Here is a 71,427-nt window from a genome sequence, read left to right as displayed (position 1 = left end):
AACTCTCAAGCCACTTCACAGTTTTCAGCGTAGTTTAAATAGCTTAACAAAAAGTAGGATACAATTGCTGCTGGAACATGGATACAAATGCTGGAACATGGAAACCGTCTCTCCTGTGAGACCTTAATTAATGAAGATGAAAAAAAAAAAAGAAAAAAACCACTAATTTGACAGCTCTCTGGCAGGCTTTGCAGGGCTGACTGTGTAAGAACTGTTTGACCTTGTAAATTCAGCAGGTTCAAAATGCACCTGAGAGACTGTAAGTGCCCAGCCTCATTCCCAGACTTGCTTAAAACCAGTCTGTTCAGAGCAAATTTACATCTTCAAGTACCTATAAACCTTCATTAAAAAACTGTGTATCAGAGGTTTTATTTGAGTAGATTTTGACCAAATTAATTTTTTTACTGAATTGTATCCAAAGTACCTTTCTTTAACTACATCTACACAATGCTGCATGATTTCAGCTTCTTTAAGGCAAGAATTGTTCTCTATAACCATTTTGACTTAAGGCATGCAGTAGCATTCCTTAAATCAGGAAAGCCAGACTAACTTCTAAGTGCTTTACAGCTTTACATATTAGCAGCAAGATGCCAAAGCAGCTTCGATAACTGTTGTGTCAGTGAACAACAAGAACCGACCACAAAAGCTTTAGATAAATACAAGGAGAAGCAAGCTATTAAATGCATTTCAGTGCATATTTACATGCGTCAGAGTACTATAAGGCAAGGTGTACAAAACTGTAAAAACAAGCAGCTCCCAGAGATGAGTGGTATGTCACTGCTTATGTTTTGGAGAAAGGTGTAAAACACAACTGGGCTGAAATGTCCCAAAAGAATTAATCACGATTTATTCAACTAAAGTATAGGATCCAAAATGCTCCTCACCTAAACTCATTCCTGATAAATAAGCTGAGAAACAGGACAGACTCCACTAGCCAAGCAGCTATCACTTTTGCCCTTGTGGCAGAAGAAAGGGGCTATTAATTTTCTGCTAGTAACCTGCAAAGGAATAATATGTTTCTATGCCCCGAACTATCAAATCAATCACATATAAAAACAGGCCAGCAATTCTTTTTCTTTGAGATTTATTCTCTTCCATTATTTGCAGGTAGCAGACTGCTGTCTCGGGCCTTGGCGGGAGCTAGGAGTGAACCAGGGCAACCCATCACCTCCAAGGGACACAGCCGAGAGAAACGCCATCAAACTTTCTTTACAGTATGGCGGTAGATACCGCAACAGTTCACTCTCACAAGTGGGCCATCTATAAGCTGCTGATCAATATGAGTTAATGGCGAATTTGCAAGAGCCTTTTCTCTCAGACCCAGGGGAAAAAAAGGTCTGTACCTGCAGCTGAAAAATATTTGAGGTAACAGCAATACAAATATATGGATTTTGCATCCAGAATGAGTTATCCTGAGCACTGGGACTTAATTTTAATATATAAAAAGCATTTTTGCAAGCATTTTTTACTAGATCAGAAATTGATATCCTCCATGAAACTAAAGCAAGCGGAGTGAGCTTGTTCATGTTTGCACAAGATAGATTCTGAGATACCTGTTCCATGCTGTGTATATCCTAGAAAAGGTACCAAACAGCACAGTTGTTGTACAGTTCCCTTCAGGTTTCTGGGTGGATATCTCTTGTGGCCTTCAAAAGTACTCATTTTATAACGTTGCTAGGGGCCTTTGCTATAGCAGTGATGAATTTTAAATTAGTAGCATTTCTAAGCTAAAATGCCCCTTTTCCTGTTCAACGTGGCAGTTTAGATTTTTCTGGAAGACAAATTTAGTATAAAATCATGTAAAGTTTCTGGACTATGAAAGTTTATTCATTCTTAGAATTTTATCTTTTGGGAAATGTCGTGGTTTAACCCCAGCCAGCAACTAAGCACCACACAGCCGCTCACTCACTCCCCCCCCACCCAGTGGGATGGGGGACAGAATAGGGGAAAAAGTAAAACTCGTGGGTTGAAATGAGAACGGTTAAATAGAAGCAAAAGGAAGAAACTAATAATTATGATGATAATAATAATAATAAAATTACAACAACAATAATAACAATAATAAAAGGATTGGAATATACAAAACAAGTGATGCACAATGCAATTGCTCACCAACCCATGCCCACTTAGTTCCCGAGCAGCGATCCCACCCAGGCCAACTCCCCCCAGTTTATATACTGGGCACGACATCACATGGTATGGAATACCTCTTTGGCCGGTTTGGGTCAGCTGCCCTGGCTGTGTCCTGTGCCAACTTCTCGTGCCCCTCCAGCCTTCTTGTTGGCTGGGCATGAGAAGCTGAAAAATCCTTGACTTTAGACTAAACACTACTTAGCAATGACTGAAAACATCAGGGTGTTATCAACATTCTTCTCATACTGAACCCAAAACATAGCACTGTACCAGCTACTGGAAAGAAAATTAACTCTACCCTAGCTGAAACCAGGACAGGAAAAAAAAAAAATTTATATGTTCCTTTTGTGCAAACTTCTCGCCCAGAAGGTCATATAAGAACTTGTATTTTTCTCAACCTGTGTTATCTTGTGGTTGGCAATGATTTGGCTGCTATTAATCCAGTCGTGTTTGAATATAACCTTTCTGTCATACGTGACATCTAAAAGCTCAGACACCGGGTACTGTTGGTCTGTAGGCTTCAGTGTACATTTTTTAAGTAAACAAAAGAAGAAATGGAACAATCCAGGAAAGGAAAGGAGGAAATTCTGGTGGTGTAGCTCCTTAGCGGTCTAAAACTGTGGCTGGAACGACTAGGTTAGAGAGAGACTGACCACCCTCCCTCCCAGTACAGCACTGGGGCATCAGGTGAAGCTGCCTGGGGCCACGTGGGAAGGGCAGAACGAAGGCAGGTCTTGATGCCCCAGCTGGTGGAACAGCGCTGGAGGTGAGATCCTGGCCTAGGTGGTTCCTTAGTTTGAATCAGTAGAGCTTCTTCTCATGTTTTTCTCTTTCCTTTACTTTGAAGGGGAAAAAAATCCACTGTGGTAAGAAGCAGATGAAGTGGACAAAGCACTGAGCAACCCGGTCTGAGCTCAGAGCTGGTCCCGCTGCGAGCAGGAGGTTGGACTGAGGTGCCCTCAGCTCCCATCCAGCTGGAATTATCCTGTGATCCTGAGTGGCAATTTTTTTCACGTGAAAGTAGTGTTCAGCCATTTATTCAAAGTTATGCTATGTGATGCAATATTTCGTAAGAGTAACTTACAGTCACCTGTATTCAGTGGTTGTTTAAGAACTTTCCCACTGTTTATGAAAATTAATTTTTCTTTATATTTTAATTAAATAACTTCTGGTGACCTTCTAGTGTATCTCTGGTATAAGAATCCCCTAACGCTTATCTGCCCTTGTTTATTAGTTTCCTCAGGGAAAAGATGATCCTGTTTTGCATTTCTGGAAAGTCCCTAGCTGTTGTTGATAAACATGCTGCACATATTTTAGTTACAACATATTTTTGACTTAGCTTCCATTTAATTTATTTCCATTTACCATTTGTTTGGATATTGGCAGTGCTGGCTGTGGGTGTGGGATGTGTTGGCTTCAGATTACTTTCGTAAGAGTAGTCTGTCCATTTCATGACTTCTCAGGTCTAAAAACACAGTTTGCAATTCCATAATACAGTTGAAAGTGAAGCGGTGGGTGTGCACGCACTGGCTTTCTGCGACAAACACTCCGTTGTGCAAGTACAGCGAAAGGTCTTTGGGTTTTAAATTCTTGGCAACCTGTGAAGCTAAATACATGCCGAGAACGGCTGCTCAGAAGAGACGAAGTAATTGCCTTAATCAGACTCGAGAGCAGCCGTGGCTGGTGTCTGCAAAGCAGAGGGCAAGCGTTAGTGAGGGGGCAGGGGTGAGGGCATCACGGTTACCTTCCCTGGGGCACCCAGCAGTGTATGATAACCTAACGTGTGCAGGGGTAGGACCCATGTGTTTCCAGGTTTTTGTTGTGGGGCTACACGTCCTGGGGAGCGCGAAGATGTGCGAGGTGGTTTTCCGTACCTTGTTCTGACATAGTGTGGTTGCACTGACTTTCTGGTGGCCTGTGGGTACTTGACCTTTAATGATGAGTTCAGCAAATGGGGGTCTAAGCCTTAAGGTCAAAGGCAGTGTGAACAGCAGGGTCCAGCAAAGGTCTTTGATGAAACAGAGACAGATCGTAGCCGTGGGGGATTTGAATCGCGTGCAGGTCGTGTGGCCTGTGGATTCAGAAAACATTACTGGGTGTCCTCCCTGCTCCGTGCAAAAGTGAGAGATCCCACACAGGGTCTTCACGGGCTCTTGGGCAAAGCTGGAGGAAAGCTGTTGAGCATAGTTTCTGTGGGTCCTGATGACTTCTTAAACCGAAGTCCATTTTGATTTTATCTGAGGATTTGTCTACACAGTACACAGAGAGTATGGTGTCTGGCCTGGGCCACAGTATGATTCAATGTTGGCGTGGCATGATGCTAACACATCCATGCTGCTTCAGCTGTCTCAGCTGTTGCAGATATCTCCCCAGTACTGTGTTGTACAGTGAAGACATATTCTTAGTTTTACATACTGCCACAATACTCCTGGAGGTATATGGTTTCAGCATGTAGGTGCCTTGTGTTCTTTTTAACCCCTTTTGGGTGTACAGAAGAGGGTCTGGCTGGTTGAAAAATGGATGACTGCATTTCAGGAAACTTGCAGAAGACTGTACAAGTGCTAAAAGCTACTGTGATTTCATTTAATAGTCTTAACACTTTCTCCTAATTGACTAAGAATTGCATTAAGAAATATTACATAGGTTGTATATTCAGTATATGGTCATGTAAACTAGTGTGCACTTTCTCTTGAATTTTGCCATGATATGCTAAAAATTTTTGCATCTACGCTAGAAAAAAAGCGTGTTTTGAACTAATAGGCTACTTCTGCTTTAATGGTGGCACGACAGAGAAGGATTAAAAGTTATTATCTCTCAACAGTTACTGTGTTTTCACATGTAGATTCTTGATGGTTATTGCGTGATGCAACACATTTTAATTATCATGTTTGCCGTTATGCCAATGTAGCTACTTCAAATTCTTTCTTCCTGTGTTGTTCAGGATCAGTGCCTGCAGGCTGACCTGCCAGGATGCATTCAGGCAAGTCTGCAGTTAAATATTTGGGAAGAGCCATCCAGGAAGACGTAGTTCAGCTAAGGCAGTAGGAGTTTTGCCATTGACTTACTGACTCTAAGGTACTACCCATGGACTTGGAAAGACATTTCTTCAGTTGTCAGAAACCTTTAGGCGTATCCAACTCAACAGCTCATTCCTTTGCCTGTTGTGGCCTCTTCGTCTCAGTTACAACAGAAGTTTTGTGTTGAATCTGTTTCCTGTTCACGCACAAAAACTTTGAGTTATTTGCCCTTAGCCAGAATTAATATTATCCTCTTAGGGGCTATGTGAATTTGGTATGAGTCATAGTTTGTTGACATACAGCATGGAAAGAAAAATACTAAAGGTCTAGGCAAGTCTGCTGGTCATCGGGAAAAGTTTGTAAACTTGTTAGCCTTGTTTGGAAGCTGTTTTCCCATTTTATAGTATGTAACTGTAGCTATGTAAAAAGTGATGCGTGATGTAGATAAAAGCACTATGAAATCCTATGTCTGCTTTTTGTAAAGATCAGCTGAGCATGTTAGGTGATGAATAGAGAAAAATTATTGGTCTTGTTCAGAAAGAAAAAAAGGAACTGCATTTCTAGCTACCTTTCATCTATTTTTCATTCAGGATAAAATGCCTGTCATTGCAGCACTGCGATGTAGGGTGAAGCATTAGATAACCACAAAACAGTTTTGAAGGAAAGACATAATTCACAGGTCTGATTTTTATATGGTGATGAATCCCCACAAAAATGGAGCATCAGCAGATCTGAGACAGCAGACATCACTGTGTAGAGTCAGTTGTTGTGATCCCTCCTGCTGTCAATAAACTTCAAGCCACCTTTTACATGTCATAAATGCTAAAGAAAACACCAAGGGGAAGAGATTTTTCCATTTCTAGAGAAGAAATGAATTTAGAAATTTTCTGTATTTCTGTAAGAAGGAAGAAGCCCAGCTCTACTTCCTTAGGAATCATTGTAGAACTTTCATTGCTCTGTGCAGCCTCAAAGACACCCATGTTCCGTGGCCAACACGTGATTAAGCACTTTTAGTAGAACAAAAACAATGAAGATTAAACAATTAAATTATACCTTCAGTTATAAATAATCCTCATCTTGTCTACCAAGTGTTCTTGTACCAAAAAGAAAGACTTAAAGTATCTAATCTACTTTTCCTACTTTATTTTCTTGTCTACTCTTTTACTTGCAGTGCTAATTGTTTTTTGAAGAGATGTGCGTAAATCTTCTGTTTCTGGAGTCAAATGATTTATCCAAGATTCTCAGTTTACAGGTTTGTAGGATCTGTGACTGTGATGAAAATCTGACCATATTAAAATTTAATTCAAAAATCTAAGGAGATAAATAAGGAAAGTAAAAGGATAAGAAATGTTTTTCAAGAGGCTTGATTCATGATTGTGAATAGGTGGTGTTAGCATCATGGTTTGGTTGTAACGAATCACAACAATCACTTCATAAAAGCTATGGTTGGTAAGACTCCATTTACTCAAAAGCATAATATTTTTTCAGAGTCTTAAATTCTGGGCTTGCAAAATCTAGAAATGTCCTTTGAAACATAACATTTATTCCTTATGGAGAGTCTTCTTTTTTGGAGTTTTCAGTGAAACAGCTGAAGACAAGAAGAGTTCTTACGTGTATCATGAGGAACTCCAAGAGACACCAAGGCCTCAAATAAGACAGGAAGACCTACAAACACACATGGATTTTTGGAATAGATGAGGCTGGACCTAAGAATTCTGCTGACACTTTCAAAGTCCGAAGACAACAGATAATGAGAGATCCTGAAAGCATTTACTTTTTCAAAGAAGCTACTGAATTACTGGACTTCCAGAGTAGACAGATAATAGAAAAGTTTAGAAGTGTTATGCTTCACAGCTCTTCACTAAGCTCTGGAGTGCTAGAGATAATAACTGTGAAAATAATAATTTCATGATTAATAATTTTAATGACTATTAAGAATATTATTTACAGAAGTCTGAAAATAAGTTGTTACAGGCCACAAAAGTTCAGGTAGTAGCAGAGAGACAGTCATATCACTGAAATCATTGATGAACACACGTGAGTACATCAGGTGCTGAATATTGCCATTGACTGCCCAGGCAGGGAAACCTGGCTCCTTCCAGTTCTGCTTGGAAGTGGTACCAGGGCAAGTTGGAGCAGAAGACAGAGTGGGAAAACCGGTTTCTCAGGGGGTGTAGTAGGGTATTTTGAATTTAGAGTGAAAAATGTTCACTGTTTTCAGCATTGGTGGGTGAAGAAATCAGTAATATGTACAGCATACAACCGCTGCTGCTCATGAGGGATAAATGCTGAATACAGCTGGACCTGTTTCCAGGAAAGCAATTAACTGTATTTTTTGTTCATTGGTCAGTGGCAGACTGGCATCAGGAGGACCAAAAAGACATAGAACCTGTCAGAATGTGACGTGTGGGATAAAAAGTCTCATTCTTTACTCTTAAGTAACTTCTTTCTAATATCGGTACTTGTGCATCTCACTGCTACTGGCTCCTCTCTGATGGATGTAATTTTCTGACTCTTGCTTTATAGCTGTTCAGCACTTTTATTGCCCTACCACCTGTTCTAAACAGTTAAAGACACTTTTATTCTCAGGTTTTCTTCAGGGATGTAGAAGAGGCATCTGTCTCCAAACACTTAAAATCTCCTAATATACATTTGAAAATTATTTATGCAAAATAACTCAGATGATACATTTTCAGTAGGATTTACAGATGTCTGACAAAAATATAATTTGCTTAAACCTTTAAATAAAACATTGTTGAAATCTGGCATACATGCCAACGTGGAAAACTGCTCGTTTTGTGTAAGAAATTAATAAAGTTAGGCTAAAGTTAGTGGAGTTCTTAACCCAAATCCTTAGGTTTAAACATGCTCTGAAGTATTTTTCTGAATGATGACTCTGAAATAAATTTTCATTGCAATTTTCTGAATCTGTAGTCTGAACAGTGCTAAATCTACAGAACACATTTTACCAAGAATTTCCATCACAAAGGTCTGTGTAAACACTGATTAATCCAGTTACCATATATGGGAACTCTGAAGTGGAAAAAGAGACTTGTTAAAGGCATCAGAGTGGAATTAATGAGTCTGAGCTGGGCTTAAAACTAAGGAGTTTCAGTTGTTAGGCCATGGAAATAAATCCTCTCCTGACCCAGGCGTATCAAGGGAAGAGATGATGGATCCCAGTGGGTCCTCACTGCTGTCTGCTGGCAGCCTCCTCCCCAGCATCCCCACAGAGCGCAAGTTGTACAAGTTAAACTGTTTGTACAGGTGCCCTAAGACAATTCAGTCATTTTTTCAAATTTTTCAGTTGCTAGCACTGCAATGTTTGCAAACATTCGATAAGACCTGTTGCTAAATGTCTTGGGAAAAACATCCTCTTCCACTGCTATAGACCTCTGCTCCGGCCCCTGCTTATCACCTTTCCTATGGCAATAGGAAAAACCTAAGGGCTAAGTGAGACATGGTGGCTGCAGGAGCCACCCGTCCCCAGGGTGAGGTGGGATGTGCTAATTAAACCAGATCTGCCAGTCCCTGCCCCTGCCAGGGAGGTCTGCTGGGCCTGCCGCAATTACTGAGAAGTAAGTGGCCTGTGCTCTCAATGTACTGGAGGGTACAAAAGAACAAATCCGTGTTGGAATAATTTTCTAAATAAGTTTTTTTTAGTTGTTGATATTCTTCTCTATAGCAGAATCCCACAGCTCTGCTTGAATCAGAAGTCATCCCGTGGGTGCCCACGTGGAGGTCCCAGGCTCCCCGCGGCAGCTGCGCTGGGTCTGACGAATGGATTTTGCAGCCGCACAACTCCGATTCAGCAGCGAGCTGCTCAGCTGGCGTCACCCTCCTGAGTGTGAAGGATGCAGGAATTTGGCAGCACACCAAAAAGTTTCAGTCAAGAATGAGTAAGATGTTACCTTTTAAAAATAGGATGGAAAAGTTTTCTAAGACATCTATTCCCTGTTGCTTGCCATAAATCCCGTAGGAATGGATGAGATGCTGGGAAGAGGCTGTTTGTGAGGCTCCAGGGGATTTCCTGCTGCCCAGCAGGATTTTGGCATGGATACGACCCAGCAGCCATGGCAGGGTGGGGTATGGTCACCCTGGGGTGCCTGGGCTTGGGCACCCCAAGGCATTCGATGGTGCCACCCCATTCCGGTTACTGGGGGATGACTGCAGGCAGAGGGCACTGGCCTCAGTCTGTGGGAAGCAGGCAAGGGTAATTATGACTTTTTTGTGTATTGGCAAAGTTTGTCTGGATTTTTGTGTGAACAAAAGGCCACATATCTGCTGCAGAAGCTGTCCACAGGCAAATCTGAAATCCCTGCTTCGAGTCGGAGGTTGCTGGAGCTGCCGGAGGAGGGTCTTGGTATTTTACATCAGGCAGAGGAGAAAAGGAGACACAGTTTTTGTTCAGCCTCAGCCCCAGAAATGGGCAAACTATTTTGGCTGAAGCTTTTAGTGAAGGATTGTGGGGGAAAATCGACAGATAACAGATGCTCATTGTGTAAAATTTAATTCCAAGTTGTTAAGGAACTGTAAGCAGGACTTTTGTAGCTTTTATAGTTGGTGCTATCACTTTGTATTTATCAAACAATAATTGCTAATACTGCATGCCTTCTGTTCTCTCTGCCCTTCGTTCTGTTCAAATTTCTAGCAACAGAGCGATGCCATCAAATTTGAAGTGCAGCAGCTGGAGACAAAGAGAGTGTCCTTAATGGCACGATTTTCATGCAAATACCATGCTTAGGGAACTAATTGCAAAGTTCACTAGCCTGAAAGACAGGAAACTGCTTGGCAAACAAATGTCTTCACCAGGCCAGTGCATTTGAGGTAGAAGTATCTTACTGCCTACAGTGCTTTGACTTATCAGTCGTTCATGAGGGAAGACGGATTACACTGAAGAAAAACATTAAATCAAAGTGGCTGAGTCCATAACTCCTGCTTGTGGGCAGCCCACAGACTCTTCTCCAGGCCCTTCTTTCAGAAGGCCCAAAAGTCCCCGAGTGCTGCTTTTCCTTTGTGGTGGGTTGACCCTGGCTGGTCGCTGGGTGCCCTCCAAAACCATTCTATCACTCCCCTCCTCAGCTGGACAGGGGAGAGAAAATATAACGAAAGGCTTGTGGGTCAAGATAAGGACACGGAGAGGTCATTCACCAATTACCATCACGGGCAAAACAGACTCGACCTGGGGAAATCAGCTTAATTTATTACCAACAGAACCAGAGTAGGGTAAGGAGAAATAAAACCAAACCTTAAAACACCTTCCCCTCACCCCTGCTGCTTCCTGGGCACAGCTTCAATCCCGATTTTCTCTCCCTCCTCCCCCTCAGTGGCGCAGGGGGAAGGGGAATGGGGATTGGGGTCATTTCGCCATGCCTTGTCTCTGCTGCTTCTTCCTCCTCAGGGGGAGGACTCCTCACTCCTCCCCTGCTCCAGCGTGGGGTCCCTCCCATGGGAGACAGTCCTCTACCAACTTCTCCAAGGTGAGTCCTTCCCACGGGCTGCAGTTCTTCATGAACTTCTCCAATGTGGGTCCTTCCCATGGGCTGCAGTCCTTCAGGCACAGACTGCTCCAGCGTGGGTCCCCCACGGGGTCACAAGTCCTGCCAGAAAACCTGCTCCAGCGTGGGCTCCTCTCTTCACAAGGCCTCAGGTCCTGCCAGGAGCTTGCTCCAGCATGGGCTTCCCACAGGGTCACAGTCTCCTTGGGGCATCCCCCTGCTCCAGTGTGGGGCCCTCCATGGGCTGTGGGTAGATATCTGCTCCACCGTGGACCTCCCTGGGCTGCAGGGGGACAACCTGCCTCACCACGGTCTTTGCCACGGGCTGCAGGGGAATCTCTGCTCCGGCGCCTGGAGCATCTCCTCCCCCTCCTTCTGCACTGACCTGGGGGCCTGCAGGGCTGTTTCTCTCACATCTTCTCGCTCCTCTCACCGGCTGCTGTTGCCACAGCAGGTTTTTTTCCCTTCTTAAATCTGTTCTCCCAGAGGCACTACCACCATCACTGATGGGCTCGGCCTTGGCCAGCGGCAGGCCCATCTTGGAGCCGGCTGGAACTGGCTCTGTCGGACATGGGGGAAGCTTCCAGCAGCTTCTCACAGAAGCCACCCCTGCTACCAAAACCTTGCCACGCAAACCCAATACACCCCTTTGTGTGGACAGCCAGGCCATAGCCTCTGCCACTGCCAGCAATCCTGTGGGTGATGGAGGAGAAGATGGAGAATTACCACCAGCCCAGGACTGCCACCTATGCGGTGGGCTGCGCTTTCCAGGACTGTGATGTTTGATGGACCAGAGCTGTAAAGGGCTTGTGATCCAGTGTTAACACCTCTGAGATACCGCTGGCTCATCTGCAGTGCGAATTTTTTACAAAGACAAGTGAGAGCCTGCCAAAGTCAACTGAATGAACTGGGGATATAAACATTATAACTGGAAAATGGCATGATGCTTCAGCCCTCCCCATGGCTTTCCCACTGTCCCACACCGTGGCTGGTCTGGAGCTGACACTAAGGAACCTGAGAGGGGTTTTAAAGATAACGATTGGTGTCTGAGGAGGTCTGGAGAGCCAAGGGAAGTACAGACATCTAAAAATAGTTGCCATGCTAAGTAGGAGTTAATCTGTTTACACTGGGCATGTCTGTATGAAAACAAGTAATTTCTGCAAGTGTAAACGTCTTATACAGTTGAAAGAACTCTCTGATATGATACATTTTCTATGCAAACTCCAGGTGCAATTAAAGTCAAATTCAAATTTTAACAGAAGCGTCAAAAATATGTGCCATGTAAGCACACAGATCTGTTTACGCACTTGCCTCTGTTGAGTAGCAATGTCTATGGAAATATTTATACGCTCCATTAATTGGGACAAGAAAATAATATACATCTGTTTAGCATTGCACACTATAGTGACATTCTTTAAATAGTAATGCATTTGGTATTTGCCTTCTCAGGGCCACGCTGGAAATGCAGTCCAAACAAACTAAAGATGTGAATTAAAAAGGCAAGAATTAAACTGCATTACACAGTATTATGTGGACACTGTTAGCCAGAATTACAGTATCCTTAATTCAATCTGATTTAGTTCTCCTTTGAAATTAAGTAAATGAAATTAAGGCCACTTTAGGTTTTTTAATTCTGAGTGAGAACATCCACACAAAAGTGTAAAGAAATTAAACTAATCCACCTTAAAAGACTCATTCACACACATTTTTCTTGAGGCTGCCTCCAGAAACCATACCTGAGTTGCATGTGGAGTTCAGGGAAGACTTTAAAGGCTGACACCTACAGCTCCTCTCTTCTCATCTATTATCTTTTCTCTCGGTGTTGTTGCCCAGAGTCAGTAGATGTCCACGTGTGTCTATTTCTTAGCTCACTGCCATAACTAAAACCACTGTTGGTTGACACTGGGGTTCTGATTTTGGGAAATGAAGTATGTGATGGCAGGGTGGAGACCTAGCAGGGAAAGTGCAACCGTTGCTTAATATGCAATATCACTTTTTTTCTTTTTCTTCCTCCAAAGAGACAAAAATGAGGGGTTGCTTTATATTCTCAGTCAGATTACGTTTGAGTAATTGCATAGGCAAAGCAACTAAGACTCAAAATGCCTAAGAGGTTTTCCCCAGGTTAAAAGCGTTTTCTAGGTGGAGAATAATTTTACAACCAGAGAGGGAAGCAAAGGCTTAAGAGGGGATGCAGCTTCCACATCCAACATGGCAGTGAGCAGCTTAGCCACGGAGCTGACCCAAGAAACACAGGCAGGATGACCACAACATGTCCCCCAGAATTTTGTGACCACATCTTGGGGAGCACCTCCTGTGAGTTGCTGATACAGTACTGATGCGAAGCAGTAAGCCAAGCGAAAGCACACAGACCTCTTGGGTTTTTTTGAAGTATCAATATGTGAGACTTTTGTAAAACAGGTCATGCCATGGGGGGCATATGCAGCTTCTGGGTCACAAGATAAGGAGCTCAGCCTAGAAGGAGGTTTTGCAGAGGGTGACCGTAAGGTAATTTTGTGATTAAGCTTATTCTTGGTTAGCTGATCCTGGATGTGCCCCATGTAAGTGAGGGCATGTTGGGGAACATGCAGGAAGGGAAAAGTGAAGAATGCATTAAAAAAAAAAAAAATCTACATCCTTCGCTTGAATTTTCTTTGAGGTATGGACTTGTCTTTGACATTAATGCAGGTCAGTTACCCCTACGTCTGTCACCTTTACTGTTTTTCTTATCATCTCCTTGGATTATGGAGGAAAGTATTTATATTGTGGACTATGAGGCTGCCAACTACCATTGTCAGTTCTTTTTGCGTTTCAAGGAATCACTGAAACTCTTTCCTTAACAGTTGTTTATGATGAAGTGTAGAAAAAGAGGTTGAAATTTGTTGCCTAGAATGTTGAGTAAATGTACCATGTTCAGATCAGGCACTCACAAACTCTTTTTTAATACTAAAATATGCTATATGCAGTATAAACTACAGTTTACATGAGAAAATTCAGTTTTCATGACTTGGAAACATAAGTGATGGTCCCTGAAACGGTGACAGCACAGATCCACAGCTATCGATAGAGCCCCCATAATTAAAGTGCTACAGGGAGCACTAGTCTGTGCGATAGTTTCTGAAAACTGATGAGCTCTAAAAACTCCTGAGGATGGAGAGTTCTATCTCATTATTAAAAATGTCTAGTAATTAAAACAGATTGGGAAATAACCACCCTTCTTTGTACTTTCCTTTTTGCTTTCCTTTTGTACGAAGGCTGCAAGACAAAAGAGCTGGCAGTGCAAAGCTGCCATTCTTTGGTGTCTAGGAAGGTGGTGCTAAACTACAAATTATAGCAAAAGCTGAGGGAGTGTATATTGTTTGCAGATAGAGGACTTATTGATGGTACTGTTTCTTGAAATCCGGAAAGATTGTAGAAGGGACGTTGTAGGGAGTCAAAAAGGGAGGTGAATGGGCTTAGGGTAATGTTGTCTCCTAATAAAGTTCCCAGTTCAGTGTTAGGAAAGCTTAATCCGTTCTGCAGCATCTGTTACTTTTGTCATGTGAGAATAATCAAGATCTCCTCTCAACTTTGTGGCTTTTTTCCATGATTGGTGAGAATCTATTACGAAAACTCCTAGAAAGCTTCATTAATGTGCACGGATATGAAATAACGTAAAACTTTCAAGTGTTGACTAAAAAGATATTTGAAGTTGCAAGTGTTCCCACTTACTTCCACCATCTTTTAAGCAAATGGTCAGTGAGAGCTGGGTATGATGCAGCTCGACCTGCTATTTACAGTGAAGAGGTATTAATCAATTATTGCTGTCCTTTTTGCTTGTGAACTACAGACGGGCAGATGATTGCTTTATTGTTCCCATACATTTGTTCAGTCTTACAAATAATTTGCTTATTACCAACACAGTTGAGTTTGTGGATTGTTCCCCGACTGTTTGCTGCGATGTGCTGGTTAGTTCGGGTGCACAGGCAGCAGGTCCTCAACAGGGATCATCTGCGTAATCCTTCTGGGGCCGAAGAAGCTGTAGATCAAAGTCTATGAGATGCACATCTGAGACACAGACCTGCAAACTTCTCTTTGCATGTGCTTCACAATATCCGCTAAAAGTCAGCCAAGGGAGCAAAATCTCGACCACTCCACCTGTTAGACCACGTGCAGTGTAAGATAAGATACCCATGTTCAGCTGGATCTTATTTCCAGACCTGCTTTTCGTCCCTCCCTCTCACCTAGAGCAGTTGTGCTCAGCAGGGACTCACTCTGCACCCTGTCCCTGTCCCTGAAGATGAGGAGCTGTGCTTCAGCCTCGCCTGCTCCTTCCCAGCCAGAACCATTGGGTTAGTGAAAGAAACCTTCCTCAGGGGTTAAGCTATAAAGAGGCAACCCCCTTTGCCCCCACAGTACCATGCGATGGTTAGGCTTAAAATGATCTTCCAGATCACATTTTGTAAACGACACCGTTGTCATTTACAGTGGGTGGCAGTTCAATGACTTTTAATTGCTATTAGTCATTCAGCTCATTATATTGTGGAGCAACGTGTGTGCTCCCACTCACGGCACGTGGTGCTGTGGCTCCTGTTCGCATCGGAAGAAAGATGCATCCAGCTCAGAGAAACGTATTTTATTCTTTATATGCATAAAGAAGTTCATACTGTCCTCGAGTGATAGGTTTCATTCTGTTAGGCATAAACCCCTTTGGTTTGCTCTGGTTTTTAGTCTGAACTTAAAAGTGAGCTTCTGTTTCTTGTCATGTTATTTTTTCGAGCTTTTCACTAAAACCAGAGATTAATTGCTGCACAGGGATGTGGGACGACCAGGAATACCAGGCTTGGACTACTGGACACATTGGCCCTTCATTATCAGCACTAATGTTATCAGTTTCCTGTGAAGCTTCCTGTAAAATCATGGATTTCTTGAGGTATGGCCTGAGAGAAGGGTTGATACCATGATTTTTTTTAATGTCATGACATCATAATCCCTTTACTCAGCACTTTAATAGACAGGAAGTGATGAGATCTTCTTCCTGGAAAAATGCTTTTGAATACCTAACTTGAAATGTGTGTAAGAAATGTGCTCAAGAGTTTCTGAAAACCCATCCCTTTGGGTTTTTCAAACTCATTGTTTTGTTCTGCGGGCTCCTGCCTACCTGACCAGGCTTTGTGCAGCTTCAGTTCATTACCCAATTCTCCCAACACCCACGTGGGAGAGGTGATTATTGCAGCAGAGAGAAAGACAAAAATACTCACTCCAGGCCCACAGAAAGGATGGGTGACAGAATTTCCTTTAGAATCAGTATTCCCTGACTCCCAACCCTGTGCTCATTACTGGTTTATATTATGCAGAATATATCTGTATCATTACTGACAAGTCCTTATTTCTACTAAGTAAATTATTTCAGTATGAAAGTGTTCTTCTCACGTAACCCTGTACATTGCGGCAGTGACGTATAGGCAGTTCCAAAAATAACGTCGTTATTTCTTGTCTTTAAAATCCCGGTGAGATCTGCACGGAGTCGCTGCAGAAAGCATGGCCTGAGGAACACGCGTGGTATGCAGAGGTCTGCAGCTGCCCTCCAGCAAACCACCTCTTATTCCCAGGGAAGAGATGAATGATCCTTGAATTAGAGACAGGAACCTTCCCCGGGGCTCCAAGACTGAACAGAATATCGTTTTTAGAAAGCCGTCAAATGTCTGCCGTTTGAAAGGTGGGGACTCCCACGAGTACGACACCCGCGGGCACAGCAGCAAAACCCTTTGTAAGTCACCATAATGACCCCAGCATGGATACGTATGTGCTGGTTGCTCCTGAACTCTATTGCAAGGTACAGCAATGTGACCACATCAGGCTGGGCATGCAGCAAAAGTATTTAATGCTCTCACACAGCAGGCTTGGTCACTGATTATCGCGTGGCCTGACTATGTTCACAGAAGTATGTTAAAGCTAAAAGCAGACTTCACTCCGTGGAATACATACTCATTTCCTTGACATTATGATGGTTTTGTTTTGGCGGGTATTAGTTTTTCTTTGATCTTGTGTGTGTGTATCTGTTGGTATTTATGTGGTGGTGGATAATTATTTTGGAGACATCATGTAGGAACACTTTGCTAAGGAAGCACAGGGCCAGTCCTCCGTGACAAGGAAGTCACTGTGACACATCCCTCTCGTGGGTGGTACAGCACGATGGCTAGCCTGTGGGTAAACGGGGTGACTGTGGCATCGGCAGTTGGTTTCGAATTAATACTTTCAACATGAAAATGCACGTTTTTACCAAACCACAAACCCCAAATCCGTATACTTTCATTTCGGTATGCCATCCCAAAGGCTGACAACCACCAGCAAACGCAGCACTATTTTACTGGCCTTTACCATTACGATGCAGGATGGAGTGAGGGATTGTCAAGGAGAAACTGCCATCGTGATTCACTTAGTGCAGGAGGGAAGATTAGAGTTGACTGGCTGTAATCTTAGCACAAGTCACATCCTTGCGCTTATCTGATTTCTTCTTTTTAATTCATCTTGAAGTATTTGCCACTGAGAGATGTCTGGAGCTTTTGTAGATGTCAAGTCATTGAAGGTTTGGATGGGGTGCTGGACATCAGTTAAAGAATGAAGGGCTCGATTTGATCCACCATCCAGAATTCAGCACTTGTGAGTTCCACCTGGCTGATGCGGATCACTGTGATCTCAGGAACATCACTGGAGACCTGCTCTCCCATATGACTTGGTCAGTGATGGTAGCTGTCTGTTGCTGAACGGCCTCAGAAGCTGCTTTGCTTTGATGTTACACGAAAAGATTACCAAGGTGAGGTCAAGAACACACATACATACATACATATATATGTGGGTAGGTATTTCTATTACGTATACATAATACACATTATATAACATATATGATCTACATCATATATATGGTTTTATGCATATGCATATATACGTATTTATGTAGAGACATATGCCACATTAAAATGCAAATAGTTGCAGAATGTGGCAGAGGTCTGGTTTGGATGATGTTGTTCTTTGGGATTAATTGTTCAGTTTTTGATGGGGCAGGGATGAATTACTTGACTTTTATTTTGGATATAAACCATTGTGTATCATACGGTATATTGATATAATCATACCTCCAGATTTTCATAGGCAATACCTTGAATGTTATGCTGCCATTGTTTCATGTAGAAATCAGGCACTCAGTAAAATTAAAATTATTTCCCTGAAATCACTTCACTTTATTTACCTTAATATATGGTAAAATATTTGGTAGCTATAAGATTACTTGTCAGCCAGATGATGCTGAATTACAGGCTGTAGACATTGACTTCATACCACCTTTAAAGTGAGTCAGCATGATGGAAAAGTTGGAGAAAGCCACAGGAGAAAAGCCACCAGCTCTAGAAACCTTGGAAACTGAAGGTGTAATATTTCTTCCTCAGCTTTCGTTCTGCTAAATTTAATATAGGTAAAGAAGAGAAATGCAGACGTGGAAGTTAGGCATAATATTTTGAAGGAAAAGAGAAATATATGTAGAAGCTGGCAGGACTCCCAAAAAAGTGTTAAAAGAGGAATTCAGGGAAAGGAAGTGGGAAGGATACAAAAAATTAGTAAAGTAGGGCATCTTTCACGGGTGTTTTCAGGGAAAAGTAGTTGTGGCTTATTATGAGTCTTTTACGCTCAAGACAGTTGATAGAAAGCTGCTTTCTGTTTTAAATCTTGAGATGTCTCAGCTATTTTTCTCCACCACTTTTATCCTCCCCAGTGTCACACACCTGAACAGGGTGGCTTTGCAGCCACGTGGAGGAGGAGAGGGTGCCTGGACCTCACCAGGTGTCACGCCGAAAAGCAACCGGTGGCATTCTGCACACCTGCGCTCCACCATTGGGATCTGGCTTCGTGTTATTAAACACAGGGTAACGAATGGCCCCAGACAGCATACAAAATAGCAGTTCGCTTCCAGCTCCTCTATGAATGTTGTAGCGCTAATGAAGCAAATCAGATCTCAGGGAATGTAGCCACGTATTTAGTATGTGTGTAAACCAGCTGTAATAAGATATTGTTATGGCTGAGATTGTTATGTTTCTAGTGGAGAAAAAGAATTAGGATTGAAATTGCAAACCAACCCCATTCCTATAGAAAGTGAAAACGCGCTTGGATAAATGAAGGTTAATAGAGTTAATTGCGGGGAGTAATACAAGAAGGCAACTCATGCTAGAGAACATAACTGTGATTCAGATAAAGGGGAATTGTAATTAAATGGAGGTCGGATAAACATGATTATCCGGGAAAGGCTTCCCAGCACAGTACGGGGAGGTTTTAAGATGCGGAGGCAGACTAGTGTACGTGATCTGGAAGTAGAGACGCCACCGCCGTCAGCGCCCCTGGGTGCTCCCCCACGCGCGGCAACGCCAATAACGGGCAACAAATCGAGTTCATTTTAAAGGCTGTTTCGCCTGCAACTGTAATTGGCAAGTGATCTCCCCGTCTTCATCCCAAACCCCCAGATTTCTCGGCCCTGCCGTTCCCCATTTTCACCCCCATCCCGCCGCGGGGGGAGCAGCCGGGTGGGAGTCTGGGTGCTGGCCGAGGCCGACCTGCCGCGGTCCGGCTCTGGGCCACGGAGGTGAGGGCATCCCCCCCCAGACAGAGGGACAGGGGTGCGCCTGCTCTCCCCCCCGCACCGCCACCTCGGGCAAAAGCCTGTACCGAAGTACATACAGCAAACTTTTATATAGATGGGTAAATATTTGTACTTGCCATATGTGGGAACTAAACCTGGCATTTTCTGTTAGTTTAAAATCCTTGATGTTCTCTCTCAGGCGTATTGTGTCATCTCCTTTATGTAGGTAATTATAAGCTTGCTTACCGCGTTTTTTCCATAACTGGTATTATTTTTTAGGTGGATATTTAAAATGAAATGCAGTAGCTTGATACTGAACAGTGCGAGGCAAACAGAGGCTTTCCAAACTAAAACAGGTACTTGTGCTTATTTCTTTTATTTTTTCAAGTTACAAATGTTCCTTGATGACCTATATGAGATGAAGGGAATTGTATGTATTCCTCCTAGGACAACCACAAGACTTCCAGACAAGCTTTCCCCCCTCACCCCCCTTTTTTTTCCTTTTACTTGCAAAATATTTTTGCTACATTTTCAAGTACATATCATTACTGAGAAAATTTAAATATACAAAATTTGAATACAGGATTCAAATTCTTCTAGAATTCCTATAGATGATTTTACACAACACATACAGAACAAAAAACCCCTGAGAACTTACTAAGAAAAACTATCACATACTTCTGCTGTTCAATTATTTACAGTACAAACTGGAATCATTGTTTCATAATTCTTAGTATAGTGTATCAAAACGATATACATTCCCAGCTGCCTAAGGGCAATTTGCACAATTTGGAGTTCTATTATTCTGTTTGGAGCAAGTGAACATCTCTCTAGGGACTAAGCCTCCCGTTCCGCCCCCCTCCCCCCCCCCCCCCCCCAAAAAAAAAAGAGGGCAGGGAGATCATTTTGCTTTCAATTTTCTCTGTTTTTCCAGTGCCGACTATATTCTAGATCTTCAAGCAGGCTTCACAGCCCCATACACAGAGGCCACTTATGAGCTCTTACTGTCATCTTTAAGCTTGCTCCTTGAAACTTTTTATCTTTTTTTTTTTTTTTTTTTTTTTTTTTTTTAATCTTTGTGCCTTCCTTCCGTATATCCATCAGCTTACAGGCTGCAATGAATCCTAAAAGGGGACTTTGAGTCAAAATGTGCCCCCAAGTTTTTTTTTGATGTAATATTTAACAGGTTAGGTTGCTGATAATTTACACATTGGAATAATTCCATAAGTATTAGGATGGATGGCATCCCTTGTGATAGTGAGATGCAGCTGAGAACAAAGTGACTTGAAATTAATTCCGAAAACCCCCAGCACATCTTCTTTGTCTTTTTATTTATGCAGCTGGCATGTGATACAATAATTATCTTATTCACGTTCCTGTCTTCTCTGCTTGTTAAGTGAGTTTGTTGAATTTTCTGGTACCATCAGACATGCATTTATTTGCAACCATTCCCAAGATCATGACTCCATTGCCTAAATTGGATGTTGAAACTTGATTTCCATGCTGGAATTATTTATGTATCAAGGTCATTTTAAAACTCAGTCAGTCATGCACAACATTTTTTCCTTCCCAGTCTAAAATTCCATTTTTCTTTGCAAGACCTTCTGTTTACTAGAGCTTAGTCAAAGAGTAGTCATTTTTTGATATTTTAAAGTTTTCACAAAATTAATTTCCTGAAGGTATATTTCTTTTTGTCATGATACAGCAAGTATACACAGGTCTTAGACTCATAGAGGTCATGTAGATGACAAAGTAACATTATTATTCCCACAAACCAGCTCAAAGGATGTTGGCTGCCTATACTATATACACAAGTTTTGACATCCACAAAAATGAAAGCAGAGATCGGAAAGTTAAGACAAAATTGCACACCTACCTCAAATACATTCTGAGTAGTCTGCCACACAGTGTTTTTGGAAAAACAGCATTTCATGGTGAGTGACGTATTTTCATTTCCTAAAGAAGAGGGATTTGAGTTTATACGCATTTCTTAATTCTGCAACAATCAAAACCCAACTCTGGAAAATGTGTTTAATTTCCATGAAAATGTCAATGTTTTGGCTCCAATATTCTGGCAGTGATTTTTTTCCACAGTTTTAGTAACATGACAGTTTTACATCAGAAAGTAACTGGCATATGCTGTAATTTTGTGCTTTCCCAGAGAAAAAGAGGAAAGAGCTTTAAAAAGGAAACAACGGAATGTTTATTGCTTGTGTTTACTGAAAAGTGAAGCTGAACCTTCCAGTTACTTTCCTTTCTCCCCAGCCAAGCATCATCCCGTGAGAGGATGGAAGACTCTTGAGCTGCTTGCCACGCAGAAGGAGCTCAGCACGGCTTACTGGTAGCACAATGATCCAGTGAAGCAGGGACAGCTTCTTAAGGAACAATCTAGGCTAACAGTCTTCAAAATTACAATAGGAGTGTTCTAAAACATGATGTTTAAACTCAGTGAATGCAGCTGTTCTCCTCCAGTGCAAAACTACCACCAGGTAAAGTGGTACCGTGGAAGAGATCAATGTTCTCTGTAACAGATCTCTTGCTGCACTAATCTTCTTCACCTAATTGTGGTGAAGGTGTCCCCATATATTTGCTTGCTTTAAACAGGATGGGAGAAAATAATTTTTTAAACATGGGTCCCAGCTTGGTCCATAGGGACCGACAGAACTTCAGCCTCACAAGGAATATGGAAAGAAGTAACTAGTTCCCTCAAGACCTCTATGATAGCAAGAGCCATTTAACTTATTTTTCTGCAGCCAAACTACATACATATAAAATTTTAATATCCTTGCAAGCTCACGGGGCTTAAATAATCTTGCTGGTGATAGGTATCTAGCTAGGAGGAGGATGATAAATCAAGCTATGAAGTTCCTTTTTTTTTCTTCACTGAAGAGATTTTACTAGAAGAAGGATTCCCAAAAGCTTTTCCGCTGAGGTTTGAAAGCATTTCAGCCTTGTATTTGTCATTTGTCCACATTAAGAACACTAATATATTTAAGCCCAGGTAAAGGTGGATTTCTTCTGCTACCTTTTATTTTGCCTTCATTTTATCAAGTATATTGTCAGCTTTTTCACAAAGCAGGAAAAGTGATATCTTTTAGAGTTGTGTCCCCCTATTCAAGAAATAGAAAGAAAAATATCCTCGTGTATCTGTTTAGCTGGCGAGGCAATGCAGGCAGTAAAAAAAATCATGAGGCAAACTTTATGGACAGAGGACACATCCTCATAAACACTACTTCTAGACATAGACGAGATGGGAAGGAGAGAAGTTTAAATGGAATATTGTGCTTTTCAGAATGTTTTGAAGGTAACGATATTTAAGGCTAGATAGTTTTCTTTAAGAGACACCAGCAAAGATCTCGCTACCATTTGGCTTCGTGAACATTTTGTATGTGTATGTCCATCTCTCTCACTGTTGCATTTAGCTAGCATTTTGGTATCGGGGCTTGAAAACAAAGTATACTGATGGAGTAGACTACTTCCCGGGCACTTTAGTTATTCCACAGAAAAGGCAGCTTTAAAGGAAATACCAAATGTTCTCCTGAAATTACAGAAGAACGTTTCTAGAGTTAAAAATCCCCTCCATTTACGTGGCCTTTTGCCAACAGGAGACTAACTAGCACTGCATGGTAAAAAGACCGCCTATGTTACATAATCCATCCAGGGCCACAGCCCATGTCCCCGATGATGAATATGTGAATGTCAGAAGCTAATTAAAGATACTGAGGTCTTTCTCCCTTTTCTCTGGGGGTGGGTGGGTGACAATGTTGAGGGAGGTGGCCAAGAGGAAATGAGATTGTCAGATATAGGGCTGCAAGCATTACAGCTCTCCTAGCCCGTGAATAACTTTTAGATAGTGAATAACTTTTAGGTAGTAAATAACTTTTTGACATGATAGGGTATGTAATGCAACTTCAGCAAAGAGGATGACTGAAGGCACCCTGAAAGGGCTCTCTACCCCCTCCCACGAGGAGTGAGACTGACTGGACTGCTATGTTCCTTGGACTCCAACAAAATAAAAGTCGGTTAAGCTTTAGTTAGGAAAAGGCAATTAGCAGTTCCTGGAGATAATTAGACTTTTACATTTACAATGGCAATTTTACTTTTCCACTCTTTCAAAGCAAAATATTATCCTGCCTCTCTAGTATTCTGGCATTTACAAAGCAGTATGATATACAAAGATGATTTATATATGATGTACTCCTCCACTGCAGCTTCTTTCCAGCCTGCGAGATGTTTTCTTTGTTAAGAAGTATATGGAGGGTGCCACTGCTGCTGGGGATCCTGGTGCTTTGAGCAAGTGCGCTCACCCACCTCTTTCTTGCAACTCCACAGGAGAAAGATGAGTGGTGAAAACGACAACTCCATGTAAGTACCGGATGAGAAACATTTTATTTATAACCCTGTCACAGTGGGGCTAGCCTAACAAAAAATAAGCTTGAAAGTAATCCTGACTTGTTTCTCTGGATTCTCCAGTTTCTTGAAATGCAATTAATAAACCAGAGGTTTGTACTTTGCTTTTAGACAGTGATAGCATCATGGAGAAATCGCGAAGGTCAGTTGCACTGTGGACAACTCCACATCCGTGTCTTTTAAATGATACTCATGCGTCTTCCTTATTGCCAGTTTTGGCCTGTCTCCATTTTTCTCATACCAGTCTGGACTGGCTGCCAAAGGGCCAGACAGAATCATTATGTTGACTTTGCTAAGACTTCTTCTGACACCTGCAGTTGTAGCATTTTTTCCCAGCTAGGGAGCACGATAGTAAGGCCTGACACAAATGCCAAAGTATGACAAAGTGCAAGAACAAGGTATGGTACTGACAGCTTTACAGACAACTTTAAAAACTTCTGATGTCTCAAAGGGACCAACCAACCAGTGATCTGATTTCCAAATAGACAGTCTTTCACACAACCCTTGAAATACATTATATTTCTCTGTATGTCCTTGCTACTGAAAAAAACTGTAAATAAATCTGATTGCACAAATAATCGAATTCTTAGTTTGTCTTCTCAAGCTGAAGCCAAACATACACATAAACCCCAATGGCCAATTTTTCCCGTTTTACCACAACCCCGACACACAATTTCACGTACCTGCACTGTTGGAAAAACATCATTATGTGAGGTCATCATCTTTTCCTTCCCAGAAATTTTCTAGTCCTGACAGTTTGTTTCTTCAGTGCAAAAAAGGCTCTAAAACAAGACAAAAGTAAACCTAATGGCTGGCCTCTTTCCTGGTACCTATACCATTTACTGTAAAACAATGTTTCTTACATCTTGCTTTAGGAAATACTTTCTCAAGCAGCGAAGCCCACTGAAAACAAGCCACAGCTGGATTAATAAGAAAGCAAAGCTGGGATGCAGAGTTACAGGAAAAAAACTAGCCTGTCTGTTTGTTGTTGACATGAAGGTATACAATGGCTTTCAGGCAGCCTGATATGGTAAAAACTCATAAAGGGCGAAAATAGTATTAAGTTTTCTAGTTTAAACTGTGTATTTTTATGTAGTCTTCCTTTGTAAAAGGTGAAGAACAATTACATTTTTATCAAGGTACAGCATGGGCTTAAGGCTAGTAATCTTAGTATGATTATAAACTTACATAGCTTGCAGTATTTCTGATGTGCTCTGACAACAGGCTCCGTCTTGCATTCATGACAAAACTCTTGCAGAGATGGTTTTCAGTAACCACCACGGTATGCCACATGCCTAGAGCAAATGGACGTAGGTGGTGGCAGGTAAACGCGGCACGTAGTGCTATCAGTCAGTACTGCAGCAGATTGCAATGAAACAATGAGGGCCTGAGATACTTTTTTTTTTTTACTGGGTTATAAATCAATTATGTTGGTTTGAAAATTTCTCCTGAAACAGAAGTTTTGGCAGGTGTAATGCTAAGAATTGGGAAGAGTCATAAGTGTAAGTCAAAAGGTGTTATTGACTCTATTGCTTTCAGGAAAATAACATGAAGAACAATGGCAGTCAATTGCTTTCATTACTTAAAGACAACACCTTTCCAGATGGACATTAATGATGTCAGTAACTGTAGGCAAAAATAAAAGTTTATCAAAGTTACTTCATGGTGATGATATCAAGTACCACAACCATTTCTCATACTTACAGTAGGGAGCCACCAACACAGACTTCCATTGCTTTTGACTATGTGTAAAATTGTGGGCTTTAGTCTTGACAAACATACATCAAGGGATGAAAGCCAGCAGACAAATTTATAACTCTGCTGAAACTAACAGATATGAAATCACTTTGGTCAATCTCAACTGATGTTCAAAGTTTTGTAAAAATCCCTTTGGCCTGCACAGTAGAAGTCAGTTATGTTGTATACAGCGTAGAAACTCCAAAATGCTTTGTGGTTTAACGCAGATGGACACTGCTGGCTGCTCTGCTATAATGGATGGTTACTCTGCTCTGCTCACAGAACTGGGATGAACGCGTGACTCCACTGAATACTGTCACACAATATGACAATCTGACTGAAGTCAAGGTTGCAGTGATTAACATAAAGCAAAGTTATCCAGGTCTAACAAAGTATTATGTTTAGTTATGATTATGCAAATGAGATTACTGGGACACAGATAAACAGGATGGCTACAGTCAAGTATTATAACAGGTCTATATATGGTATTTTTGGCATTGTATGAGGGAATATCATATGAACTTTAGAACAGTCCAAATGTACCATTAAATGAACAAATAAGGGCTGATAATTGAACATCAGTGTATATTTAACGTAGGGATAATTCACTAGTGAACTAAAAAGCTCATAATGTATGATAGAAGCTACAGAAAAATGCATTAGTTGGTGTTTAAGAAAGGGGTTAAATGTAAGAAGCTAAAGCTTGAAATTTTTTGGTTGGTGCTGCTTGACAGATCAGCACGACTGAGTCTGATTACTAATACACAGGGTTATGCTTGCTATCTGCCATGTTGCACTAAGGAAGAAACCCAGGTGAGAAACACGGTCATGAGTTGAGCTTTTGAGTTTGGGTAAACCTATAAGATCTGATTCCCAGAAGATTTAGATTAGTTAATGGAAATATTGTGGGCAGTGCTGAGCAGCTACAACACTGCAGAGCAGCATGGAAAACATTGGAAGGAGCAGACAGTATCACTGTTCTGTACGCCGTTAACTTCTTTAGAAGACACCAATAACAGAATTCTTTATCTTCAGTCATTTGTCACCAGTGTGCATCTCCACAATTCCTATCCTTACATGCCTTTGTACCACATCTCCTTTGCATCACTAACATACCTTCTTATTTTACCTTCTTACCTACAAAGGCATCCAGAATGAAAACAGTGAGTTTGTCTACACTTAAAATACCACCGTCTTTATTGCAATGCTAGTGGGAAATCCAAGCAAAGGAAGACAAAGAACTCCCCATCCAAACCTAAAATCTTGGAAGACTCAGCTTTTGGGTGTGCAGAAGTATTATCCAGCATTAAACTGTTTATTATAAGCCATTATCCTCCTCTGTCAAAAATATTTGCCATAAGTGATGGCTCTACTATATTTCATTGGCTTCACTTCAAATCCTGTATCCGTTATTGTGAAAGACCTTAATGGAGGCCCTGAGAGGCAACAACCCCAAAGTTGCAAGATACAATCAAGAACACCAAACAATTTACGTGTAGACTGGCTACACCAGTATCATCCAGTACTCAATGAGATGGCGCAGCAACTTTCATCATTGGCTATCTGTTGTCTTCTATGACAATGGTTCTTCTAGGATAGGTGTCAACGTCCACAAATATGTAGCGGACCTCAAATCTTCCTCTCTCAGGATTCTGCAAGGAAAACAATTTCAGGCTGTTTGTTTCTCCTCGGTAGTTTAAATTCAAGATTAAGTTTGTCAATTATATCAAGCAATTGTACATACCTCTTTGACTTCCACGTGGACTGTTCCTCGCTTCCCTGGTTCAGAGCCCTCAATATAGAACTTCAAACGCATATGTTTCAGTCCATCCTTTACGTATTCAATATGACTAAAAACAACAAATCAAAACAAAAACCCAACCCACCCAGCAAAAATACATATTATATGCTAGTTAAACTTCAAATTTAAACTTTTTGTTTAGAGGAGCTGCTTAACTATTTTGTGAGAAAGTGTATTCCAATGCAGTCCTTACACCACCATGGGTTCCTTCTCTACTGCTTTTACCAAGCTTTACTGTGAGCATATAATGATTAGCGGAGCAGTTGAGGATTAACAGACGAAGTGCTTAAACATCCTCACTCCAGTCCTCCCCTCAAAACTCAACAGCAATCCAATGGCTGAAGATTCTGGAATTTCCTTGTATTTATTCTAAAAAAAACCCAGATTCAAAGCCCCACTTCCAGAAAGGAACACCCACATCACTAAGTGGATTTTTTTAGGTGCTTTAAGTTAACAAGCCAAAATACACAAAGCATGTTTTGTGAACTTAATTATCAGGTTGGTTAAATCACATAAAACAAAGAGTTTACTATATGCTTTACTTATTTTGGCAATAATTTTGTTCTACTGAAGTTGTGTAACTGGCTCCAATACCAGATCTCCAACCTAAATGCTGATATTTAGACTGGAGTTATGTTATGCTCAAGTATTAGATAAATAGAAAGGTCACGTCACTTTCAGGGTAACCCCTTCCAGAAACTAATGGTCAAACTAGAGTTCTGGTGCTAGTTTATGTTTCCTACCAAAATTAATAACTGCTGCATACTACCAAGCTCTTATTTCCATCAGTCACGCCTAGATACACACTGTGAATTAAAGTTCCAATACACTTCAAGGTGACATGATGGGTTACAGAGAACAAAGATGAATGAAGCAGCTTACTGCAGTAAATTCACATTCGAGGTGTTCATACACAAAAAAATCTGTACATTTTTGAGACATTTAAGGTCATCCTTATACTGCAGACACAAATTCTACAATCTTGCCAAGTCCTTAGCTCAAAAATTTATTTAAAATACTACACTTCCAAAATGATGGAAAGTAAATACTAGGAAAGCTGACAGTACATTTACTTATTTATATAGTTTGTTTTATAGACAGATGCTTAAAACATTTGTGCGTATCCTTTTTCATTTAGCAGCTCCACTTTAAACACTTCTTCACAGAGTCTGGTGAAAAGATAAACTTCCACCAGTAAAAATCACCTTCCTCCAAAAAAAAATTCTCCATTTCATGGTTCAAGTTGTGTATCTGGGCTTATGTGTCCCATCCTGTATGAAACCTCCTTGAATAAATTCAAGTCAAAGAACCCAATAAAGACAAAGCTCCTACTGGATTATACTGCAGGAAGGATTTACATTTTGTAAGAATTAGTTCTACTGTTTCCCTCAGAAGGAGAAAAATAAATAGACACACTCATGAAACGTTTAGGTGAGAGATGTTCTGTTAAATACACAGTAGAGATGTGGCCTTAAGTACCAAAAAGCAATATAAGAAATAGGCAGTCAATAGTGCGTATCAGCTCAGGACAATACACTGCAATGACTACAACCTGTACAGTCAGACCCAGCCTAGCTTTAAACAGAACAAGCTGGATTCTTCAAAGTCTGAAAGTTAGTACCTCCTGCTCTTTATGGCCCGATAAAAACTACTGCTTCAAAAGCAGAAAAACTCTCGAAGACCAATTTTTCAAAGAACAGTTTCACTCTATTTGAGGGTTTCTGACTGTAAACTTCAGTCAGATCCCTGCTCCCCAGAGACATGCCTAGGCCTCCGTACTACTCTCGTCAGACTCGCCCTGTTTTTTGGAGACACAGCTCTACTGTGCTGACCATTGCTCATATTGAGGCACTCAGAATTGGTATTTTATATTGTAAGTGCACTGTATTTAGTGGTATGGGCCACACAAGAGGTACTGCAAAAAACTGCTTTCATTTTCACTCAAAAGTGACAGAGTACATCACATACAGTTCATTAATCTAGATCTAACTTGCTATTATGTGACCCAATATGTCTTTGCTGTGCAAAAACTAGTGTCTGTATGTGGCAAACACCAAAGGGCACCTGACAAGCTGTCGTCTTCCTCTTCTTGTTGCCTCCCCATAACCTTTAATAGATTCACCAAAAACACCAATTATCTACAAGAGAAAAGAGGTTCGAGTTGTCAGAAGGTATCACATTCAAACAGATATTCCAGTATCAGCTCACACCCCTGCTGTGAACACATTTTCTCTCAACAAAATGCCCCTTTTGAGTCTGATGTGTCAAGAACAGAGTTTATGAAAGAAAACAGCGTTAAGGAAAATTCCTCTGTATTTCGGTGCTTTTCTTTACAGTCACATATTAAATGTCTAAAATAAATCCTACTAATATCTTTCATTTCTACTGTCCTCTGAGATTATGACATTTTAATCTCTCTTCTGTGTATTTTATATTTTACTGACATTTTGTGTAGAAGGAAAAAAAGCCTATTTGCTTGTGTCTCCTCCAAGACTACGTTTCAAAATTTAAAATGCAAATGCGCTGCCCTTCGCATCATCTAAAAACCACTACTCTAAGAAACTGAATATTTTTTTTTCAGATCTATAAAGCCAGAACAAATTAACCTAGTTTTAAACTTACTTTAAAGGTGGTTAGAAAGGGAGAGTGATTTTTACTGTATAAGTACTGGAGAAAAGTTTTAATTCCGCAAAGTTGTTCCAAAGCAGTCTTCATTTTTATTCTAGTGACAACTTGTCACTTCGTGTCTAGGTTATCCTCAGTGGCATCTGTGGCAACCTTGTTTGAAAGCGTTTCCATGCACTTCTTGTTTTGTCTGAAGTAGTGGGTTTTAGAATCTAGTTTTAGATTTATTTTTGTTTACATCTAGCTATCTTAATGTGACTCTGTGATCACATAACTGTTCTATGTCTCTTTTCCTGTTAGCCACAGGAATGCTAACCGTGTTTCAAATGAAGTTTAAATTTCTGGATACTTAGGCAGTGTTTTGCAGAATGACAGAACCCTACTGAAGTGTCACACCAGAATAACTGTGCTGAGGAAAGGCAACAGGCTCGATCTACAAAACTTAAGTGGGACCAGTTGCCTCCCTGACCTGCGGAACTCCTTAAGTACTACATTTAGTAGGCACTCAGGTATGTCTATAAGACTTTCTGTATGGGGACACAAGTTGTGCTGTGGCACACTCACTTAACTTGGCTTTTAGCAGGCTAATTCACTCAGGCTCAGTGCTTGCATTAGCTTGTCCTAATACGGACTCCAATTTGGAGCCAACCCGCCTCTGGCCAGCTAAAAGCACAGGCAGATCTGCTGGTGTTTGCCTGCTAAGCACCATGTGGGTCTTCCTGTAACTTTGCTTGTGAGATTCCTTGGGCAAACTTTTGACTCAAAGAGAGACAGTAACCACTGAGAAACATAAACTTATGACTAAGGTTGAAAAACCAACCTCAGGGTGAGATCTGCATTTCTCCAAGGCATCTCCATAGATCTTACTTGGACTAGAAGAAGAGAATAGCTCTTTAAAAATCACATAGAACAAACCACCTGTAACAGAAACAACAGCAAATGGAATGAAAACTAATCAAACCAGATGGAATTCATGAAAAGTGACTTCTGATGAAGAATATAATTTTTAAAAATAACCTGTGACACCAATTCCAACAAGCACCACAATAAAATAGGTAAAGTCTCTTCCAGCTTCTTTCACTGAAATAGACAGAAAACGCAGGAGTTACAATCTTGGACAGTAAGACTTGCATAGCTTTCTTATATAAATGCTCTTCTATTAGTCCGCAGCTCAAAAAACATTTTGGCAGAAGAAAAAATTCCAGTAACAGCTTCCATAATGCCTCATCACTAAATGAAAGAGACCATGGAACATCTCTTAGGTTCTATAGGGCATGTTTATATCTCTGCATTAAGCCTTATTATTTTCTGGTTTTCCTACTAGATGTTTTCAAGAATAGCACTTATTGCTACTTTTTTGTGTACATGAGAGCTAGTTTTTTTAAGAACTAATGAGGTATTTAGCACTGCAGTATTCAAGCTGCCATGTAAACCCATAATCCTTGCAATCCTTATGCAGAGAAAGGGAGGAGTAAAGATAAAAAAAGTGTAAGCTTATAAACTGCACATACTGACTAAAAATAACTTTTTATGAATTCCCAATCAAGTGAACAATAAAAAGGAGGGATATTAAACCAAAATATGTATTTTATTTATTGAGATCGTTAACTGCAGTTTATCTGATTAGTTCTTATCTGTTAGTTTTGATCTAATGTAGTAGTAGAAGCCTCAGTATACACTCCCCCAAAAGTCATATGGGATTTGCTGCTACAAAGTATTTTTTGAGAACTTGGCAAGAGACTACTGATCTGTTCAAGTGATAAGGTGTTCCTTTCAGTGAAGTACAAGTTACGGAGACAACTTTACTAACGATTTTTCCTGCAGTCTTCTAATCAGTTGAGGGTGTTTTTCATAAACATTTTCAGAGCACTTAGAATTTCTGAGGCTAACTATGTAGTAACCACTTCTCACTGAAGTGAATGAGATCAGCCAGAGTGACAGCCATCCCATAAAGAAGCTAGCATCGCACGTGGAGCCTTTGACAATTTTGCTGGAGGTAAACTTGTTTTAGCAGCAGAGACAGGTTGCGCGTGATAGGTTTTCCTTTGGAAAAGGAAAATGTGAGACTACTAGCTCTCGTCCCTGCTGGGACTTAAACACTGAATCAATAAGCTGCTGGGAAGAAGCCACAGTTTCTGTTCTGCTTGTGCAATACATACGCTGAAAGGTATCAACTGCTGCAAACAGTACGACGTGAAAAGAAACGGACTGCTTGTTTTCTGAGCTTTTTTTTTTTCTTCTTCTTCCCCAATTCCTGAGTTTGGGGGCTATAAAAACCTCAGCTGCAGCAGTAACCTTCCCCGCGCCAGCCTCTTCGAGCAGCGCAGAGCATTCCCGCTCCCCAGTGACTGCGGCCCGTCCTACCTTTCTGAGCAGCCGACAGCAGAGTTTCTTCTCTCCGGCCCCTTTGCAGGGACACATGTTTATCGCTACTATCGCCAGGTTTTTCAGCTCTCAGCCCCCCGGCTCGCGTCCCGATACTCCGCCGGGCGGCCCGCAGCAGCAGGGCGAGCTCCCTGTGCGGGGGCTGGTGCCGCCATTTCAGGCAGAGCCCCGGCCCCGGCCCCAGCAGCGCCCAGCCCGGGGGAGCGAGCAGCCACCTCCCCGGGGCGGCCCGCACCAGGCAGGCGGGCAGCATGCCGGGGCAGGGCTCCCAGGCGCCCTGAGGGAAGCCCGGCGGAGGCAGCCGAGCTAAACGGAACGTTCCTACCGCTCAGCCCCGGGGGAGTCCCTCAGGGCTAGAGTCAGGGCAGCCTCCCGCCCTGAGCGCGGCTCCGCGGCCGGTGCCTCAGGTCAGGAGACCCCATTACCCTTTAGCCGCCGACCCACCATGGCCCCGGCGGAAACCTTGGGGGCGGAGGGGAAGAAAGCGGCAGCGGGCCCTGGGAGCGGTAGTTCGGGCGGGCTCCCTCTTGCGCCCGCCGCTAGGAACGGCTCCCGGCCAGGTCACTACAGCGACCGCCATGCCGAGCGCCGCCGCCGCAGCCCGCCCTCACGGGGCGGGAGCCCGCCTGCCGTCCCGGTCACCCTTTTTAAGCTGTTTTGTTGTGTGGTGGTTTTTTTTTTTTTTCTTTAAGTATATATATATATATATATTGCTTTTTGATCTCGCACACAGAGGTGCGTAAAAGCGACGCAGTTGACGTTTCTACGAACGGAGACCAGAACACCCTGAGAAAACCGTGCTCCGGCTTCCCGGGGACGGCGCACCGGCGCGGAGCTCCCGGCGGGGCGGGATGGGGGGGTGAAGCTGACAGGACGGCTGTCGCGGCAAGGGGCGGCGGTCACCCCCCCGCGGCAGCCAGCCCAGCCCGGGTCCGCCCCGCTGGTGCGTCCGACGCCTGCTCCCAGCCCTGCCTCGGGGCAGGCGGTGCCCCTTCTCGCCGGGTTAACGACGCGCTTCTTAGGGGCGAGCAGGAATTCCCACCGGTCGCCTTGCCCTCGCCCGGGCTGGGCGGTGTCAGGTGTGAGGCGGCAGCTCCCCGGCCCGGCGCGAAGCCGCTGCCGGCCGTGGCGGAGCCGGCCATGGCGACGGGCCGCGGCAGGGCCCTGCGGCAGTACGGGCGCGGCACGGCGCCGGCTTTCCCCGGTGCCGCCGAGGTCAGGCCGCCGCGGCCTTTTGCTCCTGCTGTCGCCTCCGCCGGGCCCAGGTAACGGTCTCCCTGCCCGGCCTGAGGAGAGGCCGCCGGTGGGCGTCGAGCGGGGAGCAGGGCTCTGCTGCCCCAGAGCTGCCTCTCCTCGTCCTTTTCCACCTTGCCCGTGGTGGGTGGTTTGTTGTTTTTCCTTAACGCCCATCACTCCCTTGGCAAACGCCTTCCACCCGCCTCACGGCTCTGGTTTCCAGCTCTTAAACCTGCCGCAGCTCTGGCCTGCTCCCTCATGGCCGTGGTGCTCTCCTCTCCCTCCCCCCCGGCCCTGTGGAGCGGGTTGTCTCGGTAAAGGTGACGGGCCTTGCGGTAGGAAACACAGGCTTTCCCAGGTGTAGGGAAGACCTAGGTTTAAGGTGTTGTTTTCTGTCTAGGTAGTGGGGCTTAAACTTAGATATGGGCTTGAGTTTAGAGGAGGTAGTGTGGTAAGCGGTAGGCTGTCGACAAAGTAGTAGCTAGCTGTGTGGCTCATGCATATATGTTCAGGGTAGTTAGGCCTTTGTAATAAATGGGACGATTTCATTGTGGAAGGTGTGGTTAGCTTAATTCTTACAGCGCAGGTTCGGCTTCCAAGAGTTTAAAGCACCACTCTTAGAAGCAAAGTTGACAAAGCAGGTTTTTCTGCCAACCCATTTGTACAACCCTGGGTTTCATAGCTGTTTTGATTCCCCCTGGTTTTTTTAACCTGGAAATGGAGTGGATAACATCCACCTTTTTAAAAGACTTTGGAATTATTAGCTGAAGAAGAAAAAACAAATGTCAAAACATTACTGTCATTTCTGTTTATCCCCAGGTACGCTTTGACATTTGGAGGAGGAGGCAGGTTTTGTCACTACTTACAACTTTCTATATGTTCTTTGAAATAGATTAGTTCCCTGACCAGCAAAAAAACAATAGCCATGTTGCAAGTACTACAGGATATGAAAGTGGAAATACTGGTACAAAACTGAGTCACACAAGTTGAAAGCTAATGAGATGGCAATTGAGGTTGTTGTGCCTCTAAGCAAGAGCATCTCAGTTGTTACTAGAAGTCTCTAAAGAGGGGGAGTAACAGCTGTCATCAATTTTTAACTTGGGCAAGCAAGCTTTGTCAGTGCTGTGTAAAAGCATTTTGTTAATACTAATTTCAAATCTTAGCACATGCAATACTTGAAAAATAGTTTATGCAATGGATTTGCTGTTCTTTCGTCATACCTTGGGAATATTTTTTGTTTAGAAGATGCAAAAATTCAATACTTTTTTTGAATCGAAGCTTACAAAAGTGGTAGATGCTATGTTGAAGTTTTCAAGGCATGTGTAGGCACCATTTCTCTCACTTCAGGAATTCTTTCCTGGGGTGAAGAAAAGGGGGATGCATGGAGTGGTTAAAAAGAGAGTAAGAAGGACTGAATATAGGCAGTGCAGGTTATGCTTGTACCAGGTAAAGTGTCTTGTAAAATCCAGGGCCCAGCTCCTGATCTGAATTGCTCCTGTACCTGGAGTCTGTGTAGGTATGTCACTGTAGGGTATGCCCAAACTAGGTATCTTTGTGCTTTCAGCATAGATACAGGCAGAATAGCCTGGGGTGTGCTGCCCAGAAGGATACAGCAGTGGTAGTTCTGCTGCTGTTGAACACAACTTGTGTCTCTAAATGCCTTTAATAGCTTTTGAAAAAATGCAGTTTGTTACAATCTCATCATCTAAGTGTACTTCTTGATAATAATACATGAGTAAAACATTTGCTTGACCTTCAGGGTGTATTTGATATACAGTTACTTTTTTTTGTAGTTGCTAATCTAGGTAACCTAAATCTCCCTTACCTCAACTTGAGGCCATTTCTTCTTGTCCTATCTCCAGCCACCTGACGGAAGAGACCAACACCCACCTCACTACAACCCCCCTTCAGGTAGTTGTAGAGAGCGATAAGGTCTCCCCTCAGCCTCCTCTTTTCTAGACTAAACAGCCCTGGTTCCCTCAGCCGCTCCTCATAAGACTCATTCTGCAGACCCTTCACCAACTTGGCTGCCCTCCTCTGGACACGCTCCAGCACCTCAATGTCTGTCTTGGAGTGAGGGGCCCAAAACTGAACACAGGACTCGAGGTGCGGCCTCACCAGGGCTGAGTACAGGGGGACGATCACCTCCCTGCTCCTGCTGGCCACACTATTTCTGATACAGGCCAGGATGCCGTTGGCCTTCTTGGCCACCTGGGCACGCTGCTGGCTCATATTCAGCCGGCTGTCAACCAGCACGGCCAGGCCTTTCTCTGCCGGGCAGCTTTCCAGCCCCTCTTCCCCAAGCCTGTAGCGCTGCATGGGGTTGTTGTGACCCAAGTGCAGGACCCGGCACTTGGCCTTGTTTAACTTCATATGTTTGGCCTTGGCCCATCGATCCAGCCTGTCCAGATCTCTCTGTAGAGCCTCCCTACCCTCAAGCAGATCGACCCTGCCTCCCAAATTGGTGTTGTCTGCAAACTTGCTGAGGGTGCACTCAATCCCCTTATCCAAATCATCAATAAAGATATTAAACAGAACAGGGCCCAACACTGAGCCCTGGGGAACACCACTTGTGACCCACTGCCAACTGGATTTCACCCCATTCACCACAACCCTCTGGGCTCGGCCATCCAGCCAGTTTTTCACCCAGTGAAGAGTACAATGTGCATGTCTTTTTGTGTTATGACAATTTTCAATAAAACTTAAGGATAGCACAGTTGACAATGTAGGGCAGCGTTGTTCTTTTCTCCCATTTTGTATTTTTCTTTGCGCATAAACCAGTCTTAAGAAGAGTGTGCATTAAATGTACGTGGTACCCATGTACTTCAAAATTAGATATATTTTTTTTTCCCTGAACTGGGTTACTCAGAAACCCAGAGTTGGGTTGACCAGGTGTTGGAAAGTCAGCTGGCTATACAAACGATCACTAATAGAGTGTATGGGGACCTCTGCCTGCACGGTGGCATCAGTGGGTATGAAATATAAGGATTTGATTAAGACCGAAACTCCAAGTATTTCTATGTGCTTTAATGATAGTATTTGTAATTACAGCTTACAAAGTTCTTACTAGCAGAAATCTTTGAAAAAATGTGTGGCCAGTTGGATTGTAAGAATTTATTTGTGTTAGAAATATGCAAAGTTGCTTTCTTTAGTAAAAGAGAGTAATTTCTGTCCAAATTGTTGTGTGTTAATGAGCAATGAAAACATTGATGCCCATCTTGCCTGTTGATGCTAACGCTTATCTCGCACATTTGCAAGTATTTTAGGGGGCGAAAATCTGAAATGAGACTATAACTTTGTTTCAAATGTGATTCTGTTGTGTAGTCAAGGGAATTCTTTTTGAGCCTTGTCAGTTTTTGAGAAAGTTTCAAGGTACTGTTTTATTTGGTATCTCTTAGGAGCTTGGCAAAGTTGGATGGCTCAAAAATGTCCCTGGAGTAATGCTGCAAAACAGAAGATTAATCAGTGAGTTTTGCTTACTGCAGGGGCCTATCTGGAGCTTGATTGTGGTGGCCACAGTGGTGCAGCTGTCTAACCTTAATAGATCTCTACTGGATTCAAACTGATTTGCTGGTGTGACACTATTCCCTTCTGACTACTGTGGGAGATTAATCATAGGAGAGACACCTATGATTTTAAATCTGACATCTTCCTGATGTCAGGTATTTTAACTTGGTGATAATTGTTCAAATTTGTGAACTGGTAGTAATGAATTACCATGTGATTGTATTCCCTGAATCCTGTCTCAGTTGAGATGTGGTGTCTAGGTGTGCACGGTATGCATACTTCTTCATTTTGTGATAATGTGACTCCTCAGAGCTTTTCTTTTTTAGAAATAGGTCAAGGAGCTTTGCTGTGAGGCCTGGGGCATGTTCTGAAACTGTAAATGCTGGAATTAAAAGTCTGTGTTTGACACCTTCCATAAAACTGAAATCTAATCTGTGCATCGAGAGGTGAGTATGTCTTTAGGAGTAAGAGTGGAAGACCCCTTGCAGACTATCAGCCATCTTTTGACTGCTTACAGTAATGTTCATACCTTGGAGATTTCCATGTCACATGTTCTGGGTCAAAAAGAAAAGGTATGCTTTCCTGGCATACTTTGTGATCTTATGTTGACCTTCTAAAGTTTTCTGGCATGGGTCTCCCTCACCTCCCTTTCTAAGTTCATATGCAGGATGTAGGCTTTCCAAGTCATACAAAGCGTTCAGCAACTCCTTTGCAAGTCATGGGCTGTGTTGTTCCTTGAGAACAAAAATTGTTATTGTAGTACTTCAGTAAAAGCTAGCTGGGAATTAAACTTCGGATGTTTCTCTTGATGCTTGTTGCTTTGTGTAGAGAGGCTTAGGATGGTGGAGGAGGATGAGGCGGGAGGAATAAAGTGGCTGCTGAATGTTTGCCACAAGGTAAATGTTTCCCTTCCTGTTTGACAGTGAAAGGGCCCTTTCAATATAATCATGAGTTGTTTTCTTTTTGAAAATTAGTTACATTTCTACAAAAAAAAAAATCTAAAAATGTTACATGAAAGATTAATTAATTTTCTTTGGTTTATACTTTTTGTAGCTTCCTGTGTAGTTGTTTCTCTGTTTTTCATTGGATGGCCCGTTCAATCCCTTATGCTGTTAGTTTGGTGTAAAAGACAAGAGAAAAAAGAAAAAAAAAAATTCCCTTCTCTCAGCTTCCTTCAAAGAAAAAATAATACAGTTGTAAAAACTACTGTTGAGAATTCTGGATCAAGCATATTATTTTAGCTAACTTGCAGCTTTTTGAGGGATCATTTCTAAATTCTCTCTGGAATAAATGCACTAACTGCTTTGGGTTTACAGTGTTTGAGTTATTTCATATAATAACCATGCAAGTTTTGGCACAGTCGCCTCTATGTTAGTGCAATTGTAATTCTGAGTTTTAATACCAACCTTGGACTATTGGTGTTACTGTCATTCTAAGCATGAAAGCTGTGTGCTTCTGGTATACAGTATTATAAATCGGCAGGTGTTGTCAGTGACACAATGGTAAATGGACAAGAGACATGGCTGAGGTGTGGACTTTCACAGCAGCTTGTATTTTCAGTGGTGATTTTGATGTTACCATACTCTCATGTTCCAAAAAGTGGAGTATAAAATGCATCTTTTCTTAAACTCTGTGCAGTTATGAGGTACTACTCAAAGGGTATTAGGTTTCTGTCTGTTAATACAAAAATCATGGTGGCTCATCTCCAAATTATGATGTGCTGCTTGTATTAGGCTGGCACCTGCATTTCAGGTAGCCTTACAGATGCACAGAAACATTAATGTTCTCAAGATGCCACTCAGCTCTTATTTTGAAGTTCACATCTTTCTGTTGACATAAATGAAAACTGAATGAGACTCCTAAGCACAGATGGTTTGAAGATTTTGATGAGGTGGAGCATGATCTCACTGTTTGACTAGGACATTTCTGTCCTGGTGCATCCTGAGACCTGACTCCACAGTCAGGAGGAGAGTGAGTATACACAGTACTGGCAAATGCTGGTGGTTATGGACTAAGTGTTAAAATCATGGTACAAGCAGTGAGAAACTGAAGTTGAATGAGGTAGTTTCATGTCAGACTGGGTTAAAGTTACCAAAGTTTAATGAAAATGCAAACCTGTAACTTTTTATGTAATTGTGCTGTGCCACCTGAATAGGTTGTGGTGAATTGTTTTAAGCAAATGTCTTATATCAGAGAGACAAATCGGGACCCAAACTCTGCAAATTAACTCTTCAGGTGAGTTCTGATTTGTGTATTTACAAGCTGATAGTTTCCATCTCTTTTGTTCTGCTCTGGTTTGGAATTTAAATTCTTTGCCATTGTCACTTCTGAAGTTTGCAGGCAAGTCTAATGGTGTTTCTCTTTCTTCCAGCCTGCCATCAGAAATGCTGATAAAGATATTTTCCTATTTGGATCCTGTGTCCCTGTTGTCTGTTGGTTGTGTGAATAAGCACTTCTATCATCTGGCCAATGACAAGTAAGGAAGAGGGAAGCATAAGTGCTAGCCTTAATCATGTTTACCTGAGTTATGAGTCTTTCTAATTTAGTTTCACTGATGCCAGAGCACTGATGCATGTACCTACTGGCAATTACTCTGCTGAAAATGTACTGCATAGCTCACAGTACAATGTGTTGTGTGGAATTCTAGCTGTGCGAGCCCTGTTAAGTTTAATGGGAGTTATGAGCCGAAAACTAAATACAGTGTTTTGAAATGTTGCTATTAGCATTTATTTTGTTGTAAAATTTGCATATATTTGTTTGCATTCACATGCACCTGCACAGGCTTTTTGGTTCACGCAATTCTTAGTGGTGTGTAGCCAGTAGCATTGTAGAATTGTCATAGCTTTCACAGTTTTGAAGTCCTACTTATTTAGTTCTTTCATCAGGTTTTTGCAGAGGGCTTGATTGGGTTTTATCTTTTGCTCTTTCTGTCAAATTCTGGTGACTTCTAAATGAAAACAAAAGGGGCAAAGATAAATACTGACACTTTTTTTTGGTAAGTGATTGCTTATACAGAGTTCACAAATTGCTCCTACCAGTATCATGATAATTTTGCAAAAGGATCAAGAGGAGACACCCTGGTTGGTATGCGATAACTAGGACATCTGGGTATCCTTTTTTTTCCCCTAGGATTCTGCTGCGTTAGTGTTGTTTAAATGAGAAAATGTCTTCCTATATAGAAAGTTGCTGCATCTGGTATTCATCCATTTCTCACTTTTTTGCCAGAACTTGTACAGTGGATCAGTTAACAGTGGCATTGACACCTTTAGAACTGATGAATTTAAAGGGAAGGCCATAATCCGGATTTATTTTTTGAGGCTGTCAGCAGGTGCATGTAGATAAAAATTGTGTAGTTGACACAGATTATATATCTTAATATGCATTTTCTACTTCAGGATTGTAAGATAGGATAAAATCACTGTGGCTGTTCAAGGGAAGCTGATTCATCTGTTTCCATCTCAACAATGTCTGTTTCCATTTTCTAGTCTCGACGGAGATTACTATATGTGCACAAGTGGGATTCAAGGAAGAGATACTTTCCCTTATCTAGGAGACTGACTGGTTCAGTGGGACCAGGTCAGTTCTTCCTGCTGGATTTCCGTGGACCTTCCTGAGTCCCTGAATCTTCTGGTGAATTAACAGAAGTTTTAATTGAAGTCCTTGTGTATCTCTGTGACAAATTTGATCTTGTTTTTTAGGCAGAGTATCTTTTTGAGGATATTTCTGCTGTCCTGGATGTACAGGATGCTGTCCTTGATGCAGCAGGACCATTAGGCTTTCATCGTGATATATCTGTGCTGGCTAATGCAGTGCTTTGTCTTTGGGCTTTTCAAATAATGTCTGTGCTTTAATGAGTCCTTGGCGCTGATGTCTGCAATGTGACTGTTGAAGGCAAGGAAATGTTTCTGAACCCCTGTTCTGCACCGACATGCCGCATGTGGTATTATTCCAGCCTTCCTGTCATGCAATGTGGCAAGCTCACATAGATGGTCTGTCTGAAAGCCTGAGGGTTTTGATCTCCAGCAGAAAGTGCTTGTATAAGGGGAATTGAGAAGCCAAAGCACAGGGGAAGATCTTTTTGCTTTGCCCAGATCTTTGTGCCATTGTGGTCAAGTGATGACTGACAATGGTGCGTGTCTGTTTCTGGCATTTAAGTTAGCAGTAAGAGGTTGGATTGGCTTGTTGTAACAACGTCCAATAAGGGGCCTTGAGATGAATATTATACTTAACACTCTGAGGCAGAAGTGTCATGTATTCTGCTATGAAAGAGACAAATTTGTCCTTCCCTGTTGGATGCCTTTGTCATTTGTCTGTCCTGAATTCTTCAGAAGTTGAGGATGAAAGGGCAGTGATACCTCCCTAAACGCTTGTGATTCCAAGTCCCCCCCTTTTTTTCTCCTTTGCTTATGGGTCTGTGTTTTAAACAGCTTTGACTCAAAAAATGGCAGTGGGAGATTGTACGTATATCTGCAGAGCAGCAGGCTGCAGGGTTTTTGCAAAATTCCTGAGTATGTTTGCATCAGTAACAAAGAGCCTGGCTTTTGGCGTGTGAGGACTTATTCTCAGGAGCTGATGAAGTGAGAGTGGTTTTCATGGATAGGAGGCAGTGTGGAATGGATTTCAGTCCTTGAATGCTTTAATGCTTTAAGGAGGGGAAAAACGCGTTACGAAGCACATTAGTGTAAGTTTGCCTGGGGATAAGTGAGGACTGGTAAAGGTAATCTTGCTGATAAACAGTAGATAATTTCTTTTGAGAATTTATTTCTGTTGCTATTAATTTTCTTTAGTGCAGTTATGTAGACTGCGTGGCTAGCACTTTAAAATTAGAAAACTTACTGGAAATGTTTATTCACAGATTGTTGTTTGAATTCTTGTAACTTCTTGTACTCAGTATTCCCTGAACTGTCCTAGAGATACTGTGGGGGGGAAATGTGATCTCACATTTTTTCCTTACGGGAAAGAGGTGAACCCATCATTCCTGTTGCATGTTTCTTTGATCTCTTCAAAAAGACATCTCTTCCCTGAGCTTTTCAAAAAAGAGTGCAGAAGGGATTGATGTGACGGTGGTACCACCACCAAACGTAGGGGATTCTAATTGTCCTCCTTCACCCCGCTTTCAGCTGTATCTGTGTGAGAAACTTGAGGGGTCCAGATTGTCTTTGTTTGGGTAAGAGGTATTAAAACACTTTTTCCACTAGCTGATTTTGTGTGAGGAGGATGCATCATTGTTTTGGGGTGGAATCTTCAAAAGTAACTGATTAATCTTAATTGGTTTTCACTTAAGTCGCTGAGTATGCCTGTGCTGTTTCTGAGCTTCATCCTGGATCCTGTATTTTCAGGAAGACAGACAAGACTTACCTTTTCTTTGTTTCCTCATGATAGCTTTCTCTGATTTGTACTGTTTTGTTTTGTTTTTTTAAAAAAATCTGCTTTTGTGAGTGTCTGTGAAGGAAGTAGTAGCATAAGGGGAAAAAAGGCTTTTAAAAACCCAAGTACTCTAGTGTGCTATCGAGAGGCGTAAAACAGTGGGAAGTTCCCAATATCTGATGATCCTACTTTACAGAGCACTAGTCAAACATTTTCTGTATATGTAGTTGAGATGTTTGTCAACCTTACTGGCATACTGTAAGAATTAACTGAATAACTTTTTTTTTTTTTTCCTGTGGTAGAGCAGAAAGTCATAAGTGTATCTCATTTGGTATGTATAATCCAGAGCAAGAGATGTACTCAAAGATTCTATATTCTTTGAGATAATCTAGTAAGCCCATGAGAAATGCTGACATCTAGCACCTTTGATTCCGGGGCCTTCATGTTTGCACCAGGGAAACTGACCTCAGATGAGCTGTTGGAAGGTCAAAATGGGGAAAAGTGTACAACTGTGCCTTTGCATTTTCTTGACGAGTATCTAGGAGGCTACAGTTTCTGGTATTCTGTAAAGTTAGATTTAGATCAAACCCAGTTTGCTGATAACCTAGGACTTTTTATTTTTCTGCTAACATTATGCTCAGTGGTAGCTGAGACATGCATATAAGAATAATTAAGTAATTATTCTTGAAATTTATGTGGTTTTCCTCTTTATTCTATTTTTATTTTCAGTGGAATCTGGCTGAAAATCTATTCCATTTGTTTTCAACCAAAAAGGACAGTTTGGAAAATGAAGTCTGAACAAACAGAAACTGTTTCCTTGGGCTGCGCTGCTCTACATGATAGAAAGCCTGGGTACTGGAAGAAAGAATACATCTTCAAACAAATAGCTGCTGTCAAAACGAGAGTAATGCGACTTGTTAAACCTGTAGATCCTTATACAGGTCTTCCATGTAAAAACAAAGAAGCTATGAAGTAAGCAATGCCTTGTTACAGAAGATGTTTACTTGAAAACAATGTACAGAATATTAATGGCTTTGGAAATGCTGGGGGGATATGGAAATAGAGCTATAAAATATATATCATAATGGGAAGATACGATGCTAGCCTATAAATGACCTAGGCTGAGAAACATAAGTAGCAGTTAGTAGAAATTTAAAAATTCTGTTGGAAGCATAGTTTAAATTTTGTCACCTTGAAAATCTTTTTTTTAAACACCTCTCTCCCCTCTCAATTCCTAAATAACAGAGCCTCTGGCTTGAGTTGGATGATTGCTCTAGAGGACAAAAATGGAAAGGAACACATAAAAGAGAAGGCAAAACTATCATTTAAGGACACATCTGTTACTATACTTTGGTATACTACAAATTGGCCATGCTTAGATAGCCTGTCAACCCTAAAACTATTTGGAGTTATACCATTGCTTCCTGACCAAAGCCAAGCTCCCAGCAAGAATGGGTGAGTTTTAACATAGGATTTTTGAGGGGTTTTTGGTGTAACTGGTTGATAATGTGTCTGTAGGAGCAGTCTGACCTTCGTGTGGCTTAACAAGTTAATTCTTTCTTAGAAAGCCTCTATGTAGTATTTCTTCCAAAGCCTATGTCCTTCTCTTCATTGGTAGAGCTTTTTAGCAAGAAATAGATATAATCCAGTGAGCTATGACACTAAATCATAGGTTAATGTAGCTACTGGCATGTAAGATAGAGACTGATAGGTCCTGCCTTAGAAAGCTGAATCTAAGGTAGATACAAATGAGCATGAAACAAACATGTAAATCTAGGAGAATTTAATGTGAGACATTTGGATTGGAACAGTTCTTCAATGTTTATGTGGCTACAATCAGGTAATCTATGTTAATAGCATTTATTTTTTTTCTGTCTGGTAAGTGTGTATGTGAATTTAGGGACCTTGGTATTTGGCTGCTTGTACAAGTACATGCATATAAAAAAAAAAGTAGTCCACAGCACAATTTGGGATAGCAGTTGTTTTGTAACTTAAGTGCGTACAATATTTTTCTGGCATTATATTCTGAGAAAAGTTGTTTAAATTAAAAGTATGTATTTGAGGTAGGTATGTATTTGGTAGCTGTCAAGGAGTTTTCCACATCTGTGTCTTCTGTGTTGTTTTACTATATGCAGTATCAGCTACCTGCTTCTTATGCAAAGCTCCTAGCAGTAGAGCTCTGAAAAGAGAGAATTGTTGTTCACATACAAAAACCGCAGTTCCTCAAGCAGAAGCGAAGTATTTGCCTAAAAAAATAAAAAAATCAATCAAGAGAAGCCTTTTGTGTAAAGTCAGCTAAACAACGTCTTGCAGTCAAATTGTGTGGGAAATGTAGTATTTTACCAAGATGATGATTCATGTGTAGAAAATAGTAGAAGAAAACTTGCAGGCATTTAGTGTATTTATTTCACAGAGTCATCAGCTGTTAGAGCTTGTGAATATACATGAAGGTAATGATTTCACAAATATCAGAATGTTAAGACTATAAAGAGCTAGTGCAGGGACTTTGGGAAAGTCCCTGTAATTATACCAGTCTGATTGACTTAAAGATGGAAAGGGTTGATGTCCCATCCCTGTCCCAAATTTTACTGTTCAAGGTAATGTGACAAAGTTCCTGTTGGTTGCCGTCTTCCTAGTAGTGTGTAGTGGTAGGTGATACTACTGCGATACTATTGGGGAATCTAGGAACAGTTTTGAATAGAAGAGCCTAAGTCTGTGAAGGGTTTTAGAAGGAGTTATTTCTCCATTCTGAATAGGTAATGCAAACTCTGCTTTCTGCTCTTTTTTTTATGCATCATTAGCTGATAAGAATGCCTGTGAAGCATGAGCTTTAGTTAAAGGGTGTTATGGAGCTAAATCACTTTAATTACAGGCAAAATCTAGAAATAATTTCCTAAAAAAGGAAAGCTTCCTCTAACAGAAGCTTTTAATTTATTGTCTGTAAAGCTTGATCCTTTCCTTGGAATTTTGCTTCTGTGGAGGAAGAATTTACCTTAGTAGCTTGCTTCATACTGACAAGCATTCAGTGATTGCATCTATTAAGAACAAATTATAAAGTAATTCTGTGGCTATTTTGAAATAATGGGCAAGCATCTAAGTTTTTCTTCTTTTTTTTTAAGTAGTATATTAGGCCATCCTATGGTGGCTTTTGTTTCTTTTCTTGTTAGCTGTTGAGATCCTGCTAGTATGTTGTAGTTGTTCAGAAGTAAAGTTTAGGGCTGTGCATGCTGAATGCTTTCAAAACTGTTTTCATCATGTGTTGTTGGTCAGACTTCAGAGTTAAAAATGAAATTCGGCTGAACTGCTACATAAATAAGGACACATAGTCTTGTTGCTACATTCTGTGTGTTCTTTTCAAAGACCTCGTCGACGTTCCTTAATTGCTGAATACCATCTTGCTAACCTGACTGAAAGTAGTGTAGCACTTGGTGCTGATAAGCTTGTCCAGCTCTTCAGTCTGAATCCAGGAGTCTTAGTAGGACTTTGGAAGGTAGGATAACATTTTGTTGCAATACTTGATTATGACTTGAAGAAACAGATCCTTTTGCCTTGTATTTTGGGGTTTGGGGAGTTTTTTGAGTTTTCGTTTTTGTTTCTTTTTTTCATCTTCCTTTTTTTCTTTGGATTTTGAAAGATCTTATCTAAACTAACAACAAGAAAATACAGGTAGGGACAGCTACTTGATGATTTATTTTATTCTAAAGAGCTGTCAAAGGAGTATCTACTTTTCCCAAAAAATCGACCTCTAATTAAAAGAACAGTTATGTGTCATAGTATATTAGATACTGTACTGATCTTATTTCTATATTCAGTTGTATTTATTTTGCAGTCTTCACATGCCAAAGTTTGATATCCTAAAGACATTTTAAATAGAATGGTTTGAGGAGGGATGTGCTTCTTCCCCTGACTCCGGCCTTGCCCTGTCCCTGTCACTCAAAATGATGAATTCTCACAAGGCAACTTTCCTAGTTGTTTCCTTTAATCTATGTCACCAGGTAGTTGTATCCTGCTCCAGAAGTAGGAATGCTGTAAACCATGCCCTTTTGGAGATATTCAATTCTTGGTATTGAGTGTCCAAGTTAAGGGGTTAGTCTCTGTGGGCTGTGTAGAGAGGAATGTCTTTAGAGAGCAGGGCAGCACATCTGAAGTAGACTTCTGCTCTAAGGGAACCTGCGTCTTTGCACTGAATACACTGGGACCTAGGTGTCTGCCTTGAAGTTTGATACAGTTAGGTGCTATGGAAGCCTATCTCAGGTGTTCTGCTCTTGGACTGAATTCAGAGGTAGCAGCCCTTTCTTCCTCCCCCAGCCATGCTAATGATGTAGACATATTATTTGGCACTGGCAAGGAACTTGCTTCAGGGAGCCTGTGAACATTTGCTCTAAGCTGTGATCATTTCCAGCTGGAAACTCTTGCTACCTTAAATGTGCACAATCACCAGAGGAATTTTTTAAAACCACAGAAGGAATATTTGTTTCGCTCTTACTTAAAGGTGTCCATTTCCTAGAAAACTTGAGACTGGCTGACCTGCGTGAGCCTATTACGGGTTGTCTCAATCTATGAAAATCTCCGATAAGCGAGCAGCCATTTCTTTCGTATCTTCAGAAGTTTAGTAGATTGCTGTCCCTGTGGTGGTGTTCCTATAGTCTTGCTACCGGTTTACCCCTTCCCATGCTTGGAAAGAGAATTTTTTCAGCACCTGGTAGTGGTTCAATCATAATGAATTTCCACAAAGTTGTTAAGCATCGAGTGCCTCACTCTAGTGTAGTTTTCCTGCTTACTTTTCTGAACAGCTGTTCTTATGCTCCGTGTGAGCAGAGTAACATTAGGCAGTTAACTGTAGATGGGTATAATAATCGTAAATGCCACACATCTTGTTTTTTCGCGCATAGCTTAGCTGTGTAACAGAAATTGTTGATGCTAGTAGTTTTGACAGCCAAGTACAGGTTATATGGGCCTTCTGGTATTTTGATAGAGAAAGACTGAGAGACTTTATGTGATTGATAAATCTCTGTCATTTTATCTTTTATAGCTGTAATTTTGCACTACAAAAGTACAGGAGTAGCTAAAAAAAAAAAAAAAAAGTTGGAGTAAGGTATGTCATTTTCTGTTTGGTAACCCAGAGAGATGAAAACAATACTTGCCCACTTTTCAGGACAGTAATAGACTGCTGGCAGTGAATAATTTTGCTATTGACTTACTTGTTTGCAAATGCAAGAGTTAAGAATGCATTTTGCTTTTAAAAACCAAAAAGCTGAAATCCTAGCATTCTGTGTTCTTGAAGTAAATAGATACCTTTGGCTCTGTTTAGTTCTCTCACTGAGCTCTGAAGTGTTCTTTGTGCTACATAGGCCTATAGAAGGTATGTCTTATCATTTTCCCAGGAGTATGTAATCTGGTGAAGACATCTGGGGTTTTACTTTGAAATTCAATATTTCTGTTGAATAGCTCTGTATTCCTCACTGATGTTAGCCCTCTTTGCAAACAGTTCTTTACATATGAAAAAGCTTGATGCTTAGGTGTTTAGTAGCTGGGAATAAGGCCTGTTTGACTCTTAGGTATCCAATTTAAAGTGGTGAGTAGAAGCTAGAGAAGTACAATTCATGGATTGCTGCTGATAACTTTTGCCCTGGCATAGTTAGTTTCCCTCCCTTTGCCCACAACACATAAATTCTGTGATCTTTTACATGTATTCTATACTCTAGTGAAAAACCAGTAGCAGTTACAGGGGTCCAAGTGTTAAAGCAAGCTATTATTAACATTATTACAGTAACTGGCAGAGTAATAAGCAGCAGCACTTGTCTATGAATTTTAATGTTCAGGAAGACCTTGTGAAAAAATGTATTTCCAGATGAAAATAAATCTACTTTAATTAACTTTTCAGGAGAAAAATGAAATTGCTTTTGTTATGGCGAGTCTTCATTATCATCAGCTTCTTGAGAGAAGCACTTTGGGTTCTGCTACTGTGTAAGTTTTGGTTTCTCCTTTGTGGGTAATAAAGATAACCTTTTGAATAAAGCTTTGAGTTTTACAGTTAAAATTGGCTGCTGGTAAGAGGTTTGTATTTAGGCAGTAATTAACTATTCTTGCTTAATATAAACAACAGTTATGCGTAACTATATACAAAGCTGTAGAAGTATTTTCATACTAAAATGTTGCCATTGTTTGCCATTGGCTATTAAGGAGATAATTTAGACATACAAGTGTAGTAGTGCTTGCTGTATTGGGAAAGTTAGAAATACACTGCTCATATTTTCTCCCTTTTCACAAGTAGGCTTTTTATTCCCTCTTCCTATCTGAAAGACCTAGAAAAGAGGGAGACATTTTAGGAAGTAGGAAAATAATCTTTAGCTGTGTAAGAGGGGAGAAAAAAATTCTAGTAAACTGGTAAGGTGCCTGCATTTATCTTTCAGTCCTATTGAAAAACTAGCTGGATTTCCTATGAAGTATTTAAGTATATGTGTATATTGCAGGGTATAATATAATACCTGTTCATATACTGTAAACTGTTTACAAAGATGGAGGGTTTTAGCTTTAGAGGATGACTTCGGGGACTTACTTTCCCCCCAGCCTACCCCCTCAGCTTTCTCCTCAGATACTGTTGTATCTACTGGTAGTCTTATGTACTCATTATAACTTAGTATGGCTCTTTTCACACAGAAGGTAAGACTTAACATGATCTTCCTCACTACCAAATAGGATCCGATGTAGAAGCTTCTCAGTTGCCTCTGGGATTTGGGCTCTTCTGGTCATTTGTGTGCAGTAGTTTCTCTTTTAGGTTAGGCACAGGCAAAATTATTCAATAACAGGTATTGCAGAGAAGTCTGTAGCTAGTTGGCTTTTAGATTCGTAAGCTGATGCTTTTTTTTTTTTTTTTTTGCGTAAACAAGTTCATATTTTGGGGTTTAACAGATGTACTTTTTAAAGTTGACTGCCATATTTTCTGCCTTTGGCTAAGCTGGACAGCTGATCAGAAGTATTAGACACTGCATTAGACAGCTTAAAAGAAGCATGGTGAACTACAGATGTTTGATTTTCAAAAGCATTAATAGAGAAGAAAGATTGTATCTTCTAATAATTTTTTCCCCTCTTATAACCTCTCCGAAGGTGATAGTGTAGAGCTATTTACTATATCTCTTTCTATTAAGTCATTCCCCCTTGCTTAATTCTATTATTATTATTTTTTTAAAGTCAATATGCCCTTCCACCTAATAAACCTGTATTGGATGATGTTGACCCAGAATATGGACTGCATGACTACAGTCTACATCTTGATATGCATGGTGGAAGCTGCACCTACCTGTGTGGAACATTCAAGAGCCTCTTTTGCAGAAAAGGTATAGTTGGCAGAACCGTAATGTCTGTTTTTAAAATGATCCCTGCTGTTATGTTTTCCCTCTTATATCCAGTATCTCTGTTTTAAGGGGAGAAACTGAAATGGATTTTTAAGAGTAAGCTATCTTTTTGTCTGTTGTGTGATTTCTTTGTATCGGCATGGTGCGTTGTGTGGTGTTGTAAGCTTGCACGGTATGAAGTCTGCCTGCTATTACATTGACATAGTGTCAGGCCTGAGATATAAGTTCTGCAGATTGTCAGGATATTTTCATTTGGTTCAGTGCTGAGTTAATAATGTAGTGGCTGAGCTTTTGGTGCAAGTTGATGTTCCTTCCACTTGTATACTGTGAGGGAGAGTGAGTTTGTCCTCATACATTTTGGAGACCTATTTCCATAGAATTCTTCTCAAGTGTAATTCAGGTGCGTTGGCAGATTAAATATTTGAATATATTTGTAGAAGGTACTGTGAACTTTAATATATATAGCTTTTATTTAGGTCAACTTAAGGTTGTCTGTTTTGACATCCTTTCATTCTGTAATAAACAATTTCAGTGATTGTTTTTAACTATGCTGCTTTTTTCAGTTCTTAGCATTTCTTTTAATGAGACATGATTGGTTATCCTTGTTGTTCATGTACAGCCCAACTTAATAATTCTTACTAGGGTTTTGCAAAATACATTGGTGATCTCTCATTTGACTTTAACTTCAGCACAGCCCTGCCTATAGCTACACAGCTGTCTTTCTGTCAGAAGAAACAGATTAAAATACTAAACTTAAAATTAAACAATTAAAATTAAACACTCTAATTATTGCTCCCCAGTATTTTTCTGGTAACTACTAATGAGCCTTCTGTTGATTTCAGAAAATACTGGTTTTGATGAAGACAGTAGAGGGCACTGTTATCAGGCTTGAGTGCTTTTACAGTGTTATAACAAATTTACCCATGACTTTTTTAAAAAAAAATTTGTATTTCATTACTCCAAGAGCTGTCATTTAGACTGTGGCCTTGTGTACAGTGTGCAGTGTTGTAGTCCTTTGAATTTGAAACATGTTTTCAGATTCCCAGAAAGCTCCAAGCTTGAAATAAAGGAATACTTATTAGGGTAAAACTTCTGTGAAATTCTATCCATGTAGCAATAGAAATTTTTGCTGAGGTGTTGTTCAATACAGGAGTCCTCTTTATACCTGAAAAAAACCCCCAATTTCTGTAAATTGGCCAGAGGGTTGGGTTTTTGGTCTTGTTTTGGGGTTTTTTTAGGTGAATGTCATGTTTTGTTTTCTAAAATGAAAATTTTATGCTCATAGCAATACAGCTATACAAGAGAAAGCAGTATTTGGCATACTTTCTTTGTTGGTATCACTTTTTTGCCACTTAGATGCTACTTATGTTAAAGATTAAGCTGATGTTTATGCAAATTGTAGCAAATGTCCAGGAGCTATAGTTGTGATGCCATCTCACTTTGCTAGTTAGAAAATCTGTTTTATGATAACGAGTGTTTTCTGAACTGTATCGGTTTTGTGTCCTTCAGCTGTGTGACAGCCGCTAGATTCTGCTCTCACAGGACATCAGCCAGCTGAAGCCATGATTCTGCAGGCAATAAGCTTGTTTGTCATCTAGTCCCTTCCATGTACTTGCACAATAATTCCTTTTGGAAAATGCTTGATTTCCTCCATAATTTGTGTTAAAAAATGATGTAGTGAGGCAGTTTATGGCTGTCTGCTGTCATATACCTTCATGGTAATTTGTTGTTCACTTTGCTCTTTCTAGTAAACATGGTGTTTCTGAATGTGGCCAACAGTGTAGGTGTATCCAAGCTGGTTGTATTTGATGGTTTGTGATTTGTTTTTAGGCTCTGTTCTAATGATACTCTTTGTCCCATTCTCTGGGAGGGCTCTGAAGCATGGAGGTCTCTGACATACTGAGAAGTCTTGCTACTTCTTAAAATTCTCTACCCAATCCAGATTTATCTTAAGTAATGTATGTGACACTGCCGCGGATGGAGTGACGCACTTCACTCGTAAGAGAGAAGTAGCAATATGTTTATTGATATAAAGCAGCGATTTAACAAAGCTTGATAGTAAATGCATCAGTGGTTTAACAAGATTTGATGGCAAGATTCACTTGATATATACCGCATAGAGGACAGAGTCAGACAAAGCTGTCAGGGAGACCATCCCATTGAGTCATGAGGTTCAGAAATGACCCCCTTGCATTCTAAACTCCTTCTCAGAGGGGAGTATAGGTGTGGCTGGATCCAGACTTAGTCAATGGTTTACGTCTAAAGGATTATATATGTGCAGTTGATCTTTTACATCACTTAGCTGAGATTTCAAAGTTTAGCATGCTGTTAATCACTTACCAAGAATCTGTTGTGGCAAGGAATCTCACATCCTAGGGGAGTAACCTTGAGAGGCATCCCTACTCAAGGGGAGATCCTGGCACGCAGCCTGCTGCCATGCAGAGCTCAGCAGGCCCTGGGCTGTCCACTATTTATGGAGTAAGATGATCGATTTACAGTCCTGTTTGCATACCGACTACAGATGTTAGCTTCTTCCAAATTTGGCTGGAGTTGGACATTGACCAGCACTGTGGTTAGGTGGGTGCATTGCTCAGATTTAGCCCTTGGCTGTTGAGTTGTTACGCGTCTTCCCCTGAATCCGCTTTGAGCGGAATGCAGCCATCACGACCAGACACATCCATTATGACTCCCACTGGTGGTTATCCCTTGGGCAGGGTTACGGGAAATACAGGTCAGGTTGCGGCTCGGGGAGCACACCACCGCAGACATGTCAATGGTGGCATGTTTTATTTTTGTCTGTTTTCTGTTAGTGTTCATTAATATTGTGCTTCATGTTGCTGCTCTGTTTTCAATTCTTTCTGCAAAATTCTTAACATTAAATTAAAAAAATTTTATCACACTTCATTGAACCGAGTGGATGGAGTATATATGGCTTCAGCTCTTTTTTTTTCTGTTGTTAATACTTCCACTGCAGTAACTAGCTGTTCTGCCACTCTGTTTTGGCTGGGTTTTAGCATTTTATTTTATGCTTCCTTCCATTTAAACAGAATTGGTAATATGGTCTTGTTGACAGATACTGTAGGGTGAACTGAAAGTATTAGAAAACTTCTTGTTTTCAGGAAGCTGTGACAGGCTTTTTGCATAGAAGCCATGAATACTAGATCTAGCTTTTTAATAAACATTCTTGAAATGTATTTACTTAGGCTTTCAACTTCTAAGCATAGCTTTGTAACCATATGATAGTCTAAGCTTTGGCTTTTCAATATTATTCCTTGTTGATCTAAGTTGGTGCATTGTGCTTGCAAAATGTAATGGGGTGATTTTTGCATGTTTAGAGCGCTTTTCAGATTTGTTTGTAAAGTATCACATCATGTGTTTGAAATGTTTTAGCTTGACCTTGAAAATGACCATTTCAGCATGGTAAGCCTGGTTGTTGCCACTAGAATTAGTGTTAAGTACAGCCTTCCCTGTGAAAATAACAATCAAATTACAACTTGCAACAAAGGCTCGGTTAGCAAAACGAACTTGCTTGGCTTTTAGCTACAATAAGTGCCTTTGAACTGTTGGGCTATTTGTTTCTTTCCCCTGAGGTTTGTCTACATGATATCTTTTCTCTATGTTGGTATTCCCTTTATTTGGAAATACTTGTTCCCTATAACCTATACTGATTAAAGGGCTGCTTTGCTGCTATACGTGTCTTGCATAAATCCTGGACAGTAGATATTATAAGGGGACAATGAAACAAATTCTAGATGAGTTTGGTTCCTCTATGTTTTCCTTGGTGTGTTTAATATAGCTTGGTCTGCCCTTTAATTTCCTGTTCTCATCTGACTGGGATGAGGAAGGGGAGATTTCAGTACTTAACACTTCAGCTTCTTCCTAATTTCTAGGCATGCTTTTTCTTTCTGCTGGATATGACTGCAATGGAGCTTTTATATTAAAAAAAAAAAAAAAATTATAAAGACTGGATTAACTAACTCATGAATAATTAGCCTTCAGGTTCCTGATCTGTATCACCTATTTCCGTTCTGGCTTAAAGTTAAGAAGTAACTGTGATAGGGGATTTATAATTTACACCTTAGCCAGGTGACCCCTCTAGCAATGCAGCAGTTTGTGTTAAATGCCATGCAATAGTAGTGATGTTCTGGGCTTCATTAATTTATTAGCAGTATGCTTATTTTCAATCTGTTTTTATTCCATTAAATTTTTCATTTGTTTTGAATGAGCGAGAGGAATAGCTGCTTGCATTCAAATTTGAATTGCAGATAACTGAATAGTCCTTTGGGAAAAATGATTGCTGACTGATATTGTTTAAAGTCTCTTGTATAAAAAAAGCTCAACTTTAAATGCAGGCTTTCAATGTTCACTCAGTAAAGCTTGACTATTTATCTAAAATAGTTTTATCTTGAATGAAATCCTGTCATTGGATTTGATTTACTGAGGTTTGGAACTGAACCATTTGGGTACTGAACCATAAAGGCAACTGAGGTTTGGAACTGAACCATTTGGGTACTGAACCAGAAAGGCAACTTAATAGCCTTTTTTGCACTTTGAGCTGGATCTTGAAAGTGAATTCTGCTTACATTTTCTTCAGTGAGTTCCCTGGGACTTCAGTGCAAGGACAGTGGGTATCACTGTCTGTAGTGATGCATTTTCCTTCAACCATACTAAATATTTCCTGGGCATAGTCATGTTGGTTTCACTGTATTCACACTCCTATTCCAGACAGTGTCTGTGCTGAAAAACCTGCTGATTCTGTCCTCTGTCGCTTTTGGGATGCTTTCTCCACACTCCCTGCTTGTGAGTGATGTCTTTCCAGCATTGGTTTGTGGCCAAGCATCTCTTGGGAGTTGCTTGGCCCCAGAGTACCAATTCAGAGAAGTTTCTGGCTTCTCTGGTAAACTGTGGGCTCTCTTCCTCTGTCACTTGGCACCCAGCTGTCTGCCCTCAGCAGCCACCAGGCAAAGGCTTCTGCTGCTTAGTCACACAGGCTTTAGCTTTTTAACTCGAAGCCAGCCTTTCTGATGTTTCTGCTTCTCTCTTCAGCCTCATGGTGCTACTTGGGCTTGATTGAAGGAGAACCACAGGCAAAACACTTCTCTCTTTTTTTTCACTTTTGCCACTTGCATCTTAAACCTCTACAAACCTCTTCAGTTATTACCTTACCATCCAGGGCCTGCTACTGAATCCTGACAAGCAGTATTTTCCTGGGAATTCCTTCTCTTCCTTCCTGTCTCCTGCAAGTGCTAGATACATAGTTCTGTTCCTTTTTTTTTTCTTTGAGGTCTCCAGTGCTTTTGTTTGCTCTTTTAAGAGAGTATCTCTTGTTCAAGGGAATGTGTTTAAGGGGTGTCTTACAAACAAATCTGCTTGTGTCATGATGTAATGCCTTTTTTTTTTTTGTAGTCAGAGATCTTGTTTGTTATGATGTATTCCAAATTATAATTAGACAGTTGGACTCCTTTGTTAACTTTCCTCCTCTGATAGCAAGGGAAATAAGAACATTTAAGAAAAGTTGGTCTCTTCTAGGGGGAGAGGAATACTGTCCTGGGTTTGGCTAGGATAGAGTTAGTTTTCACAAGAAGCTGGGAGGGGACACAGCCAGGACAGCTGACCCAAACTAGCCAAGGGGATATTCCATACCATATGATGTCATGCTCAGTAAATAAACTGGGGAAACTGGCCGGGGTAGGAGGAGGACAGATTGCTGCTCAGGAACAGGCTGAGCATTGGGTTCTGGGTGGTGAGCAATTGCATTGTGCATCGCTTGCTTTATATACTTTTATTAGTATTATTGTTGTTTCTTTTCTCCTTGCGTTGTGTTATGAAACTGTCCTTATCTCAACCCAGGATTTTTAGCTTTTTCTTCTGATTCTCCTCCCCATCCCACCAGGGCAGGGGAAGGAGTGAGCGAGTGGCCGTGTGGTGCTTAGTTGCCAGCTGGGCCTAAACTATGACAAAGACATACCAAAGAAATACAGTTATATGTAGTAATAAAATAAAATAAAAAAAAATCTCAAAGAAATCTTAATAAGTCTGTCAAAAAATGGAAGTGTGCCTTTGAAAAGCTGTTTAAAAAATGAAGAAATCCATAATTTAAAAACTTGATTCAAACCAAGGCATACTGCTTGTCAGTTTAAGTGATGCAATATCCTTTTCCAGGGAGGATTGATAGGTATCCTTATACCCTGTTGAACAGGGTTATTTGAATTACCAGATAGAGCAGAGAGATTTTAAAAAAAACAAAGGGTAGGGGGTATCTCATAATTCATTTCATACGTTATGGATTGAACTTGACTTTTGAGGAGTGGGCAGTGATGAAGGCACTGGTGGCATGAAATTGAAATATTGAACATGGAATTTACTCCCTGCATCCTTGTGTAAGTCCTTTAGGTGGCATTCAGATTTTTATACTCAAATATACCAAATATTTTTTAGCTGCTGCTTCTACTGTGGAACACAGAATCAAAGCCCTGAACTGCGACTTAAATTCTTTATAATGTGCTTGATATCTAGATGTTGGTGTATGTCAGGGTTCCTTATTGATGAGTAGGAGGAAACTAAAGACAGAGGGAGAAACAGAGAGAACATTTACAGTGTACTTAGTTTGATTTGTAGTAGTATAATGTTATATATTGTTAATATTTTCAGGTGACATTGCAAATGGATATTTGAGGCTGACAGTTGTAAGCTTGAAGGATAATAAGAAGCACTTGCCTCTCGCTGGGACTCTTGGCTTATCCTGGGAAACAGATGTGTTTAAAGGCAATGTAAAGGTCAGTCAGAACTACTTTTTGTTTCTGGAAATGCTTATCTCAAACCAGGATTATGTTTATGCATCCTAAATATGCTAATTTAAAAAAAATGTTTTTATTTGTGGAAGGTGTCTGTAACTAGGAAAAAACCTCAATTCAAATATTGCAAAAACGATGTGAATTTTCAGGAAAAAAAAAAAGTTCTGTCCTTTCTGTCTTAGAGTCTACGTTGCATGATATACCCATTATGCATGTGTGATGACTCCAGTGCTTTCCACTCAGCAAAGATGCTGTGACTGACCAGCGCTGCTTGGAAATGCTGGACAAAAGATGTACTGGAGATGTGCTTTTTGTGTGTGTGTGGTGTTTTGGTTTGTTTGAGGTTTTTTTGTGTTTTTTTTTTCTTGCAGGTAATAAGTCTTGAACCCCTGGGAAAATACTCTGCGGTTCTGTTGTTGCATGTATGTGCAATGAAAGTTAGAAACTGTTGGAGAATGTTAAAATGCTAGTGGACATGGGGAGAAACTACAGTCCACATTCATGCAGTCAGCACCTAGCTCTTGAGTCATGTACATGAGTCAGCTGGATTAACAGTATTTTAGAGGAATTATCACTCATTCTCTTCTATAAAATTCTTAAAAGAATTACTTTAAAGAAAGTTTAGAGAGTAGTTCTGTAGATTTTGCAATAGTGGTGAAGGCATATATTTTTAAATGTACTTCAGCTGCATGAATATTTCAGAAGTACCACAAATTCTGATAAATGTAACTTAAGCACTACTGAAAAATGATCCAGTTCAACACTTGATTTCAATTTGGCACTTACTTTGAAAAAAGTAAAAATTAATAAATCTGTCATTTCTGCTAATACTGCATAAGTGTGGAATGGAATACTATTTGATAACGTAATATTTTGCTCATAGACATTCACATATTTGTTTTATAGTTTATAGCATCAGCCAGCTTTCCTATGCAATGAAGAATATAAAATTTATCTTAAAACTTAGTAATGTACTAGTATCTGTTGGTAACATCAGCTACAGTTGAGCATGGATTACAGTTGCCATTCAGTCCTCCCTCTAATTGCTCATAGCAATTTTTTGCTTCAAGTTCCTTGTTTGCATAGTGGCAAGTTTGTTCACTTGCATTTTTTTTTTTCTCAGTTTGTACTAAACTTTTTTGAGTTGGGTGTTTGTTTTCAAAAGAACAAAAAATCCTTCCCCTATGCATGTTAATAAAAATACTGTATGTTGGTAATTAGAAGTAATTCAAACTAACAAGAAAATGCTTTTAAGGGAATTGTTTGCCATCTTTCTCTAATTGCCATGAATGTTCATTGAGAACCATAATGCAGAATAGGTGCTTTTTTAAGGCTTCTGAAAAATTTTAGACTTGAATTATTTGTATGCTTAAAGCTAGTGGGATCTTAGCATATAATTACAGAATATGCTTCATTTGCTTGAAAAGCATATGATAGGAGGTGGGAAATCTTGATGCAGTGTTGGGCAGGTATCAGAAAATTAAGGCTCTGGGGGGACCTTATAGCAGCCTTCCAGTACCTAAAGGGGGCCTACAGGAAAGCCAGAGGGGGACTTTTTACAAGGACATGTAGTGATAGGACAAGGGGTGATGGCTTTAAACTGGAAGAAAGTACATTTGGATCAGATGTAAGGAAGAAGCTTTTCACTGTGAGGGTGATGAGGCACTGGGAGAGGTTGCCCAGAGAGTTTGTGGCTGCCCCATCCCTGGCAGTGTTCAAGGCCAGGCTGGATGGGGCTTGGAGCAACCTGGTCTAGTGGAAGGTGTCCCTACCCATGGCAGGGGGGGTTGAAACGAGATGATCTTTAAAGGTCCCTTCCAACCCAAACCATTCTATGATTCTACATGATTTATAGCTGCTTGGCAGAATTTTTTCTTCCATGAAAATAATCATGAGTAGCACATAAAAATCTGGTAAATTAACTGTCAGAGGAAACAGAGAGCTATGGCTGTAGTCTTCAGTTTAGCTCTGTCCTATGTGCTTACAGCATAAGTTATACTGAATATTTGTTTCTGGGAAAAAATAAATAATATCAATTTTTTTTTTTAAACCCCTCATTTTGTGGTGAGAGATTGCACATGTCAACACATAGCTGTGGGTAGAATTCACTTTGGCTTTTAACATAAATCTCTAAAACTCTTAAAACATGTGAAGGCGAAATAAAATCAGCCACAGCAGCAGAACATGCCACTACTTTGAATTTATTTGAATTTTGTCCAATACTCTAAGGAGAGGAAAAAAAAAAAAAAGAAAGAAAAGCTTTTTTAACACTTCCGGGTATTTTTTATAAAAAACTAATTGTTGAAGTACAGATAGTTGGAAATACATGGGATCCTGCCTCCCCCCCCCCAACAGTCAAGGCCACCCTGCTTTACTTTTCATAATTAGCCTTTGATATGCAAGATGTCAGACCACAAAATAGTAATTATTTCTTGTTTCAAGTGAATTTATAGCTTGTATAAGTTATTAAATGATCATCAGCTTTGGTTTGAAATTTTTATTTTTAGCATAGTCTACAGTAAAAAACTTAGGAAAACTGTATGTATCACATTACCTCTTATGTTTGTCCCATCTACTCTGTATGGTTTGATTGAAGTACAGTAATTGTGAAAGAAATGTTAAAGCAGTGGAAGCACAACTACGTAGTACAGTGAAATAAAGCATTCCTAATTAATTTTTTGGCATAGAATATGTGATGTTGGTTTGTTTATGCTTTTGGAGCATATGATACTGCTGGAAGTAATGCATATATACAGCATAATTAAGATAAACTGATTCATTTAGTGTTTCAGAACTCATAAGAATAGGTAACAACTGATATTAACAATGACACACAACCCATATGCTTTTAAGGCATGTTTCAAACCATCACTTTGCAAGTGCCGAAGAACTGGCATCCTGACTTTTAGCATTATTAAATGTTGTAACTGTGTAGTGTTGTAAAGAAATACCTTCAAGAATTTTTAAAAGGAAGAATTATTTGGAGGGTAGAAAGATATATTAGTATTACCTTTTGGGGAACTGAATCTTGCAGCCGTTCAAAAAGTGCTCTATACCTTTTGTTTATAGCTGGCATATAAGGCTAATTGTTGTGTGTGTACACTGCCTTGGGGGTGGTGTCTTTGAGTATCTTTGCAAACATTTCTGCATTCACACAAGTTTAGCACCTGAGTTTAAATGTAGGTTTCTTTCTCATATTGAAAGGACTATCATTATTTGAATGGTAAGCTAACTAATAATTGAGAAGCACAGATGTTAAAGGCTTAAAATATGTTCAAGAAATAATGTCTGATTTAGATTGGCCGTACTACTTCCTGTAGCAGAGTTTTTGATGTCTGTAGGTTGCAATTTTGATTTCTGTAGGAAACCTCTAAATAAGTATTTGTTGTTTTGCAGTAGTCAGTAGAGCACTATCAATTATATTTTGAGCTTTTAGCCTTCATACCAAAAAATTGCTCTCTGAACCCTTGATATTTCTCCTAAAATCAGGACAGATCTACTTACTGTGCCATGGCATAGGGAAATAATCTCTTCTGCTTGTTTTTGTAGGACTGCTTCATGATGGATGTTACTCTCTTGGATGAAACTGGAAAGCCCTTCTGGTGTTTCAGTGCCCCAGTCTACACTGAACTGTCTTCCGAGGCATCCGGCCTTTATGACTACCTGGGTCATACCTATACCACATACTATGCAGATTCAGAGGGTAAAGTCTGTGTTGAGTTGGTATGGTTGGAAGAAACCAAGGAGTATTTTATAGTTAATTTGGTGCTTTATATAAGCACCAAAAAGGTGAATAATTGGTATGGAACCAATTACTGACTTAATTGGGTCAGCAATTTCCTTGCTTAAAAAAACCAAACCAAAACAACAAAAAACACACCACACTAAACTTTTGATGCTTAAAATTGATACCAATGAGCAAGACTGTTCCTGCAAGTTTTTCAGTAACAAGTGCAATTGCATAATTTTTTTTTAATTGGCATTGGAGGGATTGAAGAGACATGTTGATGTAAATGAATCTTTCTTCCCTATTGAACATCACATGGTTAGTCTGTTTCTGGTACTGAGTATATTGAAATTATTTTTAGGAATATTTTTCTTTATAGATACTTGTTACTATGGTTAACGAATTGCTTCTTGTGAGAGCCATACTGTGAAGATGCCTTGCCTTACGTAAGCTACACTGTTTTTCAGAACATTGAGTTTTATGCCTAGTAGTAAAACAGCATGTGGGTTGTTCCCTTCAGATTCGTTATTGTGTCATTGGTAAATAACAGGTTTTGAGAGGTTTTGTTAAATGCAGAAATACTTTTTTTTTCAGAAAATACTTCACTTAAATATATTCTGGTAGAGGATTTAAAATGTAGACAGGAAGTTACAGATCTGAACAATATGGCAGTTAGGGCATTTGTTAAGAAAATCACATATAATATCTGTTATGAGATTTCTTGAAATTCCTGTTTGTTCTGTTTTCCCGTGTTCTAGCCTTCTGTCTGATTTGAGCCTAGATACTTGCCTCATGTATTGACATATGAATAAGTGTCCCAATTATCAGCACAGCGGAGCTGTTGTCTGCTCTTAGTGAATGTACGTAACATTCAGTTGTTTTGGAAACAGTGCATATCTGATACTCTTTATCTAACAGTAAGCATTCATATAAAAATTGAATGTATGTGCCTGATCTTTCAGGTTCCTTGAAGTAACTTTAGGACCAAATCTGTTACTCCCCGTATAAAAAAAAAATAAAATGACATGATATTGGGACTCCAGTGTTATTACATAGCATGTTACAAACCACAAACCACTACAAATTTGTGTAGTTTCATGGTACTCTGTTAAGATAAAAGCATAACTGTATTGTTGACTTCTGTGACTTTATTATGGTAGTGATTTCCTTAAAAATAATTTCTCTCTTTATTAATTTAAATACGTTAATTGGTTCATGCAAGCAATGTTTATGTGCAAGCACTTGTGCTCTATACTACAGAGACAGTAGTGCTCTATACTACAGCAATAGGGTTGTTTCTTAATGTAACTTTCAAAGATAATGAAGTTAAGGCTGATTCAGTTCTAGTTTGACTTGTATAACCTTGCTTAATGAAGCAACAGAAACATTTCTGTGTTTGGTGGTTAGCTAGTGTAACGCGTATGATCAGCTGTATTCTGTCTCCTTTCTTATTGACTGCTGATGGTGACTGGGATCCCTTGAAGTAATATAAATGTTTTAACAAGTGGACTGGGTGTGATGAATGCCAGAACAACAGATGCTGAAATTCATGCTGCACAGACAAGTGGCCAGTCAAGATTTTCTTTTGCCTGAAGTTAGACTTTGAGGTACCACCTTTAGCAAGGAAATGGTAGCTCAGTCCCAAAGTCCTCTCAGTCGCTGGCCTCACCACTAAATGTGTAAATGAAGATGTGGAATTATTCTGGCTGCATTGATCCTTTGATATGGTTAAGTATGTTCTCTGACCTGCTGTGAAGCTGCTGAAGTCAATAGGCACTCAGCAGCCATAAAATGGTAAGAGTTCTGTTACTACTCATTCTAGCTGAATTTTTGTTGCATATCCAATTAAAAAAAAAAAAGTAAATTACTTCCTTTTGTTTAAAAAGCAATTTCAATTTCTGAAGTATTTGGCTGTTTTATACAATTGAATGTTTTATAGAAAATCCTGGTGTCACTATTGGAAATGAAACGAGAGTATGCTGTCCCTACCCCCCATACTCCAATCTAGTAGCCTGAAAGTTTACTAACTGAGTTAATGAGAAAGAGGTAAGTCTTTAGCAGCGCTGTCAACCTAAAAAGTGCTACAAGGCATAGCAGAGTTTCCTCAGGCTATTGCTAACTTATTTCTGCTGTTCATAAACAAAAATATGTATATATGCAGCAGACCCAAGCAAATGTGGTTCTGAGATCTTCTGAAATAGATGTAACTGTTGCAGAGCTGTTCTCACACATCTTCTCTGAAGTAACAGGACCATAATGTCCCTTCTGAAGATATGAAGACTATGAATCCGTTTTTACTTCCTCAGGTAGGCATGAGATGGACCTAAACCTGCTGTAGTATTATGCCATGTGTACACTGCTTTAATTTCAGCTGACAGTTGCTTTTAACTTGCACAGCAGAAGCAAATTTAGTAGTTATCACCTGTATGATCAAACCTGCAAAGTTATATGTGGCTCCACTCAAACTTCCATTTCTTCAACTCCCATCTTCCTTTCTTTGTATAAGTGAGGACATACACCGAACCTCCACAAAGGAAAAGGATGATGTTAGGTAATGGCACTGGCCCTTTTAATAAAAGAAAATATCATCTGTTCCAAAAACCTACATGTTTTGATAAAATCTTCGGCTAATCTTTTTATATACCTGGTGCAAAGGGTGGTAGGATGAATTGCATGTCCCACTCTGTGAGAAAAGACAATTGTTAGAACAAACAGGGAAAATGGAGGCACCAGCTGAAATCTGATCATCAAAGTACACAACTGATTGTGACTCTAAGTCTTACATCACATTTTTCTTTTAACGCCTCAGGATTTCTTGCAGCTGCTTTTAATGATTTTGTTAGTGTTCCATACTGAAGACAGGACAATGTCTTTATTGTAATTGCATAATTTATACAAGCAGCAGGACAATTTCTGTGAGAGAAGGTGTAAGCACTTGTAAATGGAAAAAAATGTAAATGTTAAAGATTTTGCTTGTATTTGTGTGTACTTTATGGACCAATTCATCCAAGTAAAAAGATGGTAACCACCACCAACTTTTCAATATGTATGTTTAAGTACACTGCAACAGATAGAACTGTGATATTTTTAAAAGGGTGATTTACCTGGTAGGCAAGCATAAAAACAGTACTTTTGTTTATTTTATTGCAAATATAATAGTGCTCATTTAACATAATGAGTTTAAATTGCATTGAAAAAGAATCAGTTAGTATGAAAGAATGATTTAGTGAAAGGGCTTTTATGAGATTATTCCAACAGTGGAGGAGTTGTCTTTTTAATAGAACTACATCTAAATGTTAATCCTGCCATTTGTCATTGTTTTGCCAGATGTCTGCTCTGTACCTAAATGCTTCCATATTCTGTAGTCTTGATTTTCTTTTTTCCTTTTTTTTTTTTTTTTGAAAGAGGTACTTGTAAATGGAAAATGTCTTCAGTGAACAATTCATTAATGTTCTTGGGCACTTAATGTTCTCTTCCATTGATACAAGCTGGAACTGTGTTGGTTTATATAATCTGAAGAATTGTCTTTAATTTTAACACTGGCACTCTGGAATCATTGATCTTTACTGTGGTTGGCTTACTTTAGTGGGGAACTAATAGCAGCTATATATTTCTGAAGTCTTTGTAGTGTAGGCTAGTAATCACAGTATTTTTCTTCAAACTGGCCTTTTTTTTCTTCCTATCTTTTTGCGATTGCTGTTAGAGAACAAGCTCTGCTTTCATAATGCATTTCTGTTCCAACGTGCTTTTGATACATGTGATTGAATACAGAGAGCAGTTGTATGGTGGATAGCCTCATCACAGATTTTTTTTTTCCTTTTTTTTTTTTCCTTTTTTTTTTTTTTTTTTTTTCCCCCTGCCTGGCTTCTCCCTATTTAGCAGGCATGTTCTGATTTACTTTCATCCATTAGATATTTAGGTATGGTATTTAGAATTCGTTGAAACTTCTCATCATATGCTTGCTTTCTGAGACAGGGACTGTCTTGGTTTTGTGTATTCAGCTACATGGCTATCTGATGCTAGTGATTCAGTACTCAGCAGAAATATATATATAGTATAAGGATACCATGAGTTGAAATGGATTAATACTGTTTCAGATTAAGAATCTAGACAAGTGATCAAGTTGTATATCTTAATGAGTTACCATCCAGCAACAGTCATGTAGTAGCCTACCTTGTATTTACCAGGTGTTCCAACACATTCAAACAATTAGAAGGAGATTTAGGTAAAAGCGTTTGCTCTCCTGCCTGTCTGGCATATTGCTACAGCTCAGCTGATGACTCGGTGACTCACTAAGTTGTGTTAACTGAATCTGAGCTCAAATATAACTGCATTAGAAACTGCACAGATAAAACAGTATTTAGAGAAATTAAAATGAGAACAAGAGATGGGTTTTAATCTCTGCTTGTATGTAGTGGGTTAGAAGGACATTAATATGAAAAGTTAAATCCTGTCATTGTTTCTTGTTTCTTGTTTCGACCGTAAATCAGAATGGGAAATGGTGGCAACAAAGATAACTAGTTGAGTTGTGTGTGGTGAGGAAAGATTTATTGTACTGAATGTCAAAGTATTACTTATTCTGTTCTTACTTCAAATTTTAAACCATTTAGGAGTCTTTCTCATGCTGTGTCTCTTTTGAAATGTCTGTGAAAAAGGAGTAAATACTACTTTGTATTAATGCTATTTCAGTTGTAGAAGTGCTTGTAATAACGTTGAAAACTGTAAGGCTTTTAAACACAGCAAAGAAAACTAAAATGGGAGTTATTCTTTCTACGTTTAAGTTGTTTATCTCCTTTTTAAGAGAGATGAACCTTTTGAAGGGAAATGCACTTACAACTCATGTACTGATCGTATATTAGTAGGTAGAATTAGTAGGTATGTTCTGCGTACAGACCACTTGGAATGCATGTTAATAATTTTTTCTCTCCTGAATCAGTCATGCACAAAGTTACATTCAGCTGTCTTGATGAAATCTTATCCAAAAAAATGCAAGGTAGGGATGAATGTGTAATAGCTAGGTAATGTCCAGTTTATTCACTGAAATACCATAGATCAGTTTAGTCTGCAGGGATTGGAAAGTATTTAACTATTAAACAAAAAAACACCACCACCACACCCCTCAAGCTAAAGCAAATACTTAGCTTATCAGAGTTTACATATCATCATTTCTTCTGTACCAAAGATAAAAAATAAATTTTTACAAATATGCTGGAAAAAACCTCTTGATGTTCAGAAAAATCTGGAAATAATGAATAAAGTAAGTATTCTTATTCGTGATTACCAGTGGTTCTTTGTTCATTGTTATCTCATTTGTTTTATAACTCCTTGATGTACAGCTTTCCCCTATTTTTTTTCTGTTAAAAATGTGCAAAGAGAGTTGTCTGTATGTACCTAGTGAAAATGTTTAACAAAAACCTTAAAAGAGAGGCAACCTGGTACTCTGAAACTAAACCATTCTACTTCAAGTTTTCTGCCTGTATGATATGGTAACTAAAAGAATGTTTTTGAGAAAAAAACCCCCACATTATAGTAAGTATACCACATGTCCACCATGCTTTGTTCTAATTTTTACCCATATATATAAGGATCTTAAATTTTCAGTTTTAATTCTATTGCTGAGTAGATTTGTAAGAGTGGAATATTTTTGTGTGAGGAAAGACAGAACTTTGTAATGCTAATGTTATGCTATGCTGAAAAGACATTTAATGAATAAGTAATGGAATAATACAATTACTAAGTAATTTTTTTATTTCAAGTTTTGCATCTGCTTTCACATATTGTAGGACATATGGTGAAGACTGAATTGGAAATACACTGTCTTTAGGAAGTAGTAGAAGTAACTGAGAGCTGCTCCTTTTTTTAATCTCAGAATTTGTTTTACAGCTTATATACATTCTTAAAAAAACCTGGTGGCACAAATGTACTTGCATGGACAAGCTATTAAGTTACTGAGCATGATTTATATTTTGCTCTGGGACCAGCAGATTTAGGTCTGAATCTTAGCTCCTGTTGTGTCTTAAGCAGTTGATATTCTAGTGTTAACAATCCATTTTCTGCTTCACTTCTCCCTCCACGGTATCCTGAAGAAATCAATTATATACATATTTTCAAAGTCCCAAGCCCAATTAAAGATTTGCAACACTTTGCAGAATAAAGCTTCATCAGATGTGAAATGATTGGTTCAGCTAATTGGAAATTAGGCATGTGACCCGTCTGAGACTGCTGGAAGTGAAGCTTGAGGTTAGGATAGTATAACAAATCTAGCAAGGTGTGGGACCGAGGGGGAGTGACATAGTAGTAGTTAGTTTCCCACAGATAAATTTATGTAAACAGACTTTGATATATACAAAGCCTGAGCAGAAGGCAGCTATTCTGGCCTTTGATTTTCACTAATTTTTATATCTGCTTAGGAATTTGTGGAACACAAGGATTCTTGCCCAATTTATTCAGTATTCCTGAAGGATCAAAGCTCAAGTATTGGACTCCAGTTTTATGCAGCTGGAGACCTCTACGTGTGGGTTAGTTTAGGATACTCTTTAGAATTGAGGTGCTAGTTAACCTGTCTGTTGTTGAACTATATATGAAAAAGTTTTCATTGTTTTATGCAGCTCTATTCCATTAAAAGCCAGCCTGCAACAGTAGGCTCTTTCTCAAAAACCTGAATTAAAAGATTTATCCATTACTGACGAGTACATTCATACATTGCCTCATTCTCATTAGCCAGCAAACAAAACTGGAAAAAACCCAGCGCCACAAAGTTTATCGCTTTTGAGAGACAGAGGCTTTTTTTTCTGGCATCTCCCAACAATGACTGTTTGCAAGTACAGTGTAATCTCTAATGTAGTAGGGGCCTTCCCTTTAAGTTACTAAATACACTTACGTGTGGGATTTTAATTTACTGTTACAGAGCACTCTCTGAGACTCTTCTGCTGTGCCTTGGTCCCTCGTTTTGCACCTGCAGTAATTCTGTGCAAAATGTGTACAGTAATATTTCAGTGCAAAGAGGAGGATGTCTGCAAATTTTAAAGTCCAAAGAGAGGCCCATCTGCAAGTCAGGCTGCACATCCATAGTTGTGTTACATGGGACATTTATTCCAGGATTTATTAAAACTGGAGTTTTGGTTGGTGCTTTAGCTCTGCTCTTTATGTTTATTGCTACTAATTCAGCAGTAAGGATTTCCAGTGTAGATGTCCTTTATGATCTCATATCTCTGTGAGAGTTGAAATAAATTATCTAGCAATGAAACTGGGCAGAATTACATTCAGTAAGAGGAATAAGATTTAAGTTTTCTGATTTGTGTTGATAGTTTTGCCTTGACTATTAAAAATCCGATTTAAGCAAATGACCCGTTTCCAACTAATACTTGGGTATTAGCATAAAACCAGCCTTGATTCTTGCTTTTTTTTTTGCCAGAATTTCTATAGAAAGTAATTCTCAGATGTTAGCAGACTACCCCAAATTTATGACTGCTTGATCCAACTGAAAATAATGCACACTGTTTGACTGTTGTAGCAGCTACTTGTTCCTCTGAGATTCTTCTCTGAAAAACTGATTTCTTCTCTTTGGGATAAGAATAATGGAAGTTGATTTAACCCTTTTGTCCTTCGTTAATAATTTTTGCTGAGCTTTCATTAGATATATGTTCTCATAGTGTAGATGTAGTTACCTAGGTTAAGAGTACATGTGTATCTGTGTATGAAAACTTATTTATAACTTCAGGTAATCATAATACATTTTCTAGCTGTGAATAATTTGCTGCCTTCTTTAAATCTGCAACTTGAATCTTTTTCCAAGGACTGATTTTTTTGGAAAGTTGTTTCGCAAGACCCAGAGACGATTTTAAGACACTGTGTGTCTCTCCCCATCCCCCCCCCCAGAGGCCTATGTCACATCATTGCAGCAGATTTCAGACAGGGCACTTGCTCATTTTACTCCTTTTACTGATCTTTTTTTTTCTAGCCTTATGGAAGCACCCACCACCTTTTACTAACGCTTGTTGTGCATTTGACATTCCAGGCAGCTTCTGTGTAGAGCAATCTCATTCATTTCATTTCCTTTTCTCGTTTCAATGTGATATATAAAATAACACACGCTAACTTGTGCACAAAGTCTTGTTCATAGAGAATGGCCCATTTTTCACACGGGCAGCAGCTGGCATCTGTGCAAGGTCACCTGCAGTTAAGCATTCATTTTTTTTCTACCATTACACACCAAAATAGCTGATAGTCTGGATGTCCTTGTAATCCATTTTCATTGAATGTTTCTGTCTTTTGTATGCTTACCTGCTCTCTCCTTTCCACTCCTGCTATATGTATTTCTTGTAAAGGTGTTTGTATGAGGAAGCAAAGAACTTCTTTACTACTAAGAGGGTATAGGGTAGGCAACAACTGATAGCTTCTAGGCACTGGTCGCTGCCAGCGTTTCCCATGTAGCAGGCCAAGACTTGAACTGGAGAGCAGCACCGAGTTCTGCTGTCTTAGAGGAAAATGAATGCTTCCCTGCATCGGCTTCCCCCATGTACCTCTTTCTTTCTGTGAAGGTGGCCAAAGCCTGTAGTAACAGGATTCCTACCCTAGGTAACTTGCTAAGGTGGATAGAGGCAGGTGAGATAAATCTAAGGCCTTTGAGTCCACAAACTTTCTTGCACCAGGGTAGAACAAAGAGTTTGTCATGAGACGAGTCCCAAAAGAGAAACAGAGTTTGGGTAGAAGCAGAAGGTCAATGTGGATGGCCCATGTAACCCATTGGTTTGTTGTAATCCTTACAGAGAGGTGAATTTCTTTTATTTCCAGGATGTCTCTCAGAATGCAAAGTTTACCCATGAGCAATTTACTGAACAGTAATTGAGTTTCGGACTAGCCCTTCTGTGATTTAATTGTGTTACCGATGATACCAGTCTCCTGTGCTATGGACCACTGCTGAGGGTTCAGGAAATGCAGCGTAAGGCTGGTACAACAAATGTAGACAACACATGGTATCTTTGCAGCTCTTCCTTGGAAACTGCAGCAGGAGGCTGCAAGAAAAAGGCCACCATATGTAATGGCACATACAAGGGTTGCAGCTGAAGGTGGAAAAAAGTTCTGTACTTCAGGCTTCAGCCTCTACCTCTTTTTCTTATCTTTTTTGCAATTGCGTTTGCCGCTTTACGTGTTTCTTCCCACACTTCTTTACATCAGATACTGCCTCTGTCTTATCTTAATCCAAATGGTATTCATAGAGGGGATTGGGGGATGTCCCTTGTTCGTTTATCTGCTGAATATTTGGCAGATTTGCTGCTGGGAGCTGCCAGTACCTTTTTTAGCTTCATCAGTGTCAGGCTAATGGTCTGGCCACATAGTGACTACAATAAATCTTGTGTGATCTCTTCCCACAAGTATGGAACTGCATATCCTATAAAGGTGTGGGGCAATTCCTGATGTCCTTGATGGAAACAGGAGCTGCCCAGTGGATTAAAGCAACTGAGAGAAGATTCAAAAATAATATAAACTTGTAAACCAGCAAAGTTTATACAGAATATGGCACACTGGTAGCATCTGCTTACTACTGGCACAATTGGACAGGTTATGGAACAAGTTTCAGCCACTTGAAAGGAGAATGTGAACTGAAGCATGAATTTAATATGTATGGTAGCTGCAATCTGGCAACAGGGACTTAGCAGACTTTCTAGCCATCTATTCTGTAAAGGACATAAATCATAAACCAGCACTTTTCCCTGCCACTTTCACTAATGCTTACTTTCACATTACACTCCCATAACTTTGTGACAGGCAGCAAGAGAAGTTACACAGGCATGTGAGATTTGTCTCGGCTAGTAGAATTTTTAGGGTGTAAAATAGGAAGTGGGGGAAGAGAGGGTCCTTTTTTGAAAATGTTCAGCTTACTTCTCTGGCAGTTTACTTATTCGGTAGAAGAAATTGCATGCTAACCGTTTAGCCTTAAGAATGTTAGCACATAAGGGAGTTTAATGAATTAGTTTAAACAGAAAGGAATTTTGTAATGTGCACTGAAATTGCTTCATCATATTCATTGGGTGTAAAAAAACTCCTGTTGGTATTACAAGCGATGCTTTTCCTAGTTTGCATTTTAAGTGAATTTAAGGCTGTGGAAAGTGCTTCCTTTAGGCAGAGATATTCTAAGTAGATCAAAAATGATGCAGCATGGATGGCATCTAAGGTTCATCAGCAACTTCACCCTGGGAATGTCACCTCCAGACATGCCAGTAGCTCAGCAGTCATGTCCTTTCAGCTTTGCTGCCTCTAGAGAGACTAAAGATGGTGCAGCAAGTTAGCATCATCATCATACAGAAATTCCATCCTGCAGTAGCATAAACCAGCAGTTTCATTACAATCTTCAGTTAACTGTGGGGAGAAATAGGTTTTGACATGCAAGCAATTTATATCTGTGTTACCTTCTTTTCAGTTATGTGGCTGATCTTATCCTGCTGCCTTGAACTAACTATAAGGTAGTGTATCTTATCTGATAATGACAGAAGGCTATGTTGAATATATTTGACTGGATTTTAACCAGTGACTTGAAAGGTACTTTCTACTACAAAATCTCACTTTGAGTATCTATGTATACATCTAGTTAGGCTTTTGGGGAATAAAATCACCACCTTTTTCTCCCATAGTCCCAGATTTTTTTCAGTGAGAATATTGACAGAAGCATACCTGCGGAAAAGGGTTTGATCCCAGCAGGACTTATGTGATAAGCATAGTTAAACATGTGAGCATACATTTGAAAAGTCTGAAGTTCTGTCAGTACATATTTTGCTATTTGTATTCACATTTCCCTCATTGCCTTTATGAGAAGGTTTATTCCTGTGTTCATGGGAAAACTTTCTCTGTCTTTCCAGCATTACGTAGGAAGCACTGTTCTTGTGTTGAAGCACGTGCAGGCATGCATTGTAGCGGTAAAATGCATCTCCTTGTAATGGTTCCTGTTCAGGTTACTGTGAGAAACCTAATTTTGTAAGGTCTGTTTCAAAACCCTTCATTTTTTTTCTGAGAAGTGAAGGTTGATGATTGGAAATGGATGCTGAAAAGAATTCTAGAAGTAGCTGAACTGCTGGGCCAGTTTTGCTGGGTTATCTGAGCAAAGTGAAGAAGTTCATGTCCTTTCCCTTTTCCCCCTTCCAGGCAATGTATCTTGAAACAGCGGCAGTAAATCTAGGTGTAGTCACGCATAAATCCTTTCCACGTAACTGCTCTCCCCATGTGGTTACACTGATTA

At 40.1% G+C, this 71,427-nt stretch overlaps 2 protein-coding genes across 6 annotated transcripts; one reads left to right on the top strand and one right to left on the bottom strand.

Moving 5' to 3' along the window:
- Nucleotides 1-19,609: 19,609 nt before the first annotated feature.
- Nucleotides 19,610-32,687, bottom strand: TIMM21 (translocase of inner mitochondrial membrane 21). Of its 2 annotated transcripts, none has more exons than XM_049830312.1 (7): nt 32,188-32,687; nt 30,841-30,903; nt 30,644-30,741; nt 29,263-29,336; nt 27,142-27,247; nt 21,127-27,049; nt 19,610-19,659 (listed from the first exon to the last, which is right to left on the bottom strand). In XM_049830312.1, exons 1-6 carry the CDS (start codon nt 32,459-32,461, stop codon nt 26,957-26,959), a joined length of 708 nt encoding a protein of 235 aa, XP_049686269.1. In that variant the 5' UTR covers nt 32,462-32,687; the 3' UTR covers nt 19,610-19,659; nt 21,127-26,956. The 2 variants fall into 2 exon arrangements, with proteins under 2 accessions (XP_049686269.1, XP_049686270.1); XM_049830313.1 differs by lacking the exon at nt 19,610-19,659 and having other exon boundaries at nt 24,369-24,442; nt 24,849-27,049.
- A 145-nt stretch (nt 32,688-32,832) lies between these two features.
- On the top strand, nt 32,833-61,324 carry FBXO15 (F-box protein 15). 4 transcript variants are annotated; one of them, XM_049830304.1, is made up of 10 exons: nt 32,833-32,943; nt 36,930-37,397; nt 39,323-39,427; nt 43,048-43,290; nt 43,564-43,773; nt 45,679-45,808; nt 48,203-48,285; nt 49,510-49,655; nt 56,325-56,449; nt 60,017-61,324. In XM_049830304.1, the coding sequence occupies exons 3-10, from the start codon at nt 39,336-39,338 to the stop codon at nt 60,284-60,286; spliced, it is 1,299 nt and encodes a 432-aa protein (XP_049686261.1). In that variant the 5' UTR covers nt 32,833-32,943; nt 36,930-37,397; nt 39,323-39,335; the 3' UTR covers nt 60,287-61,324. The 4 variants fall into 4 exon arrangements, with proteins under 4 accessions (XP_049686261.1, XP_049686263.1, XP_049686259.1 ...); XM_049830306.1 differs by lacking the exon at nt 32,833-32,943 and adding an exon at nt 33,087-33,151 and having other exon boundaries at nt 37,278-37,397; XM_049830302.1 differs by lacking the exon at nt 32,833-32,943 and adding an exon at nt 33,131-33,473 and having other exon boundaries at nt 37,278-37,397.
- The last annotated feature ends 10,103 nt before the right edge of the window (nt 61,325-71,427 follow it).

This window comes from Accipiter gentilis, chromosome 27, assembly GCF_929443795.1.
Source record: "Accipiter gentilis chromosome 27, bAccGen1.1, whole genome shotgun sequence".
In the NCBI taxonomy this organism is placed as follows: Eukaryota; Metazoa; Chordata; class Aves; order Accipitriformes; family Accipitridae; genus Astur; species Astur gentilis.
The sequence above is the reverse complement of the archived record's forward strand: the minus strand, read 5'-3'. Positions and strand labels throughout refer to the sequence as shown.

Coding starts and splice junctions, on each gene's coding strand:
- TIMM21 (XM_049830312.1), bottom strand. CDS start 32,461: ATGCTGCCCGCCTGCCTGGTGCGGGCCGCCCCGGGGAGGTGGCTGCTC. Junction 30,904..32,187: donor GCTGTCGGCTGCTCAGAAAG/GTAGGACGGGCC, acceptor TGTCTATTTCAG/TGAAAGAAGCTGGAAGAGAC. Junction 30,742..30,840: donor TGTTGGAATTGGTGTCACAG/GTTATTTTTAAA, acceptor TTTCTGTTACAG/GTGGTTTGTTCTATGTGATT.
- FBXO15 (XM_049830302.1), top strand. CDS start 33,349: ATGGCGACGGGCCGCGGCAGGGCCCTGCGGCAGTACGGGCGCGGCACG. Junction 43,291..43,563: donor AAAAACAAAGAAGCTATGAA/GTAAGCAATGCC, acceptor CCTAAATAACAG/AGCCTCTGGCTTGAGTTGGA. Junction 49,656..56,324: donor GAGCCTCTTTTGCAGAAAAG/GTATAGTTGGCA, acceptor TAATATTTTCAG/GTGACATTGCAAATGGATAT.